The 68081-nt window shown below is 41.8% G+C and overlaps 1 protein-coding gene across 1 annotated transcript; it reads left to right on the top strand.

The window, feature by feature from the left end:
• Positions 1-7402: 7402 nt before the first annotated feature.
• On the top strand, positions 7403-37226 carry LOC137847175 (spindlin-Z-like). The gene is made up of 4 exons (XM_068665468.1): positions 7403-7450; positions 26008-26261; positions 26929-27162; positions 33467-37226. The coding sequence occupies exons 1-4, from the start codon at positions 7425-7427 to the stop codon at positions 33664-33666; spliced, it is 714 nt and encodes a 237-aa protein (XP_068521569.1). The 5' UTR covers positions 7403-7424; the 3' UTR covers positions 33667-37226.
• The last annotated feature ends 30855 nt before the right edge of the window (positions 37227-68081 follow it).

Here is a 68081-nt window from a genome sequence, read left to right as displayed (position 1 = left end):
AGAGCATCTCTCAAAATAACTTCAAGAGTTTTCTAAATGTACATAAAGATCATTGCTACATTGTATGCTCCGTAAATTGAAATAATTAGTCAAAGATTTTTAAAGAATTATTTATTTGAAGAAACTGAAAATAGGAGTAACCACTCATAGATCATAGAATCATAAAATGGCTTGGGTTGGAAGGAACCTCAAAGATCATCGAGGTCCAACCCCCTGACCATGGCCAGGGATGCCACACACTAGATCAGGTTGCCCAAGGACTCATCTAACCTGGTCTTGAGCACCTCCAGGATGGCGCATCCACAACTTCTCTGGGCAACCTATTCCAGTGCCTCACCACGCTCTGAGTGAAGAATTTTCTCCTAACCTCTAATCAAAATCTCCCCTCTTTTAGTTTAAAATTATTCCCCCTTGTCCTGTCATTTTCTGCCTGAGTAAAGTCTCTCTCCATCTTTTTTTATAAGCCACCTTTAATTACTGAAATGTTGCAATGAGGTCATCCTGGAGCCTTCTCTTCTTTAGGCTGAACAGCCCCAGCTCTCTCAGCCTTTCTTCGTAGGAGAGGTGCTCCAGCCCCTTGATCATCTTTGTGGCCCTCCTCTGGACCCGTTCTAACAGATCGACATCCTTCTTGTGCTGGGGGCTCCAGACCTGGATGCAGTACTCCAAGTGGGTCTTCTCAAGGACAGAGTAGAGGGGGACAATCACCTCCCTTGACCTGCTGGCCACTCCTCTTTTGATTCAGCCCATAGACTTGTAGTTGTTTAGTTTCATCAGGAGGTCTCGAAACTGCTCTTCACTCAGTCCTTTATGACTTGTTAAATGTAGTGGGTTTATGTGGCAAGCTCTTGGTAGTAGGGGCTGCAGGGTGGTTTCTGTGAGAAGAATCCAGAAGCTGCCCCATCTCATGTTAGATAAGGGACAGTTTCAGACGGTTCCAAAGGGACCTGCCGCTGCCCAGAGCTGAGCCAATAAGCGATGCTATTTGTGCCTCTGTGAGAGCATTTTTAAGAAAGGGAAAAAACCTGCTGCAACAACAGCAGCTGGGAGAGTGAAGAGTGAGAAACAGCCCTGCAGACACCAAGGTCAGTGAAGAAGGACAGGGGAGGAGGTGTTCCAGGTCCCAGAGCTGAAGTTCCCTTGGCCTGTGGAGCAGGTTGTCCCCCTGCAGCCTGTGGTGTACCACAGTGGAGCAGGTTTCCACGCTGCAGCCTATGGAGGAGCCCACAGTGGAGCAGGTGGATCTGTTGAAGGAAGCTACAGCCTGTGGAGGACCCCCACTGGAGCAGACTCCGGGCCAGACCTGCCCATACGGAAGCGGATGATCTGGCAGGAGCTGCCACCCGTGGGGGACCCATGTTGGAGCAGTTTGCTCCTGAGGGATGGACCCTGTAGTACTGACCCATATTTGGAGCAGTTCTTGAAGAGCTGCTGCCTGTAGGAAGCCCACACTAGATCAGTTCAGGAAAGATTACATCCCGTGGGAAGGGCCCCATATGGGGTCTCCAAAGTGCTACAGACTGACTGCAGTCTCCATTCTGCCATTCCCCTGCACCGCTCGGGAGGAGAAGGAGGACATAGAAGCGGGTGGATGGGGGGAAGGTTGTTTTAGTTTGTTTTCTTTGTTTCACACTTCTCTAGCTTGTTAGTAATAGGTAATAAATTTCTCTAATCTTCCTGTGGTGAGTCTGTTTTGCCTGTGACGATAATTGTTGACTGATCACCCTGTCCTTATCTCAGCCCTTGAGCCCTTCTCATCGTATTTCCCCCTCCCCTTTCCCTTTGAGGAGGGGGAGTGAGAGAGCGGTTGTGATGGAGTTCAGGTGCCCAGCAGAGTAAAACCACCACAGTCCTCCTTGATACCACCAGAATATTTGTGGGAGGGGAATTTCTTTTGTAAGAGAAAAGAAAGGAGGCTTTGACACAGTACTTAATATCAGTATGGTCCACTTCTAAGCATTAGCTGGGTACTGCAAGAGTTCAAAGAATTTAGACATTAAAAGTTACCTTTACAAACCTAGAAGAATTTTGTCTAATCATTTGTAACATACAATGAACAAGAACATTACAGCAGATTTGAGGTGTCATAATATGGATTTTATGTAGAGAGTGAATTTTCTGACTGAAACTAGGTAATTTAACTTTACATGTTGAATAGAAAATTTCATTATTTGTCCTCTTGACTTAAAAAGCAACAAACCAGGGTTATTTTAGATGGTCACACTTTCCATTGCTATGTCATTACAGTTTATCCTATAATTTTGCACCTTCATTTTGTTCCATGAAAAATCATAATTGACACTCAGATTTCTTTAGATGCCTTTTTTGCTTTTTAATATCTATACACAACAATTAATATTTAGGCCTTTACTTTTTTCTTTATGAGGTTTGTTTAATTGTAACTGAGGAGTCCTTAATTTATGCTCCTGGCTGATTAATATATCACTTAATTTTTGATACACGCCTCCAAGTCATACACATTTGGTCACTCTCAACCCTCGACATAGTCTTTGCCTAGGCTTGGGTGCCACCAGCTTCCAACCTCTGGATATATGTTCTTGAAGAAGACAATTTCTGACCTTCTTGCTGTGGTTACTCCTTCTTCTGATCATATTTCATAGGCTGTGGGTAGTTGGCCTTTATTGATTTTTGAAAAAAAATATGCACTGATGGAATTATCTGCTGTATGTTTCTTAGTTATGGATGTATATTAGGAAGGAATGCACCAGGTAGCTATCATTAGGAGACTGAACAGCCCACTCTATAATGTTGAGTTGGGCTATCAAAAGCAAAACTAGGTGAAGTGACAGAGAGCTAGAATTAGAAATCCAGATTGGAAAGCAGTTTAAGTGATAACTCTTCTTTTAGAAGGAGATTTTAGTTACGTACCAGTGAAGGGATGTTGTTCCTCAGTTGCATGTTAATAAATTTGTTAGGGAAGAACTACTTCAAGTCCAGAAATTTGTCACTAAATCTTACCTATTCTATACATTAGAATTAATTGTGTGTCAGTGATGTTTGTGAACTTTTATAGACTTTTAAAGTGTTTGGGGTTTTGTTTCTTGGTTCTAATCAGGACTGTTAAGGATTTATCCTACTGGTGTTGAGATTTTCAGTTGAAAGCAAATACTTCATGTGATTACTGGATTGACAATATAATGGATTTGAAAATTATTAATGACATTAACAATGGGGCGAGTATGACATTTGCTAACTTTTGCATATTGTTAAAACAAAAATAACGCAAAGTCTTGTATGTTAATGGTAAGTAACTTTTAAACAAGATTTGCTGTGTTTTTAAAGAATCGTTGATGCAAATATTGTTTCATATATTTTTATGCTTCTCATTAATTTTCTTTTTTAAAGATTGGGGCCACGTCCCAGAAACTACATGAGCAGATAATTATTTTCATGAGAATTATATACTTTCACTACAAAATAATTTGATAAAAATCTTGTCTGTAAAATTGTCATAATTTAGGAGAAGAATATATATAAAGTTGGTATATTTTCTCCTATTCATTTTCCCTCCTAAAGATATGGTAAAAGCATGCAAATCACTTACCTTCTTCATTTATATTTCGTCTGTAGATCACGTAAAATTGTAAAATTATGGGACTCTAGATGACTTTGGCAATCATGCTCAGGCTGCAAAAAATCTGTAGGTATAGATGATCCAGTGGTTGTGTTAGCTGTTCATATGGCCTAACATGATTACTGTTACTGAATTAAATGCTTTACCAAAGCTTTTTGCAATTGAGTTTGATTTCATTCAATAGTAAAGACTTAGATGCAGTGGCTGCTTTGAAAAGGCTAGTTTTCCTCTGTTCTGTCTTCCTGCTTACAAAGGGAAAGGCTGTTATTTGCTGTCAACTAGGTGTAAGAGGAGAAAAATACATTTAATTAAAATATCCAGATTTTTGAAGTCTGCCTCTACTGGGAAACAGACAATAATTCCATCTTGAGAAATAAAGGATAACACTGAAGATGGAAAAATGAAGGAAAACCAAACTTGTTTCTTATTTATTTATAACAGTAGAGTGCATGCCTGCAGCCTCAATAATTTTGTTAAAATATAGAGCAGCTTTCTGGGATATAATTTGAGTAGCTGCTCCATGCGTGGCATTGTATCTGTGCTTCTAATTATTACATGGCACTTTCCAATAATAGTTGAATCCAGATTTTTTTCATTAACATAATCTAATATAATTGTAAGTTAAGTTGTGATTATTCTTGTGTTTATATTTATATTTGGCCTTTTTGAGTATACTGATTAATTGTTTCATGCTGTAGAAATGTAAGATATGGTCCTTTACAGTCCTTCCTAGTTGTTATCGGTATTGTCCTTGTTGAATTAAGAAAAGAGATCCCACTCCTAGATGCAACTTGCTTAAAATTGTGGTGAAATCTTTTGGCAGAGTTGGGAATTTATTTTACTGATGTACTCCTGGTCTTCTTTCACAAACTCTTTAAGTTCACATTGGGCAATTTTAGGTGTGAATAAACACATCTGTGGAATTCTTAGGTCCCTCAAAATAATTTTAAAAGAGCCAGCAGATCAAGAATAATTCTTATGTGATTATATGGTGTTTCTGTAGCAGATTTTAAAATGTCCAGCTTTTGCTACCTCTCATAAAGAGAGTGGATATTCTGAGAAATAAGATGCTGAGGTGTGTTTTGAAGAGCCCATCTAATTTTGATGGACTGGATGGAGATTGCCATCTGACATGACAAAAATAAAAATATTGCTAGTAGCTTTCTCTTATCCTTCTTCCTATTCTCTTCTCCTCCTCCCCCCCCCCCCCCAGTTGAAACATGTATACTCTCTTTAGTGTCCACATCCACAAATGATGTTTATTTTATTTCTGTCTTGTCTTACCCTTTTTCTTTCTCTGTGAGAGTAAGGTAGAAGCATTTAGAAACATGGCTCCTAGTTTTGTAGTTGAATTTAATGGTCTATTTTAAGGCTCCATCAGGCAAAATTAATTCAGGCTCAAAAAACACAGACCAACTGACAAGTAAATGCTTTTGTTCTTGACTGGGTGTTAGAGTTTGTACTGACTTTTTATTATGAAAAATATTTATTTTTGTAGTCATAAAAGATTGAGACAAACATTTTCTCTTTCTTCAGATCTATCAAATTTTGAGTCTCGCTGTTTATTACAAACAAGCATAAAACAAATACAATCACTATTTATGGGGTGTCTTTTTGTTGTTTTTTCTTGTTGTGTGGCACTCACCCCATACAACTTAGTTGTATAGAGTTTATTTTGAATGTTGTCTAAAACATGGAATTTAATGGAGTGTTCTAGTTAGAACAATAGCATTTGTCATTCCATAGTCAGAAGAAGGTAAAGGATGTGAACTTGAATCCGTTCAATGACATTCATGTTACATAGAACTGGATAACTCTCCATTATTAGGTCTTTTGGGTTTCTAGTCAGACTTTTTGTGATATCTTTTTTTTTTTTTTAATTTTTAGCTAATAGTTCCTATAAACAGCCCTCATAAAGGGAAATTCTGTTTACTTGGTCTTTTAATAGTCAAAAATTGCAAATAGGATCTTTACTGTAGCTATTAGCATAGAAGGCCTCATTTCTGAAAACTTAAAATTCCACCTGCCATTAAAACTGGAGATACATCTTTCCATGGATTCAGTACAAACTTGAGTGTTGGAAACATAAAGTGTAGTCTTATTTTAATTCTGCCATTTCTGTCACATGATTTACATCCTCTTTATTTCTCCATCTGAAAATCCAAAGATTAAAATATTTATGAAAACATTTAAGGTTAACGGCATTTTCGGTGCTTGACTCATGTGACATTACTAGTAATATGAAAGTTAATTTTCAAAATACGTATGCTCAAGCTATGCTTGGAACATGCACATAATGTTAAAGAATTCGTTTATTTGGATCTGTAGAGAAACTCAATTAAGTGTTTCTCCATAGGTGTGAATTTAAGCATCCATAGATGAAATTCTGAACGTTTCTATATATACATGAGGTGTTTTTATTATTATTATTATTATTATTGGCAGACGTAAGTCCAACACTCTTTGACTGGGTTCTTTTAGATATTCCATATGTAGAGATCTTAATGTTTAATACTAACTGTTGTCGTTTAACCCCAGTAGGCAGCTAAGCATCACACAGTTGCTTGCTCCCTTCCACCCCTTCCCCAGTTGGATGAGGGGAAGAGAATCAGAAGGTCAAAATTGAGAAAACTTGTGGGTTAAGATAAAGACAGTTTAATAAGGAAACAAACAAAAACCACAAAGGAACAAAAAACAAGTGATGCAAAATGCAATTGTTCATCATCAGCTGACCAATGCCCAGCCAGAACCTGAACGATGGCAGCACCCCCCTGGCTAACTCCCCCCAGTTTTATTGTTGAGCATGACATCATATGGTATGGAATATCCCTTTGGCCAGTTTGGGTCAGTTGTCCTGGCTGTGTCCCTCCCAGCTTCTTGTGCATCCATCCCTAGCCTACTTGCTGGCAGGGCAATGTGAGTAATGGAAAAGACCTTGACTCAGTGTAAGAACTGCTTAGCATCAGTGTGTTAACACTATTTTCATTACAAATTCAAAACATAGTACCAAATGAGCTACTAGGAAGAAAATTAACTCTATCCTAACCAAACCAGCACACCAACTTTACTTTTTTGAAGTTATTTGACACTACACGGGACTTTGATTTAGCAGAATGAAATAGCAGTTTACTTCAATCACAGTACAAATAAAAATTATGCTTAGCAGAGTATAGTAGTTGCAATATGCAGTTGAATCATAATACGAATGCGATTCTTGTTGCTGGTCTTCATCATGACTCTGGCCGTCCCCAGTTGCTAGGAAGGAATACATGGGTTGAAACTGGCTTAAGCCTGTTGCTCTCTTCAAAGTTCTTTCTGTTTTTTTTTTTTTTGTTTTTTTTTTTGTACAGTTTTTATACTGTATGTTCTATACTGAGTTTTTTATACTCAGTTTGGCTGAGCCACATATAGCCCTACCCATTCTGGTCTGGCTAACTCTGGAAGACATGTATTTGCACGTATTTATTTATTTTAATTAAGCAGGGGACAGTTACACAGCCAATTGATTCCCTCAACTATTGTAGCTATTTATCTAGAACAAAGACTATCTCCCATCTCTTTTGTGTTTTAATTTTTTTAAAACGCTTGTGGTCAGTCACTCTACTTCTTTACTTAGGCAGTGAATATGTACTCATGAAGTTATCCCCTCAGAACCTTCTTCCATTCTAGGAGTTCATTGATCAATCACAACATGAAGTGTTTAAGTTTTTTACATTTTGACTTCAAAAAGAGAACTTTTCTGTAAGATACCTTTTTGGCATTGTGTATAAACACATTTTTCAATAATTTCATTATTTATATTGTAGGTCATGCAGGAGTCTCTGCCAGCATGATGAAGAAAAGAACTTCCCACAAGTAAGTTGCTAATATTTTTACTAAAGAATAGTTCTCAATAACTGGAATTTCCATTCTAGAAATATATCTGTATTGTTCCAGTCACTTTGCTCTTGAAAATCATGTGGAGTAGTATTCAGCCAGTGTATGTGTGTAGAGTCAGACTTAAATTCTTTTGGGAGGGAGGTGGGAAAGGATACACCATTGGTGGAGTTCTAAATATTGTTTTGAATGTTACTCTGAGAGAAATTATCCTGTGAATACAATTTTGTAATTTACTCTGGAATTCAGATGCAAGAGATTGCAAGCCAGAAATTGAGTACATGTACTCTAGGATTTGTTACAGCTTTAGTTTTCAAAAAGGATTTTTCACTTTTTTTTTTTTTTTTAAATAAAGAACAAACTGAAGCACTTCTTATAGAAGGCTGCTATTTGTGTGTGAAGGATACTTGCTTATCCTATACATTCATGGCACGTATTATTCTCTCTACTACATTTTGAAATAGTAGCAGCTAAATGATGAGTATGAGAATACAGAGGTAATAGCTTGGACATGTTTGACATTAGTGTCTAACAGCTAGATGTTGCAACTGGCTCAATGTCTAGTTGGAGAACTAAAAATAAGCTGGGGAAAGGTGAAATATTAAGATACTGCTACTTATATTTTAATTATGAATTACTATAGTGGTGCTATACGACATGCATCAATACAAAGCAATTTGTCTGGCAGGAATATCTTCTATGATTAACATATTTGAATTAGTATTAAGTGTTTCCCAGACACAACACATGATGCTCTGCTGTAATCCCTTTCACCAACTCTTCACTATTCACTCTTGTCTATCTCTTTACAAGGCAAAGATAAACATTTATTTGTTTAGAGACAGGTAGAGTTGGTTAAAACTTAATTTCTCTTGTTCTTTTTCAACCGCTCAGAGAAAGGAGTGTATGATGGGAAGACTATCAGAGGTGGGTTGCCTTTTGTACTTGAGGGTGGCTAGATTTGTCTTTATTGCTCTGTTGATATACACTTATTCAAATAGCTAAATAGGTTGTATATTTGTTAGCATAAAGGCTTTTATTGGGGCATATTAATTTGTGATCCTATGTCACATGATTTTGAGGCATTTAATTTAAACACCCAACTGAGTTTTATGTTAATTTAGCCTAATCTGTTTTAGAATTGTTTAGTAAAGGTTTTATTTTGTACCAAACCAAGATGACTTTTTGTGTGCTGCTCACTGACTTCTCTAAGAATGAGAGACTAGTATAGAGTTGTTTATACTTGATATTCATTACTTAAATTTTTGAAATGAACAGGTAACAGTAAGTAGTGCTGTAGACATGTTTATACTAAACAAGTGGGATATGAATGCCTATGTAAAAATGTATGCTGATGCTACTCTGAGCTGTTATAGCCAACCATGAATTAGTAATGCATACTTTATAGTTGATTTAGTTATGATGACTCTTACATTCCTCATTTAAAGGAAAAAGAGGAACAAGTCTACTGGCATTTGAAGGCCATAGGGCCTTCAAAAACTTCTAAACTAGGTTCAGAAAGTTCACAGGGAAGGGAGGAGCCAAGTGTATGGAACAGGGGAACTCAGGAAGTGATAAAATGAGCTGTGTGGATTAGTTTTCTGAACTCTTCTTAACTAATATGTTAGTTAACCATTGACCCTTTTACTGACTCTTTTGGAAGGGGTTCCCATGGTTATAGGTCAGCTGCAAAAGATCAGTTCTTACGTGAGCTTTGTCAATGTCAATAGGTAGTGATGAATATGAAGCTGACCCTATTGTCAGATCAGTCAGTAGTCTCTTAGCTTTTATCCTTTCAACTACCACTGAATTTATCCCTTGTGAATTTCACACTTATTGTGGCAGGTTGTACTTGGCTAAGGGCCAAACTCCCATCCATCTGTTCACTCCCCCTCCTCAGCAGGGCAGGGGTGGAAAATAGGATGACAAAGCTCATGGGTCAAGATAAAAAGGAGGTTGCTTACCAATTACCGTTGCAGGCAAAAGAGGCTTGAGTTAGTTAGGGAAAATTGAGTTAGGGAAAATTATTTTATTGCCAATTAAAATGGATTTGAATTGTAAGAAACAAACATTAAAATAATACCTTTCCTTTCCCATGATCAACTTCACTCCAGACTCCTCTACCCTCTCTTCCTCCTCAAAGCAGCACAGGGAATTGGGGAGGGGTATTTATAGCCAGTACATAAGGATTGCTCTCTGCTATTCCTTCCCCCTGTACTTTTCCCCTGCACTGGCATGGGTTCTCTACAGGCCACAGTTCCTGTCAGGAAATATCCGACTGCTCCAGCATGAGTCCTCCACGGACTACAGTGTGGATATCTGCTCTGGTGCCACAGAACACCTCCTTTCTGAAACTTGGTGTTCTCTTTGCTCTCTCCCTCTCTCTCCCCCCTCCCCACCCCCCTCGCATGCTCCCGCTCTCTCCCTACACCCCTCCCCCTTCTCTGCCTGTCCAGCCTTTTTTGCGCTTTCTTTTATGTTTTCACAAAGGCATCACCAACTTTGCTGATTGGCTCAACTTTGGCTTGTGGTGGAGATGTTGCCAAGCCAGCTGGAACCAGTTGCATCTGTCACAGGGCAGCCACTGAACTCTTCTCACTTGAGGCCATCCCAGTGTCCTAAGAAAATGAATTTCAGAAGTGAATAATGGTTTTTGAAGGAGTACAGAAACTAATTTAAAACTGCTCCCTCAAGTAATGTGTCCCATATTGAGGAAAAAACATTTATAAAAATTATCTGATCACACAATCCCCCTATCAGTGATGTTATTGATAGTCTATAGTATTGAGACAGGGAACGAGATAAAGGATGTTGATTCCTAGGTCTTAGCTAGCACAATTGTATGTTAACGACCCCAAAGATAAGGGAGTAAAAGACTGTGTGCATAGATAATGGAACCAGACAGAACTGGCTTGACTGCTGATGTCTGTCAAAGAAAGTAAGGGTCAGGAATTTAGAAGACTCCTGGCCTTCATCAAGAGACCACCAGAGTACACCAGATGACTACCCTAGGACTCCAGTATGCATGCGAATAGGGGCAGTGTTATATATGGAACTTAGTTCCAAAGTGAGTGCGGAGGTCTTCTAACCACGGTTTCAATCTCCTGTGAGGGACTCGGCCGGTGAAGGACCAAAACGATTGCTCTAGGAATTCGTGGGTGGGTTAACCACTTGCAAGACACCTCTAGACACAGGCACAGCCAGGGATTCGGAACCTCTTTGAGGGTTTCAGGGATTTGGAACTTATTTAGAGGTTCCAGGGATTCAGAAATTATTTGAAAGTTCCAGGATGGGTCAGGTGAAAAGGGACCGATAACATGAACTTTGAAGATTGAGTCTACTCCTGGAGATTTGAAAGTTAGGCTTAAAAGAACTTGAAGTATATCGGGGCATAGCTACCCCCGTTGGATGCTAATTGTAGTGATCGAAATAATAGGAGGGAAATATACCTAGAGGATTGGTTATCTACTTTGATCAATTGAATTTGATGTGTGTGATGCTGCTAGTGATGATTATTATACACCCTGTGGAACAATGAGTTGGGTGAAATATTCTAGATATGGGATTCCAACCATTGCTAAAAACTTGTTTATAAATCTTGCAGAGAATATTGCGAAGGCATTCTCTTGTAGTTCAATTGGCCTTGGCCAAATTCGAAGACAAGACACGAATTAATGATATTCAAAAGAAGAGGAGGGATTGTTATATATGGAGTGGTAATTCGTGTCGAGAAAATGGTTGATATTAATAAAGAAGGGGGAGATGTGGGATTGTGGCCATGGGGGTTGGAAAGCCCTGTGGTTGAGATAACATTAGACTCTTAAGGATGAGGCCATCAGGAATATAAAAGAGTTTAGAGGGAACAAAGAAGGGTGATTCAGGAGACTCCATGCAGTCTCAGGGTTTCTTGTTCTCCAGCCATTAAGGCATGGAGGTTTCTGTGTGTTTGCTGTTGTTGTTACATTCAAAGTTGTTTGACCAATGAAAAGTTGTTTTGAAAAGAACTGCTGTGGAGAGAAGGGTATAAGAGGGGAGCCTGGCCTCGAGGGGGAAAAAAAAAAAGGCAACATCATAGAATGAAGTTATGTCATCAATAAAGAAGCAGGAAGAAGGAATGAAAAGAAACAGGCTGGCAGAATGGAGACCAGGACGGGAACAGGCATGTTGATCGCCTCATGAAGATAGGTTCGGCCAAACTCGGCAAACCACTCAAAGAAGCTCGTACTGAAAGTCTCTGGGAATAGGCGCACCAGAGCAGAGAAGAAGCTCAAGCTGAGAGAAGCAGACCTGCGCACACAACTGCCCCTCCCTGGTAAGGAGTTGTGCATTATGGGGAATCATACGTCCTTAGGAACAAAGACTGTCCTGGTAACCTTTCAGCTTATTCTCCTTATTAACAATTGGACAGTTTATGATCCTGAAATATGGGACCAAACTGAGGTCGAGGTGTGGGACTCTGCAACTAAAAATGGCAAGGTTGCAGTGGGAGGTGCCGAGCAGTCTCTGAGGCCTTAAAGAGCCATGTGGGACCACAGTCAGAAACATGTGGTTTGCCAGATAGTGAGGGAGCTGTGGGCTCCTTTACTGATCCTTCTGCTACACCATCGACTGCCCCACCGCTACTGCCATCGCAGGCCTTTGCTGTTACGCCCCCTGCTGACCTGGACGTGCCTTTTGACCCAGGCCTCATTGGCCTTGAAAAGGAGATGGATATGCTTTTCTTCAGTCTGGGGAGGACGGGATACATAAGGCCTGAAGACCGAGTTGCTTGACAACTTAAAGCGAGACATAGACATATTGTTCAAAGGGAATGGAAAATGGAGACTTGTATATAATCAAGAAAAGGAATGGAATATGGAGACTGAGTCGTGGAACTTGGGGGATTGTTACCTTTTCTGATTGTACGTATGTATAGGCATGCTTGTGTTTAGTATGTAAAGCAATGTTCTGTATATTTAGAATGTTTGATGTTTGTGTGTGCCTGTTGGTGGAGCGTAGACTCCCCGCACACCCAGCGCTGTTCACTTGCCTTTTATACCTTTTAGAAATATTTGTTTTATAAGTATTACAAAATTCAGATTGAGTTGAGACCTCATTTATAACAGCGACCTAGATGGGACCCTGTCTATTCAGCTGCGGGAGCCGCTGAGATGTAGGACTCTCTAGGCATGCCCCGGGAGATTCTCAGAGGGACTCCTCACCTCAGCTGGCTCACCATGGGGACAGACAAAGACCATCTTTTGTAAAGGTATTCTTTTTAGAATTTTGCTTGGTTGGTATACTGTTTGTTTGGAAGGTACCCGTAAAGCATAGAAGATGTTATATGTTGGGGTGCTGTATTACTAGTCACTACATCTACAAAACAAAGTACTGACTAGATCACATGGACTCCCAATGACTAGTAGTACGGGACCAATTGTAGAACTAGTCACTGGGAGTCCATGTTGTGAGAAACACTCCGTAGCCAATAACTTAGGCTCAGGGGAGGATCCCAGTGAAGTAGTAATTTATTCGCAATTGCAATGGCGGGTGCCCCACAAGCAGGAGAGCGCGCCTACTAGTTCCAAAACACAGTTTATACGCTTTTTGATGACAGGACCCTCCCCTGTTTCCCCACTGAGGGGGTAATCCAGGTTCACAATCTATCTGATGCTTCACAAACAATGCATGGCCTTCAGTAGCCGGCCTGTCAAATTTCAATTTCCTTTTGCCATTTTTACTGTTTAAAGTGGTAATGTTTCTTCACTTATCTGACTTGACTTAACACCGTGATTTTCACCTAATTGTTTTAAGGAGTCTGGTTGTCTGCATTTTACAAGGTCACCTGCTTAAGCTTTCTTATCACTGTAAGCATATCTCAGTACCACATTCCTTCCTTCTAAACAAACAAACTGCAAAAACAACATTTCTATTCCTACAATGTTATTTAGTCAGTACTTTGTTTTCGTTTTAGATTTGTTTTGGCACTTTGACTCTGCATGTGTTCTTGACACTGAATAACAGAAAACACTTAACATTCACAATTTATACTGTGAAATCTGTTGTAATAAGTGATACTATGTGTAGTAGTGATTGCTGTTTTGTGTTGCTTGAGTCAAAGGTTTAAGGGGCCTCTTCGTGTGATTGCGTGATTGTGCTGTGTGAGTGAGACGCAGCATCGCTGCGAAACGAGTGCATAGTCCTGATCCATGATTCTGGTATTCCGTGAGGAATATGACTGGAGACGGATGAAGTGTAAGAGATTGAGAAAAGACATCATAATGGGAAGAATTTTGAGTACTATTGATAAAACGACTCCTCTTGGTAGTATCTTGGCCCATTGGAAGGACATTGGTGGGCCACCTGGAGGAAACGTTAATCGTAAGACCTTAATTAAGTATTGTAACCAATGGTGGACTCAATAGAGAGAAAAAAAAAATCAGGATCCGGACTGGGGAGACATTGATCTAATGATGGGGGAGATGACTGAGATGATCGAATCAGAAAACCAGCTAATTCTTAAAACAGCCTGAGTTCATGTGCAAGCTCAGATTGCCATTGGGACTGCTCTGTAGACGATTGCATTCCTCTGACAGACCCCCACTGAGACTCTAATCACCCTGGAAATTATGAACGGTTATGTAAATACCAAAATCTGATTAAATTGGGAATTGATAACCGGTTCCAAAAGCTATAAATCTATAAATCATCCAAACATATGTAGTATCCAACAAGGTCCAAAAAAAACCCCCTACAGAATTTATACCAAATACAATACCAACTTTGAAATGCAATGGAAAAAAAAAAACAACAAACAAACACTATTTGGACCTGGCTTCAGAAGACAAATAGAGGCAAATGGCTAGCCTCTTTCTAGGGCAATCGGCCCCTGATATCAAGAATTACAGAAATAGCAAGAAATTACAGAAATTGGAGGGATTGGAGGACAAGACTTGGGAGACCCAGAAAGATTATTGAATGCAGCATGGAAAGCAATTAGGAATAGGGAAGATGCAAAGGACAGAAGTTATCTAAGCTAATAGCCAGAGCAAACAGTGACTGCACTACAACTGAAAGAGAGAAGGAGGGGGGGGCAAAAGGGAATTGAAAAAGGTAAAGAAAGGACTTTAGGAGGGTTTAGAGGACAGAACCACTGTGCATACTGCAAGAAGGAAGGACATTGGGAAAAAAAAAAAAAAAAAAAGAAAAAAAAGAGGATTGCCTTAGGTTGCACGATAAATTTACAACAGTCAGAATAGCAGAATAGGAATGACGGAGACCTGGGGCATCTACCTTAGCAGGTCCACTGGTTGAAATAAAGCTAGGGAATGAAGAGAGAGGATTGGATTTTTTTGTTGCTTACGGGAGCTTCTTTCTCTGTGTTAATTCAAAATTTGATTCTGGAAAGACGCTGAGTCTATAAATGTAATAGGAGCAACTGGCCAAGAGGAAAAGGCATTTTTGCAATCCTTGAAATTTAAATTGGGAAAAATAATTGGAATACATCAATTTTATTACTTATCCAATTTGCCAAGGCCCTTATTGGGAAGGGACTTGATAGTAAAATTGGATGCAAAAATTTATTTTGAACAAAGGAAAATGGAAATAAAAGTAACATATTAAACTCTTAAGTCTATCCCTGGCGAGTCCAGAGAAAGCTCCAGACAGGACTCGCTGAATGGATGTAATTATGAACCAAATGTATCTTAGAGTTTGTGCTACAGGAATACCCAGGGGAGCAAAGAATATAGTACCTGAAAAAAAAATTGATTTAAAGGAAAATGCTCCCAAGGTATGCCAAAAGCAATACCCACTAAAGGTGGAAGACAGAAGGGGAATGGAAGGAATAATTAATAACTTTCTTAAATATGGACTATTAGTAGAATGTGAGTCAGAATATAACACTCCATATAGGCCCAGTTAGAAAGGCAGATGGAACCTATCGTATAGTCCAGGACTTAAGGGCCATCAATAGGGTCACAAAAGATTTATACCCTGTAGTAGCCAACCCCTATAAACTTTTGACAAAATTAGAAAACGGTCAAGTTTGGTTCATGGTACTAGATTTAAAGGATGCCTTTTCCTGCCTGCCCATGGTGACTGAAAGCCAGAAACTCTTTGCCTTTGAATGGGAAAATCCCAATACATGAAGAAAAACTCAGCTTACTTGGACTGTGTTAGCCTGTGATCTTGAAGCTTGGAAAACCCCTTCAGGAAAAGGGGACACTGCTGCAATATATAGATGACCTGTTGATAGCTACCGAAGAAGAAAAGGAGTGCGTGGAATGGACTATTAGTTCACTGGTTTTTTTTCGGCACTAATACCGTGAACCTAGACTTCCCTTAGTAACAGAGTTTCCAGATCACCCCTTCATGATTGCATCAAGACCATGGACACGGTATACTCCAGCTGACCAGACTTAAAGGAAACACCCCTAGAAGATGCAGAGGATTGTTACATAGATGGCAGCAGCTTCGTCTGCCAGGGAATTTACCCCACAGGGTATGTGGTAAGAAACAGCCCAAAAGGTGGAAATCATCGCCTTGATAAGAGCTCTTGAGCTGGCAAAAGATAAAAGAATTAACATTCAGACAGATTTGAAATATGCCTTTGGTGTGGTGCATGCACATGGGGCAATTCAGAAGGAGAGAGGACTTATCATCCTCAATTAAACATGCAGAAGAGATACTGAAGTTACTCCAAGCGGTATACCTGCCTACTAAAGTTGCCATTATGCACTGTAAAGGACATAAAACGGGGGAAACTGATATTGGAAGAAGGAAATAGATTGGCTGATGCAGAAGCCAAAGGGGAGGCAGAACGGGCATCTGAGAGTCAAATTTTGGCACTAGTACCAGGAACAGAAAACCAGGCATTAACAAAAGCCTTAGAAGATGAAGTAGAATGTTCTAAGATCGATAAGCAATTAATTGAAGATGTAAAGGGAAAATGTTACCTACAGGTTTAGCACAAATAAATGATGAGAGAATCGTTGGTACTGTATTACATGGTCTGTTCTGAAAGTAGTAGGACTGGCTTTTTCCTGGGCGAACGGGTGGACGAGAGGCGGTCTGCGCGCGCAGGATCGGTGGAGGGGGATATTGGGAATGCTGGGAAAAATTGGCAGTCGGCTGTTGAAGAGAGCAGGTCGCTTGTACTGTGAACACCTGTCGAAATGCCTCGTCACGGAGAATCATGGAGCGTTTACTGGAGCAGCGATACGCGATCAAATTTTGTGTAAAGCTTGGTAAAACGGGCAAAGAGACTCATGACATGATTAAGGAGGCCTACGGTGATGCTGCCATGGGTAGATCAGGTGTTTTTGAGTGGCACAAGCTGTTCCGAGAAGGTAGGGAAAGAGTGGAAGACGACGACCGCTCCGGACGCCCTTCGACCAGCAAGACCAATGAAAATGTGTCGCGAGTGAAAAATTTACTGAACTGTGATCGCAGGATGAGTATCAGAATGATTGCTGATGACTTGAGCATTCCTCAAACCCAAGTTTTTGAGATGGTGAAAGAAAACTTAGCCATGAGGAAAGTGTGCGCGAAGTTTGTGCCGCGAGGGGCTTTTGGGGACTGTTAGTTTTAGGTCAGAGGTTGGACTCGATGATCTTGAGGTCTCTTCCAACCTAGAAAAATTCTGTAATTCTGTAATTCTGAGTGTTGTCAGAGGAGCAAAAGGCCAACCGGAAAGCGATCTGCCAGGATCTTCTTCATCATGTGAATGAGGAGCCCAACTTTTTGGACAATGTAGTGACCGGTGACGAGACGTGGGTGTTTGAATACGACCCGGAGAGTAAGCGGCAGAGCACAGAATGGCACACCCCTGCTTCCCCACGCCCCAAGAAAGCACGAATGAGCAAATCCAAGCAAAAGTCCATGCTCATTTGCTTTTTTGATCGACATGGAGTCATCCACAAAGAGTTTGTGCCACCCGGACAAACAGTTAATGCATTTTTTTATGTGGAAATCCTCACAAGACTGCGAAAACGCATTGCTTGTGTCCGCCCAGCCATCGTCAACAATTGGCGGCTGCACCATGACAACGCGCCGAGCCACACAGCGTTCCGCGTAGTGGAGTATCTTGCCCAGCACAAGGTGGCAACGCTGCCTCAGCCCCCCTACAGCCCCGACATGGCCCCGCCAGACTTTTTTCTATTCCCGAGAATAAAATCGACACTCAAGGGGAAGCATCACGCATCGGTAGAGGTGCTTCAAGAGGCCGTGACGAGGGAGCTAAACAGTATTCCGGTCCAGGTGTTCCTGGAGGCGTATGAAAACTGGAAAACTCGTTGGCAGCAGTAGATGCGGAAGGGTGCTACTTTGAAAAATTCTAATCGTTTGTTCTATTCTCATGAATATATTTTTTTTTAAATGAGTCTTACTACTTTCAGAACAGACCATGTATATCGGGTGGTAATTGGAGAACATAATAAAACATGCTGGGGAGCTGAAATTTTATAACAGCTTTTAAGTAGGACATGGATAGGACCTAATTTGTATACCATTGTCAGACAGGTGTCATATGTCTTAAAAATTACCCACAGACAGGAATCAAACCCCAAATGGGAACAATAGAGAAGGGAAATGTTCCTGGGAAACAGTGGCAAATAGATTTTTTCAGACTCCCAAGAAAAGGGAGGTTTAGATGCTATTGGTACTAACAGACACCTTTTCCAGATGGCTAGAAGCATTCCCGTGTAGAACTAACAAAGCCAGAGAAGTGTCCAAAGTATTGTTGAATTAAATTATACTGAGCTTTGGTGTACCTTCAGTAACGTCATCTGAAAGGGGACCACACTTCACTGCAGAACTGACCCAACACGTCAGCAAAGTGCTGGGGATCGATTATCAACTATGCACTCTATATAGGCCACAGGTGAGTGGCCAAGTGGGAAAAAAAAAAGAAAGAATCATTTGATAAAACAATACATTGCTAAAATCTGTCAAGAAATCAACATATTGGTATCAGGCGCTACCCATGGCACTTCCTAGAATTAGAACTAGGTCTAGGACCAAGGAAAAACGAAGCCCCTTTGAGATACTCTATGGTAGGCCTTATAAATCAATAAGAATGTTTTAGGAACTAGACCTTTTATTAGCCTCCCAAGGGGAAGTATGCACTTTAATAAATATTAGTTGCTGTATGTATGTAAATGAAGCAGGATGAATTGAGACTGATCTCAAAAAAGTATTTGGAAAAGACCAAGATCTTACATAAGGTAGTTCAAGATGACACTTCCTGGGGTTTTTGAGAATTATGGAACAAACTGACCTCTTGATTACTGTAATATATGGCATAATAATTTGTGTCAAGAAAATGGTTGATATTAATAAAGTAGGGGGAGATGTGGGAGTGTGGCCATGGGGGTCGGAAAGCCCCATGGTTGATGATAAAATCAGACTCTTAACGATGAGGCCATCAAGAATGTAAAAGTTTAGAGGGAACAAAGAAGGGTGATTCAGGAGACTCCATGCAGTCTGGGGTTGCTTGTTCTCCAGCCATTAAGGCATGGAAGTTGCTGGCTGTTTGATGTTGTTGTTATATGCAAAGTTGTTTGACCAATGAAAAGTTGTTTTTGAAACGGACTGCTGTGGGGTGAAGGGTATAAGAGGGGAGCCTGTCCTTGTTATAAAAGCCAGAAGTCGTTTGTACTTCTCAAAACAGAATTTATTAAAGCAAGTGGTCAAGCAGGCAAAACAGCGTTGGGCAGCTGGGGAGTCTCTTGCTCCACCAACGGTGCGCCTTACCCCTGCCAGGGTCCCCTTTTATTGTCTAGTGGTCCCAGGTTGAGTGGCACATCCTGGTTCCTTCTGCGGTTGCGGAACCAGTTGCTAGGGGGTCGTCACGGGCTCTCTGATGGTCACGGGGATGAAGGTCATAGTCTTCCTCTGCGTTGCAGATTGATTGTCCTTTCCTTATTTGGGCATTTCAGTTACGGCAATTGTTATCTTGCAGCAGGTAGTTATCACAATTGTCTGCCCAACAGGATGTGGCGGTTGGAGATAATCAAGTTACAGAGGTTAAACAGCTTATTTGGTTACCCCCACCGGTTTGATAGACAAATTCTTTATACAGTCTTTATTACATCCTCAAGAAAAAAAAGAAAAAGAAAAAAAAAAAGGCAACACGATATAATGAAGTTATGAAAAAAGAAGTGAAGAGGAACAGGCTGGCAGAATGGAGACCAGGATGGGAACAGGCACTTTGATCGCCTCATGAAGATAGGTTCGGCCAAACTCGGCAAACCACTCAAAGAAGCTCGTACTGAAAGTCTCTGGGAATAGGCGCACCAGAGCAGAGAAGAAGCTCAAGCTGAGAGAAGCAGACCTGCGCACACAACTGCCCCTCCCTGGTAAGGAGTTGTGCATTATGGGGAATCATACGTCCTTAGGAACAAAGACTGTCCTGGTAACCTTTCAGCTTATTCTCCTTATTAACAATTGGACAGTTTATGATCCTGAAATATGGGACCAAACTGAGGTCGAGGTGTGGGACTCTGCAACTAAAAATGGCAAGGTTGCAGTGGGAGGTGCCGAGCAGTCTCTGAGGCCTTAAAGAGCCATGTGGGACCACAGTCAGAAACATGTGGTTTGCCAGATAGTGAGGGAGCTGTGGGCTCCTTTACTGATCCTTCTGCTACACCATCGACTGCCCCACCGCTACTGCCATCGCAGGCCTTTGCTGTTACGCCCCCTGCTGACCTGGACGTGCCTTTTGACCCAGGCCTCATTGGCCTTGAAAAGGAGATGGATATGTTTTTCTTCGATCCGAGAAGAACGGGATACATAAGGCCCGAAGGCCGAGTTGCTTGACAACTTAAAGAAAGACATATTGTTCAAATGGAATGGAAAATGGAGACTTGTATATAATCAAGAAAAGGAATGGAAAATGGAGACTGTTAAGTCATGGAACTTAAAGGATTGTTGCCTTTTCTGATTGTACATATGTAGAGGATGTATAGGCATACTTGGGTTTAGTATGTAAAAGCAATGTTCTGTATATTTAGAATGTTCAAAGTTCTCGTGTGCGTGTTGGTGGAGCGTAGACTCCCCGCACACCCAGCGCTGTTTACTTGCCCTTTTATAAATATTACTAAATTCAGATTGAGTTGAGACTTCATTTATAACATTACACAATTTATCTTGGCTTAAGCAATTGTTTATAGGAACATGTATCTTCCTTATAGTAGTATTCTTAACCTGTGTATTAGTAGAGTGTACATTTTCGTGCTGCATAAAAGGACTAGGTGATTATGTAATTTGGAAGTGTAACAAAATCAAGCACCTTGTAGAAACTGGTAAGAATTTTATGAAAACTTTGAATCAAGGAGTGTTATAAGCAAAAGAATTTGCTTAGAATAAAGCAAAAGGGGGACTTGAGACAGGGAACAAGATAAAGGATGTTGATTCCTAGGTCTTAGCTAGCACAATTGTATGTTAACGACCCCAAAGATAAGGGAGTAAAAGACTGTGTGCATAGATAATGGAACCAGAAAGAACTGGCTTGACTGCTGATGTCTGTCAAAGAAAGTAAGGGTCAGGAATTTAGAAGACTCCTGGCCTTCATCAAGAGACCACCAGAGTACACCGGATGACTACCTTAGGACTCCAGTATGCATGTGAATAGGGGCAGGAACCTACATTAATGATTCTTCTAGAGAATGAAATGAATATGTATTTGTCCCACTAATATAAACACACTGCCAGTAACCCTTAGTGTGTGTGTGTTAGGCGGAGCGTTCCCCCTCCCACCTGGTGCCATAATGAAGAATACCTGCTTAATAACTTTGGTTATTGAGTTTTCATTGTGTCAGTTTGATCAAATTAGAACTGTGAGCCCTATTTTAAATAATTTTTCTACTTCAGACTGTGAAAGACAGAAATTGTACTGGCCATTGTTATTCTGCCTCATTTGTACTATTTTTGAGATTTCTTTGAACTGTCTATGAAATATCTAGTCCTGCTAATGAAACTTTTTCATGTAATTAGGTTTACTTATCAACTTAATGCCTTCAAGATAAGTAAGAGGATCTGAAACATACTGCAATTGAAGGGCCATTTAAAATGAGGATGTATCTGATGCATCAAGAACTATTTTTAGAAATTGCTATTATCTGTTTTTCCTGACTGTGTTTTACATACATAGGTGTTATATATGGAGTGGTAATTTGTGTCGAGAAAATGGTTGATATTAATAAAGAAGGGGGAGATGTGGGATTGTGGCCATGGGGGTTGGAAAGCCCTGTGGTTGAGATAACATTAGACTCTTAAGGATGAGGCCATCAGGAATATAAAAGAGTTTAGAGGGAACAAAGAAGGGTGATTCAGGAGACTCCATGCAGTCTCAGGGTTTCTTGTTCTCCAGCCATTAAGGCATGGAGGTTTCTGTGTGTTTGCTGTTGTTGTTACATTCAAAGTTGTTTGACCAATGAAAAGTTGTTTTGAAAAGAACTGCTGTGGAGAGAAGGGTATAAGAGGGGAGCCTGCCCTCAAGATAAAAAAAAGAAAAAAGGAAGGCAACACGATGAAGTTATGTCATCAATAAAGAAGCAGGAAAAAAGAAGTGAAGAGGAACAGGCTGGCAGAACGGAGACCAGGACGGGAACAGGCACTTTGATCGCCTCATGAAGATAGGTTTGTCCAAACTCGGCAAACCATTCAAAGAAGCTTGTACTGAAAGTCTCTGGGAATAGGCGCACCAGAGCAGAGAAGAAGCTCAAGCTGAGAGAAGCAGACCTGCGCACACAACTGCCCCTCCCTGGTAAGGAGTTGTGCATTATGGGGAATCATACGTCCTTAGGAACAAAGACTGTCCCGGTAACCTTTCAGCTTATTCTCCTTATTAACAATTGGACAGTTTATGATCCTGAAATATGGGACCAAACTGAGGTCGAGGTGTGGGACTCTGCAACTAAAAATGGCAAGGTTGCAGTGGGAGGTGCCGAGCAGTCTCTGAGGCCTTAAAGAGCCATGTGGGACCACAGTCAGAAACATGTGGTTTGCCAGATAGTGAGGGAGCTGTGGGCTCCTTTACTGATCCTTCTGCTACACCATCGACTGCCCCACCGCTACTGCCATCGCAGGCCTTTGCTGTTACGCCCCCTGCTGACCTGGACGTGCCTTTTGACCCAGGCCTCATTGGCCTTGAAAAGGAGATGGATATGCTTTTCTTCGATCCGGGAAGAACGGGATACATAAGGCCCGAAGGCCGAGTTGCTTGACAACTTAAAGCAAGACATATTGTTCAAAAGGAATGCAAAATGGAGACTGTTAAGTCATGGAACTTAAAGGATTGTTGCCTTTTCTGATTGTACATATGTAGAGGATGTATAGGCATACTTGGGTTTAGTATGTAAAAGCAATGTTCTGTATATTTAGAATGTTCGAAGTTCTCGTGTGCGTGTTGGTGGAGCGTAGACTCCCCGCACACCCAGCGCTGTTTACTTGCCTTTTATACCTTTTTATAAATATTCTTTTATAAATATTACTAAATTCAGATTGAGTTGAGACTTCATTTATAACATAGGGAAATTGAAATATTGAATGTCTAGGGAATTCAAATATTATCTCAGTCTTTAAGAACAAACCTTTGTGGAATTTTAAAGATATTTCCAGTAAAACAGAAAGAAAATATTTACTTGGGTCTTCTGATTATAGCATCTCAAAAGGTTATTGTGCTAGTTTCAGCTGAGATAGAGTTAATTTTCTTCTTAGTAGCTGGTATGGCGCTGTGTTTTGGATTTAGGATGAGAATAATGTTGATAACACAGGGATGTTTTAGTTGTTGCAGAGCAGTGCTTACAGTAAGTCAAGGATTTTCAACTTCTCATACCACCCTGCCAGGGAGGAGGCTGGGGGTGCCCAAGAAGCTGGAAGGGGACAGAATCAGGACAGCTGACCCAAACTAGCCAAAGCGATATTGCATACCATATGACATGATGCTGAGCGATAAAAACTGGGGGGAGTGGGCATGGGGGAGGGCTGCTGTTGCTCAGGGTCTGGCTGGGCATCAATCAGCTGGTAGTGAGCAATTGCATTGTGCATCATTTGTTTTGTGTATTCTTTTTGTTGTTATTGTGTGGGTTTTTTCTTTCCTTTTTTTTTTTTTTTTAATTTCTTATTAAACTGTCCTTATCTCAACACACACGTTTTTGCACTTTTCTTTTCAATTCTTCCCCCCATCCCACTGTGGGGTACAGAAGAGAGTGTGCAAACAACTGTGTGATGTTTAGCTGCCTGCCAGGTTAAACCACAAATTATGTACATTTGTATTACTCTGCACATCAGAAAAACAAAAACAAAACAAAACAACAACAAAAAAAAACCAACAAAAAACACACATTATTGAGAAAAAATGATTTAAGAGTTGCTATTGTCTTATTTGAAAGCATACTGATAGCTATTATTTGTTGTGAGTTAGAAACGTATGTATTCTTTCTTAGCACATGTTCACGTGCAAGCAAAAGTAGTTTTTCTTTGACAATTTATTCATTAGAAAATAATTTATTGCAATATGAGCGACTACAAATTAGAATGAATATTTGTTCAGTAGTACAGCTGTCACACAAAGAATAACTTGAACTGTGAGTATACCTAACTGCTGTTTGACTTGTAACTGCATTTACAATGTTTTTTCCTTTCTCCAAGGTACTTTAAAAGGTAATTACCAGTTTGAACTTAGTTATGTAGTCTTTTTCCATGATATTTTTAAAAAATATGGAAGCTTTTCACTTAATTGTGCAAATTTAAATGTTATGTTTATGCTTTATAGGCATAAAGTAAAAATGCATAGTTAAGCATGAACATAAACATGAATTTAAACATGAGCATTATTTTACCTTTTTCAATTTTAACTTTTTAGCTTCAGTAGTAGTTAAGTTTTATTCTGTTAGGATGCTTTAAAATGGAATATTTAGAAAAAAAAAAGTAAGATTTGATCAAAAACTAGAATTTGAGCATGTGTTCAAGTTTCTGTGTAAAGTTAGAACTGACTTTGCAGGGGAGTGCCTCTTAAGTGGAATAGAAGTTAGCATTTCTATAATAATCAGTTATCCAAGTTAGGAGTATGAACTGCAGGGTGACATCCTTGATGAGGATTAAATCATCACAAAAGTGAAATTTGACAAAAGATAATGTGGAACTCTGCTAAGATCTTCATGAAGAATGAAAATTTGGAGATGGGGCAAACTGCTGAAGGAATTGTACATCTTATTTTTAATAGAATTATGATTACATTTTCAGCATTAATAATTTTATGTACTGTTTTTCATTATTCTTTAAGACTGGTTATGAGATTTTACTTGTATGATTGCTGTTTGTCTCTTTTGGAACTCTATCATACATGGACTGCTCTATGAGCTTTCATTGTTCCTGGAGACATTTCTCTTTGGTCACTGTCACTAATCTAAGGGTGGATGTTGTTTTCTGCAACTGATTTTTCATTTTTTAGAAATTGCATGACTAGTATGTTTTAAAGTATATTTTACTGCCATTTAATTAACTAATCCAGAAAATTATTTTGGAATTAGCTAACATTCATGAAAATTTTAATCAGGCAACCTTCAAAATATCATTTTAGGAATGAATATGTATATCAAAACAGGCTAAAATAAATAAATATAATATACATTTATCACCAATGTACTGTTGTAAAAAACACTCATGGTTTTTTATTTGAAACTGTTTTGTTTTTTAATCTGAGTAGAATAAAACTTGTGTAATAATGTTTTAGTGGTTTGAAACTGTGAAATAGCTTACATGACTTTATCTGAACAACTGATATTCACTAGCGGAAATATTTCCAAGCAAGTTGCATTAAAAAACTGAGGAAATGCAAAAAGTATATTTAATCTGTTTTCTGCTTTAAGGGGTATCCCTTTTATTACTTTTACCTTTGCATATAATTTTTCTTGTGTTGTACTAAAAAGGAATGTTAGAAGAATATTGTCACTACAATATGTCTTTAAAAACACTTGAAGTCAAAGATACCTGTAAGTGCAGAGGGAAGTGAAATTTCTTTCAGGTGACAACACAGGTTAGGGAAAACAAATGCCTTGAAGAATTTTAATCAACCACCACTAAAGTTTCCACTAACTTATTCCTCCTGTGGTAAGGGAATTATGTTTACTGTTCCGCAGAGAGCAACGAAGTAGCAAAGCTATAGTACTGTCAGGTAACATTGCTCTTTGAGACCTGATTTAGGGTTTTAACAAATGAGTTTTGATGTTCATTGTTGCGCTAGGTAAAATAGTTCTTTTGGCTTAAGCAAGCTAGGTTTGGAAACTGATATTATGAAAGCAACTTTATACAAAATGTTGAAAGTGTTTTGTTACTTTTCAATGTTTTTTTTTTTCTTTTTCCAGTACAATAGAATATGCTTTATACCCTAATTTGAAAAATGTGCACTAAACTGTATTAGAATTTATTGCATCTTTATAATTTTAATTTAATTAATATATAATAATATATTGCCTTCTTAAAGCATACAGCTCTTGCCAGAGTAGAATTTTGAGTATGTACTTGTTTAATACTATGTTTGTATCTGTGTACAGAAAGCATAGAAACAATGTGGGACCAAGCAAACCTATTTCTCAGCCACGAAGAAACATTGTAGGCTGCAGAATACAGCATGGCTGGAAAGAAGGGAGTGGACCTGTAACACAGTGGAAGGGCACAGTTCTTGATCAAGTTCCTGTAAATCCCTCTCTCTATCTTATAAAGTATGATGGATTTGATTGTGTGTATGGATTAGAACTGCACAAAGATGAAAGAGTTTCAGCACTTGAAGTCCTTCCAGACAGAGTTGGTAAGAGGTTATTCCTATATATGCATATATTGTAATTTAATATTAAATGTTCTCCACTAATCTCTCCTGACTTTCCCTGAAGATAACATCAGAATATTTAAATTTTATTAAATCACATTTTATCACTTTGCAGATAATCCAAATTTTCACAAAGTTCAAGTTTACCCTAGTAATTACTCGTTTATGAATGGAGTAAGATCTTGTTTTTCCTGACTGCAAAGAGATCAGTAGTAGTCTCTAGAATGGGGTTCGGGGTGACCAAATCCAACACTTTCATTAATAATTTCATAGAGCTGCTCTGTGATTAGCCTCTCTTCTTCCTCTCCCCTCCCCCCACAATACAAATATTGAAAATACAGACATTATTTATTGCTATGGCCTATAGCAAAGTAAAGGTCTCCCTTTACCTTGCATTATAACAGTTTGTTTAATCTGGACCGGGAGGTGTACAGTGCTGGAAAATGTTAATAAGTGTTAAAATGTTAAAATAATTCCTAAAGTTCTGCAGATTTTTATTCTTCAAATATCTGGAATAGACAGTATTTGATTTATATGTGAATTGACTAACTTTCAAACAAATTTATTAATGAATCTGGATAAAGATTATTTTTGACAAAGACTTACATCTGTATTTTTTCAATGGATTTATGAACTTATGTCATTTCAGCTTCATCTCGAATTAGCGATGCCCACCTGGCAGACACAATGATTGGCAAAGCTGTGGAACATATGTTTGAGACAGAGGATGGCTCAAAAGATGAATGGAGAGGGATGGTCTTGGCTCGAGCTCCTATTATGAACACATGGTTTTATATTACCTATGAGAAAGATCCTGTCTTGTACATGTACCAGCTCTTAGATGATTATAAAGAAGGTGACCTTCGCATTATGCCTGATTCCAGTGAGTAGGACAGTTACTTTTTTCTTTTAGAAAGTGGCATCTCTCTTTGTGTTGCTGTTTGGCTTATGGTTTATTTATGGAAAAGAGAGATGACAAACAAGGGTCTTGTTTGTTACTCCCTTTTTTACATTTTCTTAAAAGTATCAAAACTGTAGCACAACAGAAAATACACATGTATTAACTCTTAAAATATTTCACTTGAATCAGTGGTGAAGTATGCAATAAATACAGGAAAATACTGTTCTGTAGTTATGCCTAATTCTGATGGATGTACATACTTTTGTGGAAGAGAGAACATTTGGAGTTTTTTAACTGGAAACTGACAAACTAGAAGCCTTCCACTGTTGTTTTCTTATAAAAGTGTCACAGCTCCTTGACAGGCTCTGGATTTGGATTTCTAAAGCAGTTCTTCTAAGAATAATGTTTTGGGGATAACTAAAATAGGCAGATTAATTTAGTTTGAGTGGGCATCTTCAGTTTGGAAAGGTGTTGAGTAGTTCTTTGGAGGAAAGAACTTTTGAGAACTCATTTTCTCTCACGTTTAAACACAGTAACAGGAAAAATGTTTCAATAGGTTAGGAGGGATATTTTTTCTTCCCTTCTTGAAGTGAAAATTATTGGTGATATTCCTATTAATATAGAAGGATTTTCACATAATCAATATCGTTCAAGAGATTTGGATAGCCAGTGTATATATATATGTATTTTTTTTTTTTAAAAAAAAGATTGTCAAAAATATTGTACTCTCCCTGCACCTAAAAAGCACTTCTCTGACAGAGAGGCAATTTTAGCTTTAAAGTGAATTAATAATTAGATAATTAGCGTTTGGCTATGCAATGCACTACATAAATACTAGTTAAAACTAATTCATCGAGTTTGAGACTGTCTTCCTTCAGATCTAGCACTGATGATAAATAGTCTTACGGCTGAGTGAACAGGTAGCACTTACTTGCGTAGCCTCTGTAGTAATCTTACATCTTTAGATTTATTTTTTTTCAGTCTACCAAAAAATAATATATCTGTGGCTTGAAAAAAGTGTATATGTATTTTGTATATGCTCACATTTAAACTGGATTGTGGGATGTCTTAAATTATCCTCATGAACATATTGATTACTTACATCTGAAGTCTTATGTGTTAGGAATGGTTTGTTGTGTTTTCCATAAAAGTTCTGTTTAATTAGTTTTTACAGTAGTGATTACTATATTAGAAAAGCAGGTGTCTAACATAAATTCTTATGAATTTAATGAGTTAGAAAACAAAATTACCTTTTAAGCTATAAGAACAGCAAACAACATTAATAGCAAAAGCAGTACAAAAATCTATATTACTTAGAGATCATGCTCAAAAGTTTAAGAAGGATAGTAACAGCAAGTTATGCAAGGATTTATTTTTGCTACATTACCATATATTTAATTGGGGAAGGATGAAACTCTTCCTCACTAATATCAGGTTTTGTATACCCATTTTGTATACAACAGTCTAAATTTCCACCTTAAAAAATATTTACTCTTCCCAATGCAAAGTTCTCATTGTTAGTGAGGCTCAGTGTATTTTCTTCTCAGAAACTGACATGTTGAAAGAATAAAAGAAAAAGTGAAAATTATCATGCAGTTTTATAAGAAACAGAAAAGCTATCTTGCTTGAGTTAGGATTTCTGATGGTAGGAAAACAAACATGCATTTAATAACTATTGAATGGGGAACTGATAATGAGTTCATGTGAAGGGAATGAAAGAAGGTAACTACGTAATAAACATGGGGTTTTTCTTTTTCTTTTGAGGATTTGTAGTGAGCAAGCTCAACCCTCATCATATCAGAGCAACAACTACAACCTAACACTGTACTACCATCTTACAGGTGATTATACACAGTTATAAAAAGATACATTCTATCCAGTATTTCATCGTGGGCAAACAAAGGCAGGCTATTGTCTTTCAGTTCACAGCTTCTCAATCTAGTACTTAAGCACTAAATATCTGAGTCATAAATTTTCCTTGTATTTTGAACAGTGAGCAGATTTGCAACACAAAAATAATATATCTGTGGCTTGAAAAAAGTGAGCCACAAATGGAAAAATCTTTCTTTAAGAATAAGATGGTCACTGTCCTGGTTTCAGTTAGAACAGAATTAATTTTTTTCCTAGTAGCTGGTGGAATGCTGTGTTTTGGCTTAGGATGAGAAGAGTGCTGATAACACCCCGATGTTTTAATTGTTGCAGAGCAGTGCTTGTACCAAGCCAAGGACATCTCAGCCTTTTGCTCTGTCCTGCCAACAGGCAGGCTGGGGGTGCAGTAAGAGCTGGGAGGGGACAGACCCAGGACAGGTGACCCAAACTAGCCAAAGGGGTATTCCATACCATCTGACGTCATGCTAAACAATATATAGGGGTGGCTAGCCGGGGGGAGGGGGCCGGACTGCTCGGGGTTAGGCTGAGCATCGGTCAGCGGGTGGTGAGCAATTGCATTGTGCATCACTTGTTTGTACATACTATTATTAGTAGTACTATTATCACCATTGTATTATTATTATTATTGTTGTTGTTATTATTATTATTGTTATTATTATTTTCCTGTCTTATTAAACTGTCTTTATCTCAACTCACGGGCTTCACTTTTCATTTCTCTCCCCTGTCCCAGAGAGGGAGGGGGAGGGTGAGCGAACGGCTGCGTGGTGTTTAGCTGCTGGCCGGGTTAAACCACGACAGTCTTTTTGGCGCCCAACGTGGGGCCCGAAAGGTTGAGATAACGGCAGATCTAACCAGAGTGTGTTAAACTAAAATTGGTGTAAGTATTAGACCTGCTTAATAGTCGCTTGTCATAATGCTGATTGCTTTAATCTCAACTCTGCTGCGCCTGTTTTCCAAATTGAGTATTATAGTACATTATTTTCCGTATTTGCTCTCTGTCATGTTGTTTATCCTCTCCGGGCCCTGGTTTCAGATCATTATGGTACTGTGTGTTGTAGCAATGGCTTATGAGACGATGAGATATCTGGTCATGACTCTAACTTGTTATTTATACTCAGTAACATCGTCGACTCTGTACTTTGGAAACTGTATCTTGGGAACTATTAGCAATTATACCTATTGTTTTTTTCCATTAGGGAGTCAGTCTGTGGAGGGGAAAGGGGAAGATATTTTTTCTTACTTGATTACTCTCCCTTTCTCCTTCACCACCCCTGTATCCTCCTGGATCACTCTCCCTTCCTCCTTCACCACCCTCTTATCCCCTGAGCTTGTCACAATAGCTCTCCAAGATATTGAATATTCTTGGGATACTCAGACCAGCATAGTCTTGTTGTTCTGCCTCCTGAATGCACTTCAGATTCTGCTTAAAGTTAAACAACTACTTGGGAAGCTCATCCGGAGATCTGCCCGGAGGCAGTATAGTTGTGGGTGGCAGGGAGTATGGGTGGATATGGGCAGGCATCTAGAGCAGTTGGCACCCCCAGTGTTTTGGAAATTCACCCCTGAACAATGGCAAAATCCTCAAAAACTGGCAGAATGCTTGAAAAAAAGGTGTCATGATTCTGGCAGTTCCAAAGTAACACAAATCATTGTAACGTGCTGGGGCCTGGCTCATGCCTATCGAGCTGCCATTGATACTGCTATCAACTTAGTCACAGACCCTGCGGCCACTCCAAGCCCTGTGACAGATCCAACGGCCACTGTGACCCCTACGGTGGACTCTGCAGCCGCTCCAGCTCCGGTTCCTGCAGCCGCTCCAGCTCCTGTGGCTGGGTCAGAGAAACGAGCTGTAGCAGTGCAAGTTGACCCTGCAGAGGGTATTCCAACCCCTGTGGCAGACCCTGTAACGGGGTCAGAGAAACGAGCTGTAGCAGTACAAGTTGACCCTGCAGAGGGTATTCCAACTTCTGTGGCAGATCCTGTAACAAGGTCAGAGAAACAAGCAGTAGCAGTGCAAGCTGCCCCTGTAGAGAAGGTGAAAAAATGGTATAGAGATTCACGTCGTTTAGAACGCAGAGAGTCTTCTGTCAAATCTAGGTATAGAGACGACGGAGATGACGACGACGCTGGGCCATCAAGGATTCAGGAGGAGGAAGATGAGGATGCTGAAAAATCAACAGTCACTACCCGAAGTCTAAACGAGCGTGAGTTACGAGATGTGCAAAAAGATTTTGGTCGCTGTATAGGTGAGCAGCTTGTCACCTGGCTGCTCCGATGCTGGGACTCTGGAGCAAATTGTGTGGAATTAGATGGCAGGGAAGCCAAGCGACTGGTATCCCTTGCTAGAGACGCAGGCATTGACAAAGCAATTGCAGATGGAGCACAATCTCACAGCCTCTGGAGGCGTCTCCTCTCAGCTGTGAGGGAAAGGTATCCCTTCAAGGAAGAACTTTTATGTCTACCAGGCAAGTGGACCACTATGGAGAAGGGAATCCAGTACCTGAGGGAATTAGCCGTACGAGAAGTGATTTATGAGGATCCAGACCTCAGACAAACATCCAAAGATCCAGATGAAGTCAGGTGTACACGACCCATGTGGCGGAAGTTTGTACGGAGTGCACCATCATCATATGCCAGCTCATTGGCAATAATGGCCTGGAAAGAGGATGAGGAACCCACAGTGGATGAAGTGGCTAAACAACTCCGGCAGTACGAAGAAAGTCTCTCCTCTTCCTTACAGGCCTGCGTCTCAGCTGTGGAGAAACTTTCTGAAGAGTTCCACCAACTTGAAGAGAATCTATCTTCCTCCCCACCTGAACCAACCAGTGTCCAATGACCGAAAGAGAACACTTGGGAGAAACTTTCTGAAAAGTTTCACCAACTTGAAGAGAGAATTCCTCCGTACCTGTACAAAGCAGTGTCTCAGCTTGTCCTGGTTTCAGTTAGAACAGAATTAATTTTGTTCCTAGTAGCTGGTGGAATGCTGTGTTTTGGCTTAGGATGAGAAGAGTGCTGATAACACCCCGATGCTTTAATTGTTGCAGAGCAGTGCTTATACTAAGCCAAGGACATCTCAGCCTTTTGCTCTGTCCGGCCAACGGACAGGCTGGGGGTGCAGTAAGAGCTGGGAGGGGACAGACCCAGGACAGGTGACCCAAACTAGCCAAAGGGGTATTCCATACCATCTGACGTCATGCTAAACAATATATAGGGGTGGCTAGCCGGGGGGAGGGGGCCGGACTGCTCGGGGTTAGGCTGGGCATCGGTCAGCGGGTGGTGAGCAATTACATTGTGCATCACTTGTTTGTACATACTATTATTAGTAGTACTATTATCACCATTGTATTATTATTATTATTATTGTTGTTGTTGTTGTTATTATTATTATTGTTATTATTATTTTCCTGTCTTATTAAACTGTCTTTATCTCAACTCACGGGCTTCACTTTTCATTTCTCTCCCCCGTCCCAGAGAGGGAGGGGGGAGGGTGAGCGAACGGCTGCGTGGTGTTTAGCTGCTGTCCGGGTTAAACCACGACAGTCACAAATAAAGCAGGCATCTCCAAGTAATGTGTTCTCTGTGTAAAACCTTAACAAGGATTGTAAGGTATTTCTGCTTTTAATAGTTCTGCTTTGTTTTCTTATAAGGGAATAAAATAAGGGAAAAGGCCTATATTCTTTCCACTTTTAAGAACTGTTTTTCATGTGCTCTTTTTTCCCTTCATGCTCATCATGAGGTTATCTACTATTTACTTCTGTTTCCAAGACACTCCAAAGTATGAACTCCCTTCCCTGAATCTGGATCTTTTTCAGATAATGTGAACTGTGTCCTTAAAGATTTTGCTAGAAAAGCATATAATGTTGTTAGACTTCAGCAACAGCATCCATTCCAGTGTGAAATCAAAAGCCCCTTTTAACAGCCTTATTGATTAAGGAGTTTACACTTAATTTAGAAGATGTGGTTTTATTGCACTGGCATGCTTGCATTGGCATTTTGAATAAAGCATGTGGGGAGAGGGATGCCTAGCATGCCTGCCTTTTTGTTAGACTCAGTGTCTTGTTCTGCTGGGGGTTTAAATTTAATTATCTACAAATATATTCTGTAACTAGCGTGTAAACCTTCATGTCAAAAAAATTACTTTTCTAACCAAATGAAGTGCTGTTTCTGACTTCATAAAATTGAAGATAGCATTACCTTAAAGAAAAAATAATAATTCTGTGACTGTACTTTCTAGAAGCATGGCAGTAGTTAGGTGTTTGTCTGAACAACTTGTTTTAGACATACTCTGCATTTTAAACTTGTGATTATTTCTCATAACTTTTAAAGACTGCAGTTTTCTCTATTGAAAATAAATCTATAAATGTCTATTAAAGTACGCTGTATTTTTGTGTTACAGATGATTCACCTCCTGCAGAACGGGAACCAGGAGAAGTTGTGGACAGCCTGGTAGGCAAACAAGTGGAATATGCCAAAGAAGATGGATCAAAAAGGACTGGCATGGTCATTCATCAAGTTGAAGCCAAACCATCTGTCTATTTCATCAAGTTTGATGATGATTTCCATATTTATGTCTATGATTTGGTGAAGACATCCTAGACATCAACATGAACTTTTGCCAAATTTGTAGAACTATTAAATGTAAAATTTGTAGACACAAAGACTTGACTGCTTTTCAGTTAAATGAAAGCTTAAATGTCCCTGTGAAGCCACAGTCTCTGTCATCAAAACTGTTGTGTACTGAATGATAAAAACATTTATGTGAACGTGATACGTTTTGCATAAGAACTCCTTTTCTTGAAGGAAGTCAATATATTTGGGTGGGAGGGAGTTAAAAGCAAAGAACAGCTGCAAAATCAAGCTGTATAAAGTCAATCTAGTATTGTAATCTATTTTTTTTCATAGATTTTAACTTTCTTCAACGTTGCACTCACCTGTTCAACTGCCACATGGAAGTGTAGTTTGCTATTTTCGATATACCTTCTTTTGTAACATTAAATTTAATTTCTTGGCTACTGGCAGTCCTTTGTTTTCCAGGTTGATACAGAAGTGACTTTCCTGAAAGGTTTGAATGGTTTGTGCAGCGGTAAGGAGTGCCTAACACAAGTAACATCAATCTACTGTGTTTCTACACTTTATTTAACATTAAGCTTTTTAAGAATTTGTGGTACATGGAAATACTTGTGCGTTTTTAGTAGTCACAGAGCAGTTGAATATCAGTTGTTTGACTTAAGCACCTTTCAGTGTAAACGCTTTAAAGTATAAAAATATATTTAATCTGTATAACCAGTTAATTAGAAAATGCAGGTTAATGGCCCAGTTTTTACAAGTTGTAGGAACCAGTAAAATAGACACAAAAAAAGCTGCCTTCAATCCTAAATGTTGTACTTTGTTTTGTTATACACATTTCTTAGCAAAACCCAAGTGTTTGGTGCCACAAGTTTAACAGTATATATACTACTTAAGAAGACTTTAGACTATGCATTGGCAATCACTAGTTTCTCATTTAATATCAGAACCTAGCAAACTGGATATTTGTGTGTGGATTTAGAAGCCTAAGAGTAATTAATCTTTTACATGGTAAATACAATCATGGGGGTGGGGGTGGGACCCTTTTACATTGAAGACCTCCTTTAGAGAAGGAGAAGCGTTTGTTGCCTTCTGCTCAGTCTGCTGTATTTCTTTCCTTTGCTTTGCTTTTTTTTTTTTTTTTTAATTTTCTTTTGTTCTTAACTATCTTGGTTCAAGAAGGAATGTTCCCAATGTATTGTTTTTCTGGCTTTTCCATGTAAGAAGTGACCAGACAAATCTACAGCTTAAACCCATTGTTGCCTTTGGTGGTATACTTGCTTAGAGGTATGCTATTAACGTGAATTTCATTCTATGAACACTAGAATTCTGCATGCCAGTGGTATACTATCTAATGGAAGCTATAGGCAGTCTCAGTGGTTCAGTCATCTGCATTAGATTGTGGATGTAAATAGCAGCCCACAACAGACAAATCCTTCCACAGTTTTAATCTTGCAAGTTGGTTCTAAATCAAGGTTATGTTGTTGTTGTTGTTGTTTAAGTGTAGCAGCTTTTAAAAGCTACAGAGCTGCAACAAGGATATGCACAGCAGCAAAATTATCATGCTTACATTAAAGCAGAGCTCTACAAGGTTCAAAGTACAGCTTCACAGAAACACAGTACACGAGGACAGTCAACACTGTTGATGGAAAGAAGGAATACATAGATATCCAACTTTATGCAGTTAGTGGAAGGATGCAGGAGAGGTGCTGTTACTCAGAGATCTGACCTTTGTTGTGGGTATCCTTGATATCAAGAACTAAGTGGTTTAAGACCCCTTCTGTCCTTTTCTTTGCCTGATTTCATATTTTAGCCTTAAGGCCTGTGCCTCATTATGCTGTTTAATGGTAATACCATATAAATATACCTTAATCCTTTGTCCCTTGCTACTATATTGCATTCTGTACAGTATTTCATCATGGGCAACCAAAGGCAGACTATTGTCTTTCAGTTCACAGCTTCTCAATCTAGTACTTAAGCACTAAGTACCTAAGTCATAATTTTTTCCTTGTGTTTTGAACAGTGAGCAGATTTGCAACACAGTGCTTTCATCCTGCAGATCTGTTATGTGCTTTCTATTGACTCTTACGAGTCCTGCATGTAAATCTTAAAGCTGAGCCTGGCTCCGTGAGCCCCAGTTGATATTTGTGGCACAAGAATGAGTGAGTGTATTGATTATACACAAGATACATGAATAACTTAGTACAGTGAATTTTGGGCTATACTTCTAAGGAATACAAGGTTTGTTTTGAAATAGCTGAGGTTTACTGGAACACTTTTAGCATTAAGCTTACGTGTGGGTTTTATGCAAGACACTAATACAACACTTATTTTGCTAATTAGAATATAATCTCTAAACTGTCAAATTTATGGCAGTTTTTAGATGTCATTGTTGTCTGTTGCATGATTTCTTCTTTTAATCTTTTTTCTTAATTTTGTTATTGTTGTTAGGTTGTGATTTTTTTGTTGTTTTCTTTATTTTCTATAGCTTAAACCACCTTTTTGTGGCTTGAGACTAATTCCACTCCCTGCCATCTGCTTGGGCTTTGTTTTAGGCTCATGTTTCAGATCTGCATGCAGTGCTTTCATTAACCTGGTAACTATATGTTGGTCCCTTGTTCTAGGGGTGCAACATTACTTTCCAAATTTATCATAGGGCTTGTGATGGCACAAGACATGGATCTTTGTATAAAAGTTATTGGCCTCTCTCATTTACCTGCTGTAGTATTGTTATGTATTGTGTGCATGATGTCAAGCTGCCAATTAAAACTTTTAAAAAGGAAAAAAAAAACTTAAAACCAGGCCATCTTTTTTTTTGCATGCTTAGAATGTTAGAACGTTCAATGTAACAAACTGAATTTGCATGTTATAATGTTTAGGTTTGGGTTTTGTTCTTTTTTTGTGTGTGTTCAGTTTTTTGTGAATTTGCTTATTGTGCTGTTTTAATGGTTGTTAGTAGGATTAAATGCGCTGGTGAAGCGAGCATGATGCCAACAGAAGGTAATTTTCCAGTTGTATGTGTCATACAGCATTTGAAGGGACCATGTATTCTGTTCAAGAACAAATAAAATCACAACTGATTAGTAAAACACTACATTTTTTCTTTTGAATGCCAAACCCTAAATAAGTTGGACTGCATGAAGACTGAAATACTTTGGGGAAAATCCTATTTATTGCAATAGGCATAAGCCTTCTTTAAATGAATTATTTAAAAAGGGAGGCGTTATCTTCAGACAGAATATATTACAGATGATTCAGGGAAAAATTATTATAAAAGCAGTTTTGGGTTCCTTAAAAATGCTGTGCTTTTTGTATTTTACATCTTTCATTAGTGCAATTTGGATGGTTCTTGGTATGTGTATAGTTCAGAGGTCTTTGTATTCACATTTTAAAATTAGGTAATGACTTCATCTTTAGAGCTCGATTTCATTATTTTTATTTTATTTCGAACAATGTAGACAGTTCCCTGTTTTCTGCATTTAGAAGTATGAACACTTTAAATCTGTTACTTAATTCTGTAAGTAATTTTTATAATTATGATGTAACTCTATCCTTAAAACGTTTAAAATAAATCCTTTATGTGCAACTCATGACTGTAAATTTTGTTCTCATGAGCAAAATGTAGTGATGTGACTTCAGACTGTGAAAAAGCAGTTTCTTCATTAAAAAAATAAATTTAAAACAACTTAGTATTTCAATGTTGAGCCAGTATAACACTTTCCCCTATGAAATGTTTGCTTGCTTAGCCAATTTATTTTTCTTTGTCAAGTAAGTAGGAACATTGATAAGATAGAATTCAACTGAGGTAAAGCATAATGTTTAAACTGTATTTCACCAAAGGCTGAAAGATTCCTCTTCAGGTGGTTATGTAAGTGTGAGGGAGCCTCTATTTCCAGAATGCACTATAGCTCAAACTGTTAGCAGTAGTTCAGCAGTGGGGTACAGTAGAAGTGTTTGTCAGTGTTTAAGTGATACTGTTACCATAAAAGTCAGTCAAAGAAACTCTCTAAGGCTCAATTTGGAGTTTTAAAAAGCAGGCATTCTTTAATTGCGGTGCTGGAAGCACAGGAGATCACTCCACCTAATGTGCATGCCGAATTGTTCAAGCTACAGGGGTTATATACAATCAAAACATACATATTCATTGGATTTCCAATAAATATTTAACATATTCATGCTATTTACTGGAATTCATTAAAATATATAAATGTCTCTGACATATGTGTCTGATTCTACTGGTGGTCTTTTGAGGGGTCTCTGGTGGTTGTCAGTAGTCTTCCTCACTATGTTCGCTGGATTGCACAAGAACCCAGTTCTTGCACGTGCTCAGATCATCAGATTATTTCTTATCTTGTTTAAATTTAGGCATGCATAATAAGCTAAGTCATTTATGTATCCAAGGATCTATGTATACCATGAGTTCCTCACCTATTCTTTTCAGACACATCCTCCAGGCCTGGGTTACCTTGTTCCATTCCCCTATACTGAGACACAATTATGTATGGTCTTACAGATAAGGCTGACTAATTAGTGAGTAAAGTAGCATCAGACATACAAAGTTTCTAGCCTTCCTTCTATCTAACTAAACACAGAAGAGATTTGGGCTGTCTGTTCATAAAACATTTCAGATTTGGTTCTATTATTCTACCAGGGAGAGAACCATATGTCCTTCTGACTCAGTATCAATCCCTTTTCTTTTGAGGGTTTGTAGCGAGCAAACTACAACCATCATCATATTAGAGCAACAACTACAACCTAACACTGTACCATCTTACAGATGATTATACACACAGTTATAGAAAGATGATCAAAATAATTCTTGTATTCAAGACTAATGTCCTTTCTAGTAGATTAGCTTTGAACAGCAGATGCAGATACATTGTACCAATACATATATGCAAATTAAAAATCATTAGCGTAATTATTACAACTAAAATTTTCTTCACCCATAATTTTAAATCAGGAAACCAGCTCCCCGGCTCCAGAACCCCAAAGGTCGGCCTCGAGTTTCTCCTGGGGTCTTCTGCCAGAGGCTCCAGGTGAGCCCATGCTCCCCAGCTGCAGTGTACAGTATGTTTTGCACAGCTGGTCCAGTACGGACAGGCCCAAGGGCTACTGCACGAGCTATTTCTTGTTTGAGTTGTTCAAAGGCCTGTTGTTGCTCAGGGCCCCACTCGAACGAGTTCCTCTTCCGAGTCACTCGATATAGAGGACTCACAAGCTGACTATAACTGGGCACATGCATTCTCCAAAATCCCACAAGACCTAGGAAAGCTTGTGTTTCTTTTTTGCTAGTTGGCGGAGACATAACTGTTATTTTGTTGATCACATCCGTCGGAATGTGGCGACGTCCATCCTGCCATTTTACCCCCAAGAACTGGATTTCCTGTGCAGGTCCTTTGACCTTATTCTGTTTAATGGCAAAACCAGCTTTCAAGAGAATTTGAATTATTTTCTTCCCTTTCTCAAAAACTTCTTCTGCTGTATTACCCCATACAATGATATCATCGATGTACTGCAGGTGTTCAGGAGCGTTCCCCTGTTCCAGTGTCGTCTGGATCAGTCCATGGCAAATGGTAGGGCTGTGTTTCCACCCCTGGGGCAGTCGATTCCAAGTATACTGAATGCCCCTCCAAGTGAAAGCAAATTGTGGCCTGCATGCTGCTGCTAGAGGGATAGAGAAAAATGCATTAGCAATATCGATTGTAGCATACCACTTGGCTGCCTTTGACTCTAGTTTGTACTGGAGTTCTAGCATGTCCGGCACTGCTGCACTTAGTGGTGGTGTGACTTCATTCAGGCCCCGATAGTCCACTGTTAGCCTCCACTCGCCATTGGACTTTCGCACTGGCCATATAGGACTGTTAAAAGGTGAATGAGTCTTGCTGATCACTCCTTGGCTCTCCAGATGGTGAACTAACTCATGGATAGGAATCAGGGAGTCTCGGTTGGTGCGATATTGCCGCCGGTGCACAGTTGTAGTCGCAATTGGCACTTGCTGTTCTTCAATCCTCAGCAGTCCTACAGCAGAAGGGTCTTGTGAGAGACCAGGCAGGGTAGACAGCTGCTTAATCTTCTCTGTGCTCAAGGCAGCTATGCCAAAAGCCCACCGGTACCCTTTTGGATCCTTGAAGTACCCTTTCCTGAGGTAGTCTATGCCGAGGATGCACGGAGCCTCTGGGCCAGTCACGATGGGGTGCTTTTGCCACTCCTTCCCAGTTAGACTCACTTCAGCTTCCATTATGGTTAGCTCTTGGGATCCCCCCGTCACTCCAGAAATAGAGATGAGTTCTGCCCCTTGGTGGCCTGATGGCATTAGGGTACACTGTGCGCCTGTGTCCACTAAAGCTTTATATTTCTGTGGTTCCGGTGTGCCAGGCCATCGAATCCACACAGTCCAGTAAATCCGGTTGTCCCTCTCCTCTACCTGGCCAGAGGCAGGGCCCCACTAGTCTTGGTCGGAGTATCTATCAATTAATTCTTCCAAATGTGAAGCAGAAGTCTCTTCGTCAGGGTCAGGAGTAATACTATTCCTTCTACTGCCTCTGGGGGACTGTTCAACAGAAACTGGAGCAGCAATCCTCTTAGGGGCCCTCTTTGTTGCTGCAGTATCTTTCCGTAGCTCACGTACCCGAGCAGCTAGGGCCGAGGTCGGTTCACCATCCCACTTCCTCATATCTTCCCCATGGTCACGTAAATAAAACCACAAGGTACCTCGCGGTGTGCGTCCCGGATTCTCCCTTGTTTGAGCCGGGGACTGCTGGCGCTTGATGGCCGAAAGATTTTTTCGTTTAGGTGAGGACGAAGCTATGTGTTCATCTAGCCGTTGGGACAGTCTCTCCACAGCTGAAATGCAGCCCCGTACTGGGGCAGAGAGATTTTCTTCATATTTATGAAGTTGATTGGACACGGTGTCCACAGTTGGCCCCATCCCCTCATCCCAACCCATTACTGCCAGTGTGCTGGCATGTGTTAGGGGTGCCGCCCGTACAAACTTCCGCCACATGGATGTTGTGCATTGAACTTCATCGGGGTCTTTAGGTACCTGGGCGTTGTTTAAATCACTATAAAGCATCTCCAGCACAGCTAATTCCCGCAGCTGCTGGAGGCCCTGATCCATAGTGGTCCATTTGTTTACTTGGTAGACAATATCCTCTTTATGGGGATACCTTTCTTTCACAGCTGTTAGGATTCGCCTCCAGAGGCTGATAACTTGTGCCTCTCTTCCAATTACTCTATCAATGAGCCATTCTCTGGAAAGGGATCCCAGCTGCTTGGCTTCATTGCCTTCTAGCTGTTGGGTATTGGCCCCACTATCCCAGCATCGAAGCAGCCAGGTGAGGATGTGCTCACCTGGATGGCGACTGAAGTCTTTTCGTAGTTCTCGCAGCTCACTCAAGGATAGAGACCGAGTAGTTTCTGATTCATCTATGATTTCAGTCTCTCCTTTGTGATGTTGCCATGATAACGCTGCTTTAGAGCTGCTTGCCTTTTCTTCTTCTCCCTCATCTGTAAGAGGAGCTTCTTCCCGTACTAAACGACCTGATCTCCGTTTCCACTGTTTCGTCTTTACTACAGGGGCGACTGATACCATAGATGGTCGGTCCTCTGGGGTGGTCACAGTGTGTGCTGTCTCATAATCAAATTCAAGAACCTCCCTATTCCCTTGAGGGTGCTGGGCAATGTTAATTGACATCTGATAGGCGTAAGCCAGACCCCAGCAGAGTGCAGCAATCTGGTGGAGTTCTCTAGTATTGCCAGGGTCAGGGCATACGTCTTTCAAACATTGTACCAGTTTTCTTGGATTTTGTACTTGTTCAGGGGTGAAATTTAGAACCATTGGAGGAGAAAACCGTGATAGGTACCTGCCCAAATCCCCACACACACCTTGCCACCCACAACTTTGTCTGGGGACAGGTCCTTGGATAATATTCTTAATAAATTGCTTTACCCTGGGGAAGAAGACAAACACAAGACCTAGTAATAGGAGGATAATATCTGACCAAGGGTATCCAAGATACTGAAAGGCTGCTGTAATTAGCCCACAGGGAGAAAAGTAGAAGGCACCACACCCGATATTATTCACTGATTGACTGCTAGGGGCAAAAAAGAAGGCGCTGTAATTCTTAATATTTTCAATAAGATAATCTCCAGGAGACCAGGAGGATAACCATGCCGGGCCTGAATACCAAACAAAACTGAAGGCCAGTATGTTACAGCACGACACGATAAAAAAAACAAGCACAGACTTCAACACTTTCTCCGATCGGATGTAAAGGAAAAAAGAAAACAGAGAGTAGGCTACATACAACATATCCACACAGAAAAGTATTGCCAGAAAACCGAGCATTATGACTATCAATATGTTAGTTGTAAATACTTCAATCAATGCTATTGTTATCTCAACCCTCGAGCCCCACGTTGGGCGCCAAAAAGGACTGTGGTGGTTTTACTCAGGTGGGCAGCCAAGCTCCACCACAACCGCTCTCTCACTCCCCCTCTCCTCAGAAGGGGGGGAGAAAATACAACACAGAGAACTCGAGGTTTGAGATGAGAAAGGTTTAATTAAAGGGAAAGGGAATGGGAAGGAGAAACAGATACAAAAGAAACAATCAGTCCGCGCGGAAGCACAGAGAGAGAGAAAAATTATTCTCTACTTCCCATCAGCGAGCGGTGTTCGGCCACGTCCTGGGAAGCAGGGCCTCAAACGCGTAGCGGTTGTTCAGGAGGAACAGCCCCCTCCCCCACGAGAGCCCCCCCTTTTATTGCTGAGTGTGACATCAGGTGTTATGGAATATCCCTTTGACTGGTTTAGGTCAGCTGCCCCAGCAATGTCCCCTCCCCATCACTTGCCCACCCCCAGCCTGCTGGCTCTTGGGGGCTTAGGAGTCCTGATGCTGTGCCAGCACTACGCAGCAATAGACACGACACTGGAGTGATATCAGTGCTGTTCCAGCTACGAGTGCAGAGCACAGCACTGTGCGGGCTGCTGCAGGGAAAAGGTGACTCCAGCTCAGACAGACCCAACACAGATGTCATCCAATTCCATATTTTAAAAATTCCAAATGATGTGTCATTGTGTTGAACCTCGTAGGATTTTGGTCTGCTTCCAAATTTCATTCAAGTCTGTCATCATTTTTCCTGTCTGATCCACATACCACACACCTACTTGTATTAAGGACTGTACATACCCCTTCCCTTGCGAGGCTAAAAGCATATCCATAGGCACTCTGTCCTGTAATGAAATTTCTGCTAATCTCTCGTTATAAAGCCAATATGGCATCCGTGGTCTGATTCACAATTTTTCTATTATAAATGTTTACAATAACCTTCTCTAATTCACTAACATCTATTATCCCTTTTTTGTCTCCCCATAAATGTTCTGAGCCAAAATTTCTGACCCAAAGTCCTCAATATTGTTATATTAGGTACTACTGCTCCCAAGGTACAAATTTCCAACCAGTTATAGAGCAATGCTTTCCTAGATGTCTTTCCACAGATCTAGAACCACCCCTTTCCTCTGGGAACAGGCCATGAGGATAGCTTCCCATGTACTATGGGAATAGAATTTTCTATAGTCCAGTTACAGTTGGTCATATGTCCTACAAATATATTTTCCCATTTGCAGTCTAACATCAGTTCTTTTAGGAGGGTTACATCTTTGAAAATATGGTAAGGTTCAATAAGGTTCCTGAGAATCTATATTGTCTATTTCCCATTCCTGAGTCTCTACTTCAATGGATACATTAAAGGGGGGGGGGGGGGGGGGGGGTCCTGGTCCATAACTTCCTCCAACTCACATTAGCGGAAATTGGGATAACAACCAAGGTTACCCCCACACACACCAACTTTTTGGCATGTTAAGGGAAGTGTGCACAGACCCAACAAGCAGTTTGATTTGCTATTTTCATAGTCCCTTCTATCAGCTCAAAATGAGTATTTTGGTCCCATGGGTTTGCTGATTCAATTAATTTGCTTATTGTACTTATCCCCACTGTATACATCCAAACTATGTCCATGAGATTGTTACTGTAAAAGTCGGTCAAAGAAACTCTCTAAGACTCAATTTGGAATTTTAGAAAGCAGGCATTCTTTAATTGTGGCGCTGGATGCACAGGGGATCACTCCATCTAGTGTGTGCCGAATTGTCCAGGCTACAGGGGTCATATACAATCAAAACATACGTATTTGTTCACTTTCCAAAAAAAAAATTAACATATTCACACTATTTCCCAGAACTTGTTAAAGTATGTGTGCACAATTGTTTCTACCGATGGTCTTTCATGTTCTTCCGATGTTTGTGGATAGGTCAATAGTCAATTTAGGCATGCATACTAAGCTAAGTCATTTACACAACATATGCATACCATGAGTTTACATTTACACATACAAAGTTTCTAAACTTCCTTCTATCTAACTAAACATAGTATTTGTCTCCATTATTCTATCAGAGAGAGATCCATATGTCTTTCTGACTCAGTATCAAGATTCTGTTCTATGGATTTTTCTAATTATTGTCTTAAGCAGTGCGGTTGCTTCTATCTACCATGATGCTGACGTTGCCTTAATCTGAGAATAATGCATCCAAGGTCCTTTTCCTGCTAATGTAACTGCAGTATATGCGGTTAACAAGAATTGAAATAGTCCCTTCCACTTTTCTTCAGAAGTCCAGGATTTGACAACTCTAGGCTGGAATGTGTGTGCTGGGGAATCAAGACCTAAAGATTTATTCAACACTGCATATTCATTCAATTCTTGCAAAACTCTCCCAAGAACAATTAGTTAATTTCTCATATCATTGTCCCCTTGCACTCGCATTTCTCCTGGCAATCCGTGTATTTGGTATGGTCGTCCGTACAACAGCTCGTGCAGACTGAAATGTTGTCCACAAGACTGGGGCCTGTAGGGAGTATACAGATCCCAGCTAATGCCTAATAGTCCGCTTATTTCCGTAACTACCGTGACTATGAAATGTGGACCTCTATCTGATGATATTCCCAAAGGTATTCCAAATACTGGAATTTTCTCTTTTAACAAAGCTTTTACTACTTTTCTTGCCTTATTTGTATGACACGGAAAAACCTCAGGCCAACCTGTATATGTGTCCACGAGGACTAACAAATACTTTAGCCACCCTTTTTATTGGCAATTCAGTAAAGTCTATTTGCCAATACTCTCCAGGTGTCTGCCCCTCAGTACTTTTTCTAAATTGAATATTATTGTTTTTGGATAATTCCTACAACATATTTCACGCTTTTCAGTGACTGAGCCAATAGTCTCTACCATATTCCTGCTAATAACTGACTTCTGTAAATGCTTTATCAAGTTTTCTGTTTCCCCAGTGCACAGCATTATGTTCTTCTTTCACTAGACTATTCATAAAGGAATGGGGTATCACTGTGAGAAACAATCTGCAGCCAATAACACAGGCTCAGGTGAGGATCTCAGTGAAGTAGCATTTTTATTTGTGACTGCAGTGATGGGTGTCCTGCAAGCAGGAGTGTGCAGCAGTAGTGTATCATAACCTTATATCCCTATTACCCAATGCTTAATTCCTCCCGTTTCCTCATTGGCTGAATACTACAGATTCACAAACTACTCGATGCTTGTTACTATACCATATATGTACAATTTTATTTGACCAACTGTTAATTTTTCCTTTCCCCCCCTTTTTTTCTTCGTCTCTTGTGACTCAAAGGATCTATGATTTTTGTATTTTTTGCTGTTCCGCAACAGCTTGTCTTGTTTTTCTTAGCCATCCTCCTTATTTTGGGACAGCGGGACCTTCCACTGTCCCCTTATCTGCTTAACATACCACCCACTGTTATGCCGCTGTTCTGCCTGTGCAATCACTTTTGAATATGCAAGGTTAGTGGAATTTTCCACTGTAAAAACAACTTTATTTCTCACAGTTCCCCCCTCTTCTCTTGTTACTCCTATTGTTGTTGTTTTTACTCCTCTTCACATCCCCCACTATTGAGCTTTTCCAACATTAGGGCGCAGTATTTTTCTTCGGATGTCATAGGGGATGACAGATACACAATGCCGTTATTACCAGAATACTAACAAATAGTTGCTTGAGCCAATCCCATCCAGGCAACCATGAGGTCATTTTTTCCCAAATGTCTTTAAATCCCCAGGAAAAGTCATATTCGGCCACCTCATGTAAGATCTTGGTTTTCTCCCAAATATTTTTGAGTTTCAGTTCGCCCCATTTGGTCTACATACATAGAGCAACTGGGAATAATTATAGTGCAAACCCCTCCTTGCAAGGCCAGTAATAAATCCAGTACCATTAGATTCTGGAATACCATCTTTGACAAACTTGTCACCTCCTCTTGCAATGCTCGGATTGCATCTGGACTGTTATTGTCTAATTCTTTGACTATGGCTGATATATTCACAATAGATTTTTCTAATTCACTCACCCCTAACCAAGGGATAAAACACCTCACAAAACTGTGAAACACCATTCCTCTCCCCACTAGAGGATTAATTGAAGTCCTCTTGATTCTGAGTAGGTGGGTCCCAAGGAGGCCTGGGCTTTGGCTGTGCATATCCTCAATAATGGTTATGCTAGGAATTATTGCCCCCAGGGTGCAAGCTCCCTTCCAGCCTAGGGGCAACACTTTCCTGGCCCACATAGCCAATATCACCCTTTGCCATTCAGGACTGGCCATCCGGTTATCGAATGATTCTCACTCTGTTTTTGGTGTGCATTATACATATTAGCACTTCCATAATTACCTTATTTGGTACAATATGGATAATCCTCTACCGCACCGGTAACATTTCCACACCCAGGGTCAGTATTATTGCCTCTTGATTTTCCATCAGTACGAAGAATGATATACATACTAATATAAAAACCAGAATCCCCTGGGGACACTCTAATTCTATGTAATCCAACCCTTTCCACAATTACACGTGGTATTCATTATTTTTTCCTAAGGAGAAGTTAAAAGTTAGTTTACAATTATGATTCACATCTCCTAATTTTTAAAGGTTCTTTTGTAGGAACAGTCTCCCAGGTCTCAGGGTCAGCTGATGCCTTCACCTGGATGTAATGAGTCCACCCTTTCTCAGCTGTTCTTACTGTCATCTCAGTAGTCAGGAGTACTTGGAATGGTCCGTCACACTCAGGTTGTAGCTTCAATTCCCTCCATGTTTGTATCAGAAACCAGTCTCTTGCTTGGAATGGATGGATCCGCACTTCCAAGTTACTTCCTTGATCAGAGTCAACATTTTCAATGATTACATACCTGGAAATTATCTGTTCTGGAATTACCTTAGCTACCACACTCACAGTAGCATATACCGAAGGGAAAACTTTCACCCACCATGACAAGTGATGGACTTTTAAACTTTAATTAAACTTTAATCTTGCTTATCATAAGCAGGGTTTTTCTGGAGATAAACTCTTTTCTATGGCACTATAGCTAGTACTTCCTTTTCCATGCCTCTTTCTGCAGCCTGTTCTGTGGCTAAATCAGACAGCTTTATTTCTTCTTTCTTGGGTGGTTCACACCGATTTGTGAGCTTTACAATGCTACAGCAACAGGGATTTGTATGCTTTCAAGTAAACTCAAAATTTCTTACTTATGCTTTATGTCTGTCCCTTGTGCAAACAGTAGTCCTCTCTCTTTCCAAATGGCTCCATGCACATGGACTACTCTGGAGGCATATTTTGAATCAGTCGAAATGTTTACACATTTACCTTTGCTTAACTTGCAAAACTTGAGTGAGGGCAATTAATTCGGCCTTCCGGGCTGATGGTGCTGGCAAGTAATCATAGAATCATAGAATATCCTGAGTTGGAAGGGACCCTTAAGGATCATCAAGTCCAACTCTTGACACCGCACAGATCTACCCAAAAGTTCAGACCATGTGACTAAGTGCACAGTCCAATCTCTTCTTAAATTCAGACAGGCTCGGTGCAGTGACCACTTCCCTGGGGAGCCTGTTCCAGTGTTCAACCACCCTCTCTGTGAAGAACCCCCTCCTGATGTCAAGCCTAAATTTCCCCTGCCTCAGCTTAACCCCGTTCCCGCGGGTCCTGTCGCTGGTGTTAATGGAGAAAAGGTCTCCTGCCTCTCGACACCCCCTTACGAGGAAGTTGTAGACTGTGATGAGGTCTCCCCTCAGCCTCCTCTTCTCCAGGCTGAACAGGCCCAGTGACCTCAGCCGTTCCTCGTACGTCTTCCCCTCCAGGCCTTTCACCATCTTGGTAGCCCTCCTTTGGACACTCTCCAACAGTTTCATGTCCTTTTTATACTGTGGTGCCCAGAACTGCACACAGTACTCGAGGTGAGGCCGCACCAGCGCAGAGTAGAGCAGGACAATCACCTCCCTTGACCTACTAGCGATGCCGTGCTTGATGCACCCCAGGACACGGTTGGCCCTCCTGGCTGCCAGGGCACACTGCTGGCTCATATTCAACTTGCTGTCTACCACGACCCCCAGATCCCTCTCTTCTAGGCTGCTCTCCAGCGTCTCATCGCCCAGTCTGTACGTGCAGCCAGGGTTTCCCCGTCCCAGGTGCAGGACCCGGCACTTGCTCTTATTGAACTTCATGCAGTTGGTGATCGCCCAGCTCTCCAACCTATCCAGATCCCTCTGCAAGGCCTTTCCACCCTCATTCGAGTCCACAACTCCTCCAAGTTTGGTGTCATCAGCAAACTTGCTCAAAATACCTTCTATTCCTACATCCAGATCGTTTATAAAAATATTGAAAAGTACCAGCCCTAAAATGGAGCCTTGAGGGACCCCACTGGTGACCGCCCGCCAGCCTGATGCAGCCCCATTTACCATAACCCTTTGGGCCCTGCCCGTTAGCCAATTGCTCACCCATCGTATGATGTTTTTATTTAGCTGTATGGTGGACATTTTGTCCAGTAGGATCCTATGGGAAACTGTGCCAAAAGCCTTGCTGAAGTCCAAAAAAATCACATCAGCTGGTTTCCCTTGGTCCACCATACGGGTGATTTTATCATAAAAGGAAATCAGGTTAGTTAGGCAGGACCTACCCTTCACAAACCCATGCTGGCTGGGACCAATGACTGCTTTGTCCCCCAGGTGCGCCTCAATAAGTTCGAGAACCATCTTCTCCATGATTTTACCAGGCACTGACGTGAGACTGACAGGCCTGTAATTGCTAGGGTCTTCTTTCTGACCCTTCTTGAAAATTGGCACAACATTTGCCAGCTTCCAGTCTACCGGGACCTCTCCAAATTCCCAGGATCGTTGAAAAATAATTGAGAGAGGTTCCGCGATGACGTCCGCCAGCTCTTTCAGCACCCGGGGATGAATCCCATCCGGACCCATGGACTTGTAGGGATCCAGGTGGAGTAGCAAATCCCGCACACGTTCAGGGTCGGTTGGGAGTTTGTCATCCCCACCGTCCCGGTCCTCCAGCTCAGGGCACCCTGGGTCCCGAAGCCCATCATCGGCATTGAAGACAGAGGCAAAGAAGGCGTTAAGCGTCTCTGCTTTGCCTATGTCATTGTATGTAATGTTTGAGCTTCCACTACTGTCTCAATAGCATATCCAGATACTCTTTAAAACTGCTCCCATCCGTATACAGTTCCCAATCTGTGTCTTGCCAAGGGGTATCCTTCAGGTCGGGTCTACTTGAATAGACAGCCTCAATTGTTTATCTTCATGTAAACATGGTCTATCAGTCCCATACTGTAGTTACCATGTCCGGAACATGAACAGTTATTTTTTTGTCTCGTGGTGAGCTTCCGGGCCTCTTGTATTAACAATACTGTAGCAGCCACTGCTCTCAAGTATCCAGGCCATCGCTGACTTATGCCACTGCTCGCTTATAGTCCCCCAAGTGCTGGGTTAGGATACCAAGGGCTACAGCCTGCCTTTCACAGGTGAACAGTTCAACAGACTTTTCTAAATTAGGCAGCCCTAAAGCCAGGGCTTTCATCAAGGCTCCTTTAAGTAGACTCCGACTTCCATTAGTCCACTGAAGGGAGCCCTTGGATAACAACAATTCATATAAAGGTTTCATCATCAGTCTGTAATTAAGAATCCACATGCTGCACTATCCCACCATTTCCAGGAAGGCTCTTAATTCATGAACATTTTGAGATTCTGGGAGTTGGGAAATAGCTTCCTTCCTTTCAGTACTTCACTGTCTCTAAGTACTCCTTCGACACTGGATACCCACTGAGTCCAAGGAAATTTAATAGACTAATTGTCAGCTCCAGACATTCTTCCCGGGATTTGCCAGCTAGCAGTATATCATCAACATATTGTACCATTATTCCCTTTTTGTTGTCTTGTCTCCATAATTCCATTTTTTTTGCTAGCTGATCTCCAAAGATGGTCAGACTATTTTTAAATAGTCTTTTTAAATATTTTTAAATACTTTGTGGTAATACTGTCCAGGTACACTGAATTTTCCTTCCCATCTCGTGTGGTTTAACCGGGCCAGCAGCTCAGCACCACACAGCCGTTTGCTCAAACTCCCCCCTTCCTCACTGGGATGGGGGAGAGAATCAGAAAAAAAAAGAAAGCCTGTGGGTTAAGATAAAGACAGATTATTAGGACAGAAAAGAAAGGAAAATAATAATGATAATAGTACTACTAATAATGTGTACAAAACAAGTGATGCACAATGCAGTTGCTCACCACACGCTGACCGATGCACAGCCTGTCCCCGAGCAGCTGGTACCCCCACCCCAGCCAATCACACCACATTAATTGTTCAGCATGACATGATATGTTATGGAATACCCCTTTGGCCAGTTTGGGTCAGCTGTCCTGGGTCTTTCCCCTCCCAGCTCCTGATGCACCCCAGCCTGCCTGCTTGCAGGATAGTGTGCGAAGCCGAAATGTCCTTGGCTTAGTGTAAGCACTACTCTGCAACAACTAAAACATCAGTGTGTTGTCAACATTATTCTTATCCTAAATCCAAAACACAGCACCCTACCAGCTACTAGGAGGAAAATTAACTCTATCTGAGTCAAAACCAGGACAAAAGGCAAATAATTTCTGTCAGTATTAAGTTGGATACAGAAAAAAAGCATCTTTTAAATCTAAAAGTGTAAAATATCCCTGTTCTTCAGTGAGAGTAGTTAATAACGTATATGGCTTTGCTACCCCAGGGTGAATATCTTGGACAATTTGATTCACTGCTCTCAGATCCTGGACTAACCTATAAGATTTCACATGAGCTTTCTTAATGGGTAATATTGGAGTGTTATACTTAGATTCACACTCTCTCAACACCCCATATTCTAAAAATGTCCATATAATAGGAACTAGCCCAAGTTTAGCTTCTAATTTTAAGGGATACTGTTTCAATCTTAACAGTGCTGATCCTGATTTAAACTCTATACTTATGGGTTCAACCTTTTTTGATCTTCCTGGTATTTCTCCTGTCCAAGCAGTAGGAATCACTGCGTCCTCAACTTCAACCAGGATTTTTCCTTCTCCTTGTTCAGTCTCCTTTAATAAAAATATTGAAGCTTGGACAAATTTAGATTCAGGCCTCTACCTCACCATTTTTAGATTTTATGTCAGCTTCTAATGTTTCTTGGCACGTACAAAACTGAGGCGTTACCCATTGTTTTCCAATTTTAAACTTTAAGGGTTTAAAGAAGGGTCTTTTTTCCGATTTTCCTATTGCACCAATAATTGTCACAGTAGCATACACTAATTCATATTCCTTTGTGTTTAAAACTGTGACTTGAAGAAAACGGACTCCACAATCAATAAGATTGTAAAGTAAGTATGTTAATTCAGCACTGGGCAGCACGGGGGTTGGTCCCGCCAAAATCGTGCACACCTGACGCGGAACTTGCCATGGTTATATGCAGGAAAGTGTTACATATGCATGAAGTTTCACAATACGCCTATACATATTCATAACCAGACATTAAAGAAGCAATTAACTAAATTAGTGTTAGAAACCTAACTTCTTTGGGTAAAATGCTTACCTTTAGCACTCCTCTAGGTTCAAACAGCACCAAGAAAGGATTTAGGAATTTCACCACAAGAGAGAGTTTTCTTGAGAACTATATTGTGGGGTTGTCCTCTTCTTTGTCATCTCTCAGGACCTATGGGCTGTTGGATCAAAACCCACCTATGAAATTCCCCACTCACCACCATCAACCAGGAAAATGGGTCCTGATTTGGACATGGAAAGAATCAAAACTCCAGCCTGAATGGGACTAACCACTGAAACAGCCGTAAGAACTGTGGAAAAAGTTTGGACTCATTATACTCGAGTGAATGCATCCGTCGACCCTAGTACCTGGGAAGCTGTTCCTACAGAAGACTTGTTGGAAGTTGAAATCGAAGAGAAAAATCTCATAATGGACTCTGAGCAGGATAAAAGCTTACAATTGTAAACTAACCTTTTATTTTCACAGGTAACTAATGATTGTGGCTTGCAAGTGAGAGAAAGGACTGGCCTATAGCAAATCAAAGTGCTCCCAAGGGGGGGTTGTTATAGTAGTAGTGTACATCTTATTCTTTGTATTGATAATTATTTGGAAACCTAAGGGTTAAAAATAATGACAGGGAAAAATCAATTACTAATTTTCTTTTTAGTGATTCAAGGCCTCAGAGAAGGCCTTGGTCAACTGGCAACTTGGAAAAGGCATGACTAGATAATAGCAAAAACGGGATACCCTGTCAAAATATGGGTGACTGTGACAGAGGGTTATGTACCACAGTCCGTCACGTTTGATGTTTGTGAGGTGTTAGCTTGTGGAGATTTAAATGCCCAATGACAACTGAGCAGAGAGAACAAATAACTGGGAGAGACCCAACAGCCAGATTGAGAATAGCTGTATGGAAACAATCCTCTACTGCCATTAGAGAAAGGGAGAAACTCAAGGAGAAAACAGGAGAGAAAACAGGAGGCCCTCTTTGGAATGCGGCAGTTCAAACATTTGAGATTGAAACAGGGTATGGGGATGTGAATGCCTGGATAGAATGGGTCAAATATACTGTCCAGAGTCTCAACCGCAGCTACTGCTATGCTTGTGCCTCGGGATGACCGATTGCCCAGATAGTGACCTTCCCATGGGGGTGGATCAAAGACTTCCAAGGGATGCGATGTATGATTGCATTGTACCAAGAAAAGACTGCCTGGGGAAATGAGGCCTGTAAGTCTCTCTTTGCTGTTCCTTGCGTGATAGCAACATCGTGGTTCCCCCTGCATTCTCTACAGCTATAGGTAACCATACAGCTTGCCTCTCACAGCAGGGTGTGAGTGCTGCCCAGCATCTGGGAGAATTTGCCTTGTGCTACCAAGGACTCGATGGGAAACTGCTCAAGACTTGAGATCCCCACCCAGGGCAGATCTCTGGTGGTACGGTGGAGGGAAGATCTTACGGTCCACCCTACCATATAACTGGGGAGGCACTTGTGCGCTTGTTCGATTAGCTATACCCTTCACCCTGGCATTTGAAAGAGAAACATCACAAATACCCAGAAGAAGTTAAAGAGGCTTAGGAGTATCATTCGATGACAGAGTATACATAGATTCTTTTGGGGTGCCTAGAGGAGTTTCCGATGAACAGAAAGCCAGGAATCAAATTGCTGCAGGGTTTGAGTCACTGTTCTGGTGGGTAACGATCAATAAGAATGTGGATTGGATTAATTATATTTATTCTAATCAACAGAGAGTCATAAATTATACAAGGGATGCGATGAGAGGAATCGCTGAACAACTAGATGCCACCAGCAAAATGGCTTGGGAAAACAGAACATCATTAGATATGATGCTCGCGGAGAAAGGAGGTGTGTGTGTGTGATACTGGGCAACCACTGTTGCACTTTTATACCCAACAATACTACTCCGGATGGCTCAGTAACTAGAGCATTGCAAGTGCTTACCACCCTTGCCAGTGAATTGGCAGAAAACTTAGGAACAGACACTTCCACCACCGTACTGTTGGAATCTTGGTTTGGTAAATGGAAAGGGATGGTAGTGTCCATATTTACATCCTTGATCATAGTAGCAGGAGTTTTGACAGCCGTTGGTTGTTGCACTATCCCTTGTGTAAGAGGACTAGTACAGTGGTTAATTGAAACTGCACTATTGAAACAAAATGACCATGGATCCAACACCTTACTCAGATTAGAGGAGATGGAAAGCAAAGAAAGTGAAGAAGAGGAAGATATCTACCAAATTACACCTTAGAGAAAAGTTTTTGCAAAAATCAACAGTTTATAAAGAAGAAAAGGGGGGAATTGTGGGAATAGAAATGTTTTTACACGGAGTTACTTTGTTTAGAGGGAAGGAATGTGGTATTGAAATATGCTTACAGTGATAAGAAAGCTTAGCAGGCGACCTTGTAAAATGCAGACAACCAGACTCCTTAGAACAATTAGGTGAAAATCACGGTGTTAAGTCAAGTCAGATAAGTGAAGAAACATTACTACTTCAAACAGTAAAAATGGCAAAAGGAAATTGAAATTTGACAGGCCGGCTACTGAAGGCCATGCATTGTTTGTGAAGCATCAGATAGATTGTGAACCTGGATTACCCCCTCAGTGGGGAAACAGGGGAGGGTCTTGTCATCAAAAGTATATAAACTTTGTTTTGGAACTAGTAGGCATGCTCCTGCTTGTGGGGCGCCCGCCATTGCAATCGCGAATAAATTACTACTTCACTGAGTTCCTCACCTGAGCCTAAGTTACTGGCTACGGAGTGTTTCTCACTGTAAGCCCACACAAAACAAGGAATCACTCCTGTGTATCCGTCAGTATGGGGGTTTAAAAGGTATTGAGGCCTAAATAAATTCGCTTTCCCTCTTCTTGACAAATTCCCATGGCTCAAGCCTGAACCAACAAAGAAATGATTCTCCATTCTACTTCTTTGATAATCAGTCAGCCCCCCTCCCCCGATACTTGGGAAACTGACCAAACACCACTGAGAATATACCAAAACTTCTAAACTGTTACTTAGATAATGCTCCTGCCTTCCTCCTTGTCACACAAAAAAACATGTAAGAACAAAAAAATAGGATTACAAGATGCACTGCCAAGCCCATATATTGGGCATCACCAGTCAACACTTGGATAAGACAGCACTTCTTTTTGGTCTGTTATGTGCTTTGTACTTCTCCGGCCACTCCCCTCGCAGAGAATATGGAACCGTGGATCAGAACTCCACACTCGCATCGCAGCAATGCTGCGTCTCACTGTCGTGGTTTAACCCGGCCGGCAGTTAAACACCACGCAGCCGTTCGCTCACCCTCCCCCCTCCCTCTCTGGGACGGGGGAGAGAAATGGAAAGTGAAGCCCGTGAGTTGAGATAAAGACAGTTTAATAAGACAGGAAAATAATAATAACAAAATAATAATAATAATAACAATAATAATACAATGGTGATAATAGGGAAATAATATGTACAAACAAGTGATGCACAATGCAATTGCTCACCACTCGCTGACCGATGCCCAGCCTAACCCCGAGCAGTCCGGCCCCCTCCCCCCGGCTAGCCACCCCTATATATTGTTTAGCATGACGTCAGATGGTATGGATTACCCCTTTGGCTAGTTTGGGTCACCTGTCCTGGGTCTGTCCCCTCCCAGCTCTTACTGCACCCCCAGCCTGCCTGTTGGCAGGACAGAGCAAAAGGCTGAGATGTCCTTGGCTTAGTATAAGCACTGCTCTGCAACAATTAAAGCATCGGGGTGTTATCAGCACTCTTCTCATCCTAAGCCAAAACACAGCATTCCACCAGCTACTAGGAAGAAAATTAATTCTGTTCTAACTGAAACCAGGACATCTATCCACCCCTTATTCCATACCATTTATGTCATGCTCAGGTTACACTCTTTTCCATACATTCTAATTAGTCACCTATAGTAATCATGGTAGTGATAACATACAGTATAATATACTAATTAACATGGTACAATTCAGTTCATGGGCTATTCTCACCCAGTATTAAATCTCCTTGAGGTACACACCGGACCTCTCCGTTCTTTTGCATCACCCACCAAGTGTATCCAGGTCCCTGAGCGAAAACAATTCCACAAATAGGTTTGCCTTTTCCTGAGGCAGGAGCAGCCCAGACTGTTTTACCCAGCATATTTTTTACATGCACTACAGGAACTTTATCCCCATCTACAGTACGTAACAGGTTTGATTGGGCAGGTCCAGCTCAGTTGGTAGATCCCCTAGTATTGACTAACCAGGTGGCCTTTGCCAAATGCGTATCCCAGTTTTTGAACGTCCCAGCGCCCATTGCTTTCAAGGTAGTCTTTAACAGGCCATTGTATCGTTCAACTTTCCCGGAGGCTGGTGCATGATAGGGGATGTGATACACCCATTCAATACCATGTTCTTTGGCCCAAGTGTCTATAAGGTTGTTTCGGAAGTGAGTCCCATTGTCTGACTCTATTCTTTCTGGGGTGCCATGTCGCCATAGGACTTGCTTTTCAAGGCCCAGGATGGTGTTCCGGGCGGTGGCATGAGGCACAGGATATGTTTCCAGCCATCCGGTGGTTGCTTCCACCATTGTAAGTACGTGGCGCTTGCCATTGCGAGTTTGAGGGAGTGTGATGTAATCAATCTGCCAGGCCTCTCCATATTTATATTTCAGCCATCGTCCTCCATACCAAAGAGGCTTTGACCGTTTGGCTTGCTTGATTGCAGCACATGTTTCACAGTCATGAATAACCTGTGCTATAGCGTCCATGGTTAGGTCCACCCCTCGATCACAAGCCCATCTGTATGTTGCATCTCTACCTTGATGGCCTGAGGTGTCATGGGCCCATTGGGCTATAAATAATTCACCTTTATGCTGCCAATCCAGGTCCACCTGAGCTACTTCAATCTTAGCAGCCTGATCTACCTGCTGGTTGTTTTGATGTTCTTCAGTAGCCCGATTCTTGGGCACATGAGCATCTACGTGGCGTACTTTCACAGCCAGGTTCTCTACCCGAGCAGCAATATCTTGCCACAATGCAGCAGCCCAGATGGGTTTGCCCCTCCGCTGCCAGTTGTTTTGCTTCCATTGCTGTAACCATCCCCACAGGGCATTTGCTACCATCCATGAATCGGTGTAGAGATAGAGAACTGGCCATTTTTCTCGTTCAGCAATGTCTAAAGCCAGCTGAATGGCTTTCACTTCTGCAAACTGACTCGATTCACCTTCTCCCTCAGCAGCTTCTGCAATTCGTCGCGTAGGACTCCATACAGCAGCCTTCCATCTCCGATGCTTCCCCACAATACGACAGGACCCATCAGTGAACAGGGCATATTTCTTTTCATTCTCTGGCAACTGGTTGTACAGCGGGGCTTCTTCAGCACGACCCACCTCCTCCTCTGATGATATCCCAAAGTATTTGCCTTCTGGCCAGTCCATGATCACTTCCAATATTCCTGGGCGACTGGGGTTTCCTATTCGAGCCCGCTGAGTAATCAGTGCAACCCACTTGCTCCATGTAGCATCAGTTGCATGATGCGTAGAGGGGACCCTTCCCTTGAACATCCAGCCTAGTACCGGCAATCGGGGTGCTAGGAGGAGCTGTGCTTCAGTACCGACCACCTCCGAAGCAGATCGAACTCCTTCATATGCTGCCAATATCTCCTTTTCAGTTGGAGTATAGCGGGCCTCAGATCCTCTGTATCCCCGACTCCAAAACCCCAGAGGCCGACCTCGAGTTTCCCCAGGTTCTTTCTGCCAGAGGCTCCAGGTGGGGCCATTCTCCCTGGCTGCAGTGTAGAGCACATTCTTTACATCTGGTCCTGTTCGAACTGGCCCAAGGGCTACTGCATGGACTATTTCCTGCTTGATTTGTTCAAAGGCTTGTCGTTGTTCAGGGCCCCATTCAAACTCATTCTTCTTACGGGTTACTTGGTAGAGTGGGTTTACAATCAGACTGTAATTTGGGATGTGCATTCTCCAAAACCCCACAACACCTAGGAAAGTCTGTGTTTCTTTTTTGTTAGTTGGTGGAGACATAGCTGTTATTTTGTTGATCACATCCATTGGGATTTGACGACGTCCATCTTGCCATTTTATTCCTAAAAACTGGATCTCTCGTGCAGGTCCTTTGACTTTATTTTGTTTTATGGCAAAACCGGCTTTCAGAAGGATTTGGACTATTTTCTTCCCTTTCTCGAAAACTTCCTCTGCTGTGTCACCCCACACAATAATGTCATCGATGTACTGCAGGTGTTCAGGAGCTTCCCCCTGCTCTAGCGCAGACTGGATCAGCCCATGGCAAATGGTAGGGCTGTGTTTCCACCCCTGGGGCAGCCGATTCCAAGTATACTGGACTCCCCTCCAAGTGAAGGCAAATTGTGGCCTGCACTCTGCTGCTAGAGGGATGGAGAAAAATGCATTAGCGATATCAATTGTGGCGTACCACTTGGCTGCCTTCGACTCAAGTTCTTACTGAAGTTCCAGCATGTCCGGCACTGCAGCACTCAGTGGTGGCGTCACTTCGTTCAGGCCGTGATAGTCCACTGTTAGTCTCCACTCGCCATTAGACTTTCGCACTGGCCATATGGGACTATTGAAAGGTGAATGGGTCTTGCTAATCACTCCTTGGCTCTCCAATTGACGAATTAGCTTATGGATGGGGATCAGGGAGTCTCGGTTAGTGCGATATTGCCGCCGGTGCACAGTTGTGGTAGCGATTGGCACTTGCTGTTCTTCGACCCTCAGCAACCCCACAACAGAGGGGTCCTCTGAGAGACCAGGCAAGGTAGATAATTGTTTAATGCCCTCTGTCTCTAAGGCAGCTATACCAAAGGCCCACCGGAACCCTTTTGGGTCCTTGCAATATCCTCTTCTAAGATATTCTATGCCAAGGATACATGGAGCATCCGGGCCAGTCACAATGCGGTGCTTTTCCCACTCATTCCCAGTCAGACTTACTTCAGCCTCCAATACAGTCAACTGCTGAGATCCCCCTGTCACTCCACAAATATAGATGGGCTCTGGTCCTTTATAGCTTGATGGCATTATAGTACATTGTGCACCGGTGTCTACTAAAGCCTTATACTTCTGTGCGTGTGACGTGCCAGGCCATCGAATCCACACAGTCCAATAAACTCGATTGTCCCTTTCCTCCCCCTGGCTGGAGGCAGGACCCCCCTAATCCTGGTCAGAATCTTCTTCGTTTCTGTGTTTGAAGGACTGTCTGCTGGAAGTTGGAGCAGCAAACTTTTCAGAGAATCCTTTTTTCCTGATTGTTTTCTTTTGCAACTCACGTACCCGTGCCTCTAGGGTTGCGGTAGATTTTCCATCCCATTTTCTCATGTCCTCTCCATGGTCTCGTAAGTAAAACCACAGGGTGGCACGGGGTGAGTACCCACCATATCGTCTTCCTTGTGTAGATGAACGCCTACCCCTGATAGCTGAGACACTGCTCTGTACAGGTACAGAGGAGAATAATCTCTCTTCAAGTTGGTGAAACTTTTCAGAAAGTGATTTCTTCCAGGTGTTCTCTTTCGGCCGTTGGACACTGGTTGGTTCAGGTGGGGAGGAAGATAGATTCTCTTCAAGTTGGTGAACCTTTTCAGAAAGTTTCTCCACAGCTGAGACGCAGGCCTGTAAGGAAGAGGAGAGACTTTCTTCGTACTGCCGGAGTTGTTTAGCCACTTCATCCACTGTGGGTTCCTCATGGTCTTTCCAGGCCATTATTGCCAATGAGCTGGCATATGATGATGGTGCACTCCGTACAAACTTCCGCCACATGGGTCGTGTACACCTGACTTCATCTGGATCTTTGGATGTTTGTCTGAGGTCTGGATCCTCATAAATCACTTCCCGTACGGCTAATTCCCTCAGGTACTGGATTCCCTTCTCCATAGTGGTCCACTTGCCTGGTAGACATAAAAGTTCTTCCTTGAAGGGATACCTTTCCCTCACAGCTGAGAGGAGACGCCTCCAGAGGCTGGTGGATTGTGCTCCATCTGCAATTGCTTTGTCAATGCCGGCGTCTCGAGCAAGGGATCCCAACCGCTTGGCTTCCCTGCCGTCTAATTCCACACAATTGGCTCCAGAGTCCCAGCACCGGAGCAGCCAGGTGACAAGCTGCTCACCTATACAGCGACCAAAATCTTTTCGCACATCTCGTAGCTCACGTTCGTTTAGGCTTCGGGTAGTTACTGTTGATTTTTCGGCATCCTCATCTTCCTCCTCCTGAATCCTTGATGGCCCAGCGTCGTTTTCATCTTCGTCATCTCTATACCTAGATTTGGCAGAAGCCTTACCTGGATTGGCAGAAGACTCTCTGCGTTCTAAACGACCTGAATCTCTATACCATTTTTTCACCTTCTCTACAGGGGCAGCTTGCACTGCTACAGCTCGTTTCTCTGACTTTGTTACAGGGTCTGCCACAGGGGTTGGAATACCCTCTGCAGGGTCAACTTGTACTGCTACAGCTCGTTTCTCTGACCCCGTTACAGGGGTTGGAATACCCTCTGCAGGGTCAACTTGCACTGCTACAGCTCGTTTCTCTGACACGGCCACAGGAGCTGGAGCGGCTGCAGGAGCTGGAGCAGTTGCAGGAACCGGAGCTGTAGCGGCTACAGGAGCTGGGACTGGAGCGGCTTCAGGAGCTGGAGCTGGAGCGGCTTCAGGAGCTGGAGCTGGAGCGGCTGCAGGAGCTTGGACTAGAGCGGCTGCAGGAGCTGGGACTGGAGTAGCGGCAGGAGCTGGGACTGGAGCGACTGCAGGAGCTGTGACTGGAGCGGCTGCAGGAGCTGGGACTGGAGTAGCGGCAGGAGCTGGGACTGGAGCGGCTGCAGGAGCTGGGACTGGAGCGGCTGCAGGAGCTGGGACTGGAGCGGCTGCAGAGTCCACCGTAGGGGTCACAGTGGCCGTTGGATCTGTCACAGGGCTTGGAGTGGCCGCAGGGTCTGTCACTAAGTTGATAGCAGTATCAATGGCAGCTCGATAGGCATGAGCCAGGCCCCAGCACGTTACAATGATTTGTGTTACTTTGGAACTGCCAGAATCATGACACCTTTTTTTCAAGCATTCTGCCAGTTTTTGAGGATTTTGCCATTGTTCAGGGGTGAATTTCCAACACACTGGGGGTGCCAACTGCTCTAGATGCCTGCCCATATCCACCCATACTCCCTGCCACCCACAACTATACTGCCTCCGGGCAGATCTCCGGATGAGCTTCCCAAGTAGTTGTTTAACTTTAAGCAGAACCTGAAGTGCATTCAGGAGGCAGAACAACAAGACTATGCTGGTCTGAGTATCCCAAGAATATTCAATATCTTGGAGAGCTATTGTGACAAGCTCAGGGGATAAGAGGGTGGTGAAGGAGGAAGGCAGAGTGATCCAGGAGGATACAGGGGTGGTGAAGGAGAAAGGGAGAGTAAGCAAGTAAGGAAAAATATCCTCCCCTTTCCCCTCCACAGATTGACTCCCTAATGGAAAAAAACAATAGGTATAATTGCTAATAGTTTCCAAGATACAGTTTCCAAAGTACAGAGTCGACGATGTTACTGAATACAAATAACAAGTTAGAGTCATGACCAGATATTTCATCGTCTCATAAGCCATTGCTACAACACACAGTACCATAATGATCTGAAACCAGGGCCCGGAGAGGATAAACAACATGACCGAGAGCAAATACGGAAAATAATGTACTATAATACTCAATTTGGAAAACAGGCGCAGCAGAGTTGAGATTAAAGCAATCAGCATTATGACAAGCGACTATTAAGCAGGTCTAATCCTTACACCAATTTTAGTTTAACACACTCTGGTCAGATCTGCCGTTATCTCAACCTTTCGGGCCCCACGTTGGGCGCCAAAAAGACTGTCGTGGTTTAACCCGGCCGGCAGTTAAACACCACGCAGCCGTTCGCTCACCCTCCCCCCTCCCTCTCTGGGACGGGGGAGAGAAATGGAAAGTGAAGCCCGTGAGTTGAGATAAAGACAGTTTAATAAGACAGGAAAATAATAATAACAAAATAATAATAATAATAACAATAATAATACAATGGTGATAATAGGGAAATAATAATAATATGTACAAACAAGTGATGCACAATGCAATTGCTCACCACTCGCTGACCGATGTCCAGCCTAACCCCGAGCAGTCCGGCCCCCTCCCCCCGGCTAGCCACCCCTATATATTGTTTAGCATGACGTCAGATGGTATGGAATACCCCTTTGGCTAGTTTGGGTCACCTGTCCTGGGTCTGTCCCCTCCCAGCTCTTACTGCACCCCCAGCCTGCCTGTTGGCAGGACAGAGCAAAAGGCTGAGATGTCCTTGGCTTAGTATAAGCACTGCTCTGCAACAATTAAAGCATCGGGGTGTTATCAGCACTCTTCTCATCCTAAGCCAAAACACAGCATTCCACCAGCTACTAGGAACAAAATTAATTCTGTTCTAACTGAAACCAGGACACTCACTCACAGCACAATCACACAATCATACAGAGAGGCCCCTTGCACTTCTCGCTCATACCACAAGAATATCACTTAAAACAATAACCAAACTTGTTTGTATCGTCTCCGGCCATGTTCCTCGTGGAGTAATTCACTTCACAACAATACTTTGTCTCAAACACATACACTTACACAAATGTTTTCAACATGAGATACCCAGACATCCACAAATAAGACATACAATTATTAACACTCCAATTAATATCCCTCCAGCAGCTGCAAATATTACCCAGATAACCTTGTCACAATTGTGAGAGGCCCGCTTCCGCTTCTCCTGCAGTCATTAGCAGGTCCGTCCTGGCTCCCAAAACTGGGATGCAGCAGTAACCTGGGATTTGCTCGATCTACTCTCAAGGTCGCTAGCGGCCGCTCTATTGGTCAGCAAATCCCCCTTGATTCTATCGGTCAGCAAATACCCCTTGACCGCTCTATTGGTCAGCCTGTAGGGTACCCTCCTCCCATACGGGGGCTATGCTGCACGCCAGATGTCTCTGCGCGATTTACCAGCTGCCCCAGCCACGCATATGACTTACAGGCCCTTCCTGTTCTGTAAATCATACCATTTGTCCACAGCTTCAGGAGATCTTTGTCTGCTCCCGATGTGAGCGGCTGAGAGTGGAGGCTCCTCCGAGTAAAATACTCGGAGTGCACCTAGGGGCGTCTGCTCCACAATCGACCTCGCAGCCCAGCAGAGCGTCTCCTACCTGGCTCACCAAATGAATCGAGGAAACTGACTCCACAATCAGTAAGATTGTAAAGTAGGTATGTTTATTCAGCGCTGGGCAGCATGGGGGTTAGTCCTGCCAAAGTCGTGCGCACCTGTATGCAGGAAAGTGTTACATATGCATGAAGTTTCACAATACGCCTATACATATTCATAACCTGTCCCCGCTTCATATTAAAATTAGTTCCAAGGAGTCAGTTCCATAAACTCCTCCCATCTGCGCTTGCACAGTGTGTCCTGGTGGTGGTCGTTGGGGGTCCTGGGGATGAAGGTTGATGACTCTTCCTCGTCACCTCTAGTTGACCTCTTGTCTTTGTGCAGACTCAGTTGCTTCTTGGCTCTTGTCCATCCGCAGGACCAGTTTCTACCAGTTTCTTAAGATAGGCTCACACTCTTATTAGGAGACTGATCTTGGTATTGGGCCCAAGGCTTCTTGCTTTAGTTAATTTGCACAATGCACCATAGTTAGCAAAGGCACTAAGTAGCATCCTAGTTTAATGCCATCAGCGCTCTATCTCTACTTGATAAGATTCTCCTAACTCCCTGTCTCAACTGAATAAGTAACTCCTGTATCAACCAAACATTCTATTTCAGTTTCATCTTCCCCCAGCCAATTTTAACCACAGGTTCTGCTGGGGAAGTTTCTTCTGGTCCCCTTCACTGTCTAGCCTCTTGGCAAATAGACTTTACTGAACTGCCAAGAAAAGGGGTGGCTAAAGTACTGCTTAGTCCTCGTGGACACATATACAGGCTGGCTTTTTGTAACAATAAGGCAAGTAAAGTAGTAAAATCATTGTTAAAAAAGAAAATTTCGAGATTTGGAATACCTTTGGGAATGTCATCAGATAGAGGTCCACATTCCATAGTCATGGTAGTTTCCATAGTCATGGTAGTTACGGAAATAAGCAGACTATTAAACTAACAAATACTTTAGAAATTACTTTAGTTTGCCTTTTGTCCTGGTTTCAAATAGAATAGAGTTAATTTTCCTCCTAGTAGCTGGTAGGGTGCTGTGTTTTGGATTTAGGATGAGATAACACACTGATGTTTTAGTTGTTGCAGAGCAGTGCTTACACCAAGTCAAGGACTTTTCAGCTTCTCACACTGTCCTGCAAGCGGGAAGTCTGGGGTGCATCAGGAGCTGGGAGGGGACAGACCCAGGACAGCTGACCCAAACTGGCCAAAGGGGTATTCCATAACATATCATGTCATGCTGAACAATTAATGTGGTGTGATTGGCTGGGGTGGGGGGACCGGCTGCTCAGGGATAGGCTGGGCATCGGTCAGCGTGTGGTGAGCAATTGCATTGTGCATCACTTGTTTTGTACACATTATTATATTAGTAGTACTACTATCATTATTATTATTATTTTCCTTTCTTTTCTGTCCTAATAAACTATCTTTATCTCAACCCACAGGCTTTCATTTTTTTTTCTGATTCTTTCCCGCATCCCCGTGAGGAAGGGGGGAGTTTGAGCAAATGGCTGAGTGGTGCTTAGCTGTCAGCCAGGTCAAACCACAACACTATACCATGTATGTACAATTTTATTTGACCAACCATTAATTTCTCCTTTTCCTTTTTTTTTTTTTTTTTTTCTCCTTCTCTCGTGACTAGAAGGCCCATGATTTTTTGTTTTTACTGATTTTGCACTGCTCATCCTGTTCTTCTTAGCTATCCTTCTTATTTTGGGACAGTGGGACCTTCCCCTTATCTGCTTAACATATTCTCCACTGCTATGCCACTCTCATGCCTGCATAATCACTTTTGAGTACGCAAGGTTAGTGGAATTTTCCACTGCAAAAACTCCTTCTACTGCAAAAACACAACTTGTTTCTCGCAATTCCCCCCTCTTCTTTTCTTACTCCTATTGTTTTTGCACCTCTTCATGCACCTCCCCACTCTTGATTTTTCCAACATTAGAGAGCAATATTTTTCTTCGGATGTCACGGGGGATGATAGATACGCAATGCCATTATTATAATACCAACAAATTGTTGTTTGAGCCAATTCCATTCAGGTAACCATTAAGTTAATTTCTCCCAAATGTTTCTAAATCCCCAGGAAGTGTCATCTTGAGTCACTCTATGTAGGATCTTGTTTTTTTCCCAAATATTTTTGAGATCAGCCTCAGTTCGTCCTGTTTGATCTACATACATACAGGAACTAGCATTAATTACAGTGCACACTCTTCCTTGTGAGGCTAGTAATAAATCTAATACCATTCAGTCCTGGAGTACTATTTTTGACAAACTTGTTACCTCCTCTTGTAGTGCCTGGACTGCATCCAGAGTGTTATTTTCCAGTTCTTCTGTTGTAGCTGAGATATTTACAACAGCTTTTTCTAATTCACTCACCCTTAACCAAGGTAGAAACCACCTTTGAAAACTGTGAAATGCCCTGTTTCTTTTTACTAGAGGATTATCTGGAGTCCGCTTAATTCTGCGTGTGGTCTCAAGGGGGCTTTGGCTTTGTGGGTCTTCGATAATAGTTACATTTGGAATTATTGCCTTCAGGGTGCAAACTCCCTTCTATCCTAGGGGCAACACCTTCCTGGATTTATGGCCACATAGCCAGTACCACCCCTTGCCATTCGGGACAGGTCATCCAGTTACAGAATTCCCGTGTTGTATCTGGTGTGCATTATGCATATTAGCATTCCCGTAGCTACCATATTCGGTACAGTATGGATTAGTCCCTACTTCATGGATAATATTTCCACACCCAGGGTCAGTACTATTGCCCCCTGAGTTTCTATCATTGTTGTTTAAAAGGCACCTTTGATAACACAGTATATTGTAGCCAGGATTATGTGAAGGGAGCTCAACTTCAAAATCTATTCCTTCTCAGGACTGAGTATAAAGGTTTAAGTTAAGGTTAATGTTTACTATAGTTAGTTTTAATATTTTTAACTTTAAAAGTATCTATTAAGACAGTCTGTCAGGTTTCAGTGTTAACCAATGCTTTTACCCGGGTATAATGAGTCCACCCTTTCTCAGCCATTCTTACTGTCATCTCAGTAGTCAGGAGCACTTGGAATAGTCCATCCCACTCAAGTTGTAGCTTTGATTCCCTCCATGTTCGTATCAGAAGCCAATCTCCTGCTTGGAATGGATGGATCAGCACTTCCAAGGATGGGGTCTGGGCTAATAATCCACGGGTCCTGAGAGATGACAAAGAGGACAACAGCCCAAGTATATAGCTTTTAAGAATAGCATCTTTTGTCTCAAATTGAGGGAATTAATTCCCTTTGCTGTGGTACAGTTATATAATAATATTTCTTATGGTGAAACTCCCACATCTTTTCTTGGTGCAGTTTGAATTTGGAGAAGTGCCAAAGGTAAGCACTTCTTTCAGGGGAGCCGAGTTTCCAGAATTTAGTCAATTGCTTCTTTGCTGACTGATCCAATCCACCTTTCCAGAAGAGGAACGATGCCAAGGAGTGTGAAATTCCCATTTAATTCCTAGAGCCCTCATTAGCCCTTGTAATATCTGTGATGTAAAGCGACTTCCTTGATCAGAGTCAACAACTCCATACCTGGGAATTATCTGTTCTAGAATTACTTTAGCTACTGTGTTCACAGTAGCAGATACTGAAGGCGAAGTTTCCACCCACCCTGACAAGTGATCTACCAAGACTAATAAGTATTTAAATCTACCTACCTTAGGGAGTTCTGTAAAATCTGCCTGTACATTTTGGAAGGGTCGAATTCCTGGTTCTCGCCCGCTTTGGGCTGACTGCAGATAATTTTCCTATTTACCTTCTGACATACTACACAACTCCTGCATACTTGTTTAGCCAAAGTATATATATTCCTAGACATACATCTTTCCATAGTACAGCATCACACATTGCTTGAATTCCCCAATGACCCTCTTGATGTAAAACAGTTAATATTCGCCTCATTAGTACTTTATTCAGCATTTCTGAATTTCAGCAGATTCAGGGAGTATCCATTTTCCTTCAGACTCCATGGCTCCTAATTCCTTAAAAATTGCTTTTTCTTTTTCACTAAATATCTGCTTTTCTAGTGGGGAGGATACTTTCAGACACTAGATGCCCTAAGTACTTGACTTCTCTTTCCACATATTGCAATTTATTTTTCAATACTCTTAAGCCCGGTTTTCCCAGAAAGTTGAATAGCTTGTTAGTGGCTTCCTTCACAACTGTTTTCTCCTGTCCTGACAATAAAAGACCATTCACATACTGTAACAGTAACACCTCCTCGGGAGGTTGTAATTGCTCCAAAATCTGTTCTAGAACTTGCCCAAATAAATAGGTGGCCCTGTAAACCCATGAGATAAAACTGTCCATCTGTATTGTTGCTTCCGCCCTGTTTCAGGGTCTTTCCACTCAAAGGCGAATAATCTTTGCTCTCAGGGTCCGAGAGCATTCCATTGTTAACACCATTATTCCAGACTAAGAATTTACTATTTGAATGCCCAATTTCATCATCAAATCCCTTCAAAACAAGTTAGTCCCTGCCTTGGGTACATGCAATAATTGCTCAGTGATCAGTTTATCCCCTAGTTTCAGCTTGGTATCCCCAAAAAGTAGCTCTGTTATCCCAGTCCCTTATTCCCCCATCACTTTTTAGGTTTTCATTAGTTAATTTAATCCCTGATACTTTACAGGTCAGCAATAACCTAGCTGCCCTACTGTACTGGGTTTACGTGGCATGGTTCTGGTAGCAGGGGGTTGCAGAGGTGGCCCCTGTGAGAAGAATCCAGCAGCTGCCCTATGTTAGATAAGGGCCAGTTTCAGACGGCTCCAAAGGGGCCCACTTATGCCCAGGGCCGAGCCATGAGCAATGTAGTTTGTGCATCTGTGAAAGCATATCCAGGAAAAGAAAAAAAATAAATAAACTGCTGCACAACATCAGCTGGAAGAGTGAGGAGCAAGAAACCTCCCCGCAGACACCAGTCAGTGCAGGAGGGGGAGGAGGCGCTCCAGGTGCCGGAGACGAAGCCCCCCTGCGGCCTGTGGAAAAGCCCATGGTGGAGTAGGTTGTCCCCCCCCCTCAGCCCATGGTGTAACACGGTGGAGGAGATCTCCATGCTGCAGCCCGTGGACAGGAGCTCATGTGGGAACAGGTGATGGGGGGGGATCTGCTGCAAGATCTGGAGCAGCTCCCATAGAGCCACTTCCCTACGGAGAAACCCACACAGGACCAGCCAAGGAAGGATGGCACCCCACAAGTGGGACCCCACACCAGAGCAGGGGAGAGAGTGACCGTGAAGGAGCGGTGGTAACAAAGCACCACAGACTGACTGCAGCCCCCTCTCCCAGCCATCCCCGCGCCACTCAGGG

This window comes from Anas acuta, chromosome W, assembly GCF_963932015.1.
Source record: "Anas acuta chromosome W, bAnaAcu1.1, whole genome shotgun sequence".
Classification (NCBI taxonomy): Eukaryota; Metazoa; Chordata; class Aves; order Anseriformes; family Anatidae; genus Anas; species Anas acuta.
The sequence above is the reverse complement of the archived record's forward strand: the minus strand, read 5'-3'. Positions and strand labels throughout refer to the sequence as shown.

What these genes read in the sequence shown, in the direction of transcription:
- LOC137847175 (XM_068665468.1), top strand. Translation starts at nt 7,425, where the DNA reads ATGATGAAGAAAAGAACTTCCCACAA. An exon ending in AAGAAAAGAACTTCCCACAA is followed by an intron (nt 7,451 to 26,007) that starts GTAAGTTGCTAA and finishes ATCTGTGTACAG; the next exon opens with AAAGCATAGAAACAATGTGG. An exon ending in AGTCCTTCCAGACAGAGTTG is followed by an intron (nt 26,262 to 26,928) that starts GTAAGAGGTTAT and finishes ATGTCATTTCAG; the next exon opens with CTTCATCTCGAATTAGCGAT.